The 72,089-nt window shown below is 41.5% G+C and overlaps 1 protein-coding gene and 1 pseudogene across 2 annotated transcripts; both read right to left on the minus strand.

The window, feature by feature from the left end:
- Positions 1-10,011: 10,011 nt before the first annotated feature.
- On the minus strand, positions 10,012-11,179 carry LOC308415118 (growth hormone-inducible transmembrane protein-like; annotated as a pseudogene). Its single transcript has one exon. The product of its transcript is annotated as a growth hormone-inducible transmembrane protein-like (transcript).
- A 5,797-nt stretch (positions 11,180-16,976) lies between these two features.
- Positions 16,977-55,872, minus strand: KIAA1210 (the record flags this gene model as incomplete). The annotated part of the gene is made up of 13 exons (XM_080910185.1): positions 16,977-17,143; positions 18,653-18,749; positions 21,165-21,352; positions 22,274-24,232; positions 24,449-25,073; positions 25,197-25,929; positions 25,963-26,857; positions 29,102-29,210; positions 31,455-31,628; positions 39,036-39,188; positions 46,176-46,302; positions 50,014-50,182; positions 55,812-55,872. The coding sequence occupies 13 exons, from the start codon at positions 55,870-55,872 to the stop codon at positions 16,977-16,979; spliced, it is 5,457 nt and encodes a 1,818-aa protein (XP_080766311.1).
- Positions 55,873-72,089: the final 16,217 nt, after the last annotated feature.

Genomic DNA, 72,089 nt, shown 5'->3' on the forward strand with positions numbered 1-72,089 from the left:
TTCCTAATCACAATCTTGACCGGAGTCCTCATTGTCATCTCGTCCTCTGTGTCATCCTGGCCATTGCGGTTCGAATAGTCATTATCTTCATTATCCCAGGTCAGTCAAGGCTTTGTTGAGGTACCTACTAGTGTCATGTCTACTACAGGGGATCAAAATCCAACCAGAGAGAGTCGAGACAACCCAGTGACTCTAGAGGGAGAGTGGGTACTGGAAACTGCAGGGAGCGACACAGTAGGCCTAAGTGGCTCCTCTGCCACACCTGAAGCCGAAGAAATAGTGGTAGATTGTCCTAGAAAGGTGGAGGATATTGGGCCCGAAGGAAACCCAGAGGAAGAAGGAAACAGGGAAGAGAGTGTGGACATTGAGGAAAACACAGATATTGAAGCTGTTGATGAGGAGGAAGAAGATGAGGAGGAGGAGGAGGAGGAAAGTGTTCCAGCAAATGAAAACGTTGTGGTGGATGCCCATTTTTTCCCAATGGCTGGATTTCGATTTATGCTTCTGGATCTGGTCCGTGCCATTCGCAATCGGGTCTATTATGATGACCACATCCTGGTTAGTGACCCCCGAGAAGATCAAGAGATGGACCCACCTGACACTTTTGAATCTAGCAACTCAAATGAGCTCCAAGTACCACCTGGGCCCATCCCATCAACAGTGAGGCCCTCAGAGTATGAGCAGCAGGGCTCAGACCTTCCGGAGATTATCTCCACATTTCCAGAGTTGGAAGAGCCTACTGACTTCGAGGAAGCAGCAGACCATTACCTGCATGAACCAGAAGCTAGGGCAGCTGGGCAAGCAATAGAAGAGCTGGGAGAAGAGCCAGCAGGGGAAATCATGGAGCGATCCTTGGCTTCTGGGGGTAAGGAAACAAGGCCTAGGGTCCTAGATGAGGCGGATGATATTGGGCAGGGGTGGGGAAGCAGGAAATAAGGGCAAAGGCTGTCACTGGGAGGGAGGCTGCTGCTCTGGCTGAGGCTGATTCTTCACTGGGCAGAAACAATTGACTCTGCTCAGTGCTGGCCTCTGGTGGGAAAGTGATGGTTGGGTGGGTTTTTTGTTGTCATTGTGTTTGCTTTTGTTCGTTTGTTTTAGCACAGGGTCTCATTATTTATTTAGCATGAATTAGCCTGGAACTCTCACTCCTCTGCTGGCTACTGAGTGCTGGGATCACAGGCCTATACCACTAGGCCGGTTCTATGACAACCTTTATAGGTATTTGTTTTGTGACAGTCTCACATAGGCTAGGTTGGCCTTGAGTTCACTATGTAGCCACGGTGTCCAAAAGAGAACTTGGAAGCTAATGGAAGAGAAGGCTGACCACAAAAGAACAAGAAAATGGTATTCGTCATTTTGAGTTTATGGTTTTTAAAAATGTAAAAGTTCTTGGAAACTTAATTCCCTGCATTGATGAAATAGTTTGGGAGCACTTGCTGGGAAAGGAAGTGTTGTTATTCATGGCTTGAGAAAAATTCATTATGGAATTTGTATTCGAGGCAAACAAGTATCTTCCTTCCCATGTTATGCCCAAGGTTTAATGGATACAAGGTAACTAATGCTTCTGATGTCTTCTTCAAAGAAAAAAATGAGCATCATTGCATGGGATATTTGCTGGGAAAGGAGAAAAATGTCGCTAGAGAAATGGTCGGGTGGCAGAAGTATCAGGATTAGGGAATCGTAAAATGAACACCAGGACGGTGCCAAGCTACTAGTTTTGTAGTTAGTGTCTCCCTGTTTCGCTCGAGCGGGAATGTGTATGGTACTATTGATTTGGAAATACACAAAATTTTTCCTGTGTGGTTTGTAATGATTTTTACTAAATAAATAGGTGGAAACTATCATGCTAGACAATATGAAGATGACTGTGTAGTTGGTGAGGAGGAAGAAAAGGAAGAAGAAAAGAAAAACGAAGAAGCACTTGATGAAATGCACCCAGAGGCAGCAGACTACTGCACCAACAAGTTCAGGTCTCTGGGCATAGCTTTAAGAATCAATCAACATCCCTATAGCTACTCATCAGCTTTTTTCTTTTTAAATTCTAGTTAATTAATCAAGGAAAGATTTATTTTGAATTCAAACAAAATTCAATTTAACTTTCTTAGAATGTGACTAAAATATTCATGTGCCTACTAATCTAAAATGTGGTGTGTTCTTTGTGGCTGTCCCTCGCTTATTCTGGGCTCTTTTGTCCGTGACTGTAAGACTAATAACGAGTGGTAAATATATCAGACTTTATACCTGTCTCTGAGCTTGATGAATATATTTTTAAAGAACAGTTGTCTGAAGTAGCAGTGGTTATGGCTGGGCCAGGCACTAATTGAGTCCCCAAGCTTGGTCACAGTTATGCAGCCCTCTACAATTGTAGGAAACAATGCTATAATATCACTATGGACAAATAGTAAAAATGTTAAAGTAGGATCATTTCTAATGGTTAAGACCTAAATATTCATTTAGTTGTGGGTTTTTATATTTTAAACCAGTCAAAAGACATAATATGATCATTTAACACCAAATTGATAATGAAAATTTAAAGAATATCTCTCTAAATAATTAATTTTTCTCTTCTTTCTTTTTATTCACAGCTGAGTACTCCATAAAATATGTGGAAACAAAGGTCTTCTAGGGTAAGAAAGCATCATTGATGGAACTAGCACTGGCTTTTATAGCTCAAGGACTTTCAAGCAGAGTGTACAAGACTGAGTGAGGTCTTTGCTCGGTGGAGTAGAGTGTGGGGTTGACATGTGTGGGGTTCTGAGTTCGAATCTCAGGAGCTGAACACATGTGCGTGCACGTGCTTGTGTGTGTGTGTGCAGGTCAGACTAATAGCCAAAAATTTGCTGTAACCCCATGATCAAGTGCATAAGCACCCTGATAGCCATGGGTTTGATTCATAAGAGGAAAGCATGTTCTGTAATTCTTGAGCTATAGCACAAAAGCAGCAGGCATGCACCAAGGCTGATCGTTTTCTTAAATTTAGGAAGCAGATTAATCTTGCATAATTCTTCATTTTCTCTTTAGTTTAGAAGAATAGGAAGAAAAGGATGAAGAATGAAGGTTTACAGAAGTTCACCAAGCTTAGGCTTTCTACTTCTTTGAAGTTCAACAAAGTTTCAACGGTGACTTCATCCTAAAGTTCATTATCCAATAGGGAAAAACTTCTCCTTCTAAATTTAACCTGGCTCTTTCAAGTTCCAAATGAAACAATGTCATGTAATAAAATAAAGCACAGGCATGATTTGGAGGCAACACTGTAATTCTGTTTTGGTGCTTTCATATTTATTTGACAGGGATAACTTTGCAGTATTTCATACTTATTTTAAGTCCTTTATTGCAGCCCAATAATTAAAATAACAAGTTTAATTATTATTTTTTAAAATTTAATTATTTTAAGTTTAAAATAATTTATAGGTAGGAAGATGAAGTTTAAGGCATTAATTAAAACTCCATAATACTATCCAGTTATATGTGCATTTTCTCTTACCTGTTACAGATATGTTAGACAATATTGGATAAAGCAAAAAAAACATTATAAAAAGAAATAGAAATATCGGTAGCTTTTATTTAGATAAATACTTCTGACTCATTTCTACTTTTTACTACTTTGGTCACATTAGTTTCATCGTAAAGCAAAGTTATTTTAGTGATCTTATTGTGGTTCAAATGAAATTAAATGTCAATTCTAAAATAATTTTTATACACGAGACATCAAGGCTTTAGTGTTTTGTTCTCTCCTACATGAGTGACTACTCTCATGTACCTATTGAATCTGATTTGCCATATGCTATGTGAAAAACAATGTACAATATCTTACTGACTACATGCCCAGATGACAACCTATTGGGCTAATTTTTAAACATATTATCATTTTATTATACTTTTCAATACATTTTTTTTTTAGTTATTTAAAGATTTCAAGGAACTTTTCAAAAGATTTTAAAACTTTTATCTATGTGTGAGTATCTCAGTGGGTGGATGGCTGTCCATTCAGACTAGAAGGCACTGAATACTTTGGATCTGGAGTTACAAGAAGTGCAAGAGCTGGGAACCGAACTCCAGTCTCCTGGAAGAGCAGCAAATGCTCCCAAGTGCTTAGTTAATTCTCCAGACCCTGTAGTGCATTTTTGATCCACTGTTCCCTTTCTCAGAATCTCTTCTTTATCTTTTCTCATTAGTTTGAGTTAAGCTACTATTTAGACAGATACTGGGATAGCACTGCTTTGCTTTTTTTCCAAGTCCCATTTGCTTGAATTGCTTTTCTCTGTCCTTTCAGTATCTGGTGCTACCGGTCCTTAAAGCTAAGATGAAGTGCTTGTAGGCAACAGAAAGATGGACTTTGTTTTGCAATTCACTGACTTGCGTCTTTTTGGTTGAATAAAATAACTATTTGAAGGTGTTCATTGAATGCTGTCTTTTCGGTTTGTGTTCATGGCCCTGTTTTGTTTTTTAGTAATTGTAGCTTCATTTGTTTTTAGCCTATGGCTTCTTGGATACCTTTAGTTCTCTTTTCAGTCAAAAGTATTGTTTTCAGCATTCTCTGTGGGGCTGGTTTGATGAACATGAATTATTTAACCTTGTTTGTATCATGAGAAATTTTTTGTTCTTCAACTCTGGAAGATAGTTTCGCTTGACAAAGCTAGCTGGGATTAGTATCTGACATCTCTTACAGCTTGGAGTACATTGCTTTGTGCTGATATGACTATTAGAGTTTCCACTGGTGGTAATTTCTCTGGATGAGAAAATAATTTCAAGCTTAGTATAAAACTAGTTTTCATTGCCATAAAAAGGCAAAGCTGTTTGATTTTTGCAACATAAAAATAAAAATTGCATAATTATGATCATTAACCAACTTGCAAAACCTAATCAAACTAAATAGTATTTTCAACAAATTCCTAATTTTATCTCTTCTATCTACCTGTATTACTGAAAATAACTTATATATCATATCAGGAAGGAAGCATACAGTTTCATGTGACTGGGAAATACTGAGGTCTGACTATGCCACTTTCAAGTATGTCCTTTAAAAAGTAGGAGTATTTGTGCAGAGGCTGCACACACCGCAAGCACATGTGGAGATAGTTCCCTTGGAATCCTCTGGGCTCCCCGTACTTCTGTCATTACAAACACATAGTACCACCACGTAGTTGATGCTAAGATCCAAACTTGGCTTCCCCTGTTTGATCAGCAAGAACTTCAGTGAACCATCTCCCCTGCACCTTTAAAAAACAATTTTAGCCATTTCAAGTCATCCAAATTCTAGTCTTCTTGAGAACTTTTTACTATTGCTGAAATTTGAGCTACATGCTTTCGAGAATTTTCTGCTTTCCAGAATCAATACCAGGTGGAAACTGACAAATTACTCCCTATAAACGTGTCTCAGGATCAAGTCTATCCTGACTTCCTGTACTATGGGAAATACATATAAAATTAAAATAGGCAGTATGCATTTGAACATGTTTTAAAAGGTGAGAATCTCATATTAATTTAAAAATGGGCGACCTGTTTATTCACTGGATGACGGACGTGTTGCTCCTGAATTTTCAGCAAATTAATATACAGTTTGCTATGCAAGGGGACAGGAAGAGGCTCTTGGCTGATCCTTGGTGGTAGCACTGACCCTTATCATCTACTACATAGCATCCTTTTCTCTTCTGCTCCAACTTTTGTAATGAAGTCTGGGTTTTCTGTTCCTGAGACTGTATACCTGTCTTCCCGTGGGAATTCTCAGGTGGCACTAAATAGAAATGTTAACCTATAGATTATCTCCTCCGCAGCACCTACTCTGCCAGCCCCCAGTCTTCACTTCCTAACTCAGCCCCTACCCTCTTACACCTCAGGTCCTTTCAGGCCTCTATTCCCCTTTAGCTCTCTTCATTACTGCAGCCCCCATTCTTACCTCAGTCCCTCAACCACTTTTCTCCTTTGGGCCTCACCTCCCCTCAGCCTCTACTTCTCATTCCACCCCCCACCTCGTTTTGAGGAACTCTACAAAGGCACTGGAAGTAATAGAAACAACAGACAACAGGAAAGGGAGTTAATGTCACAAGAACCAGGACACGACACTGATCCAGCACAAGGCTGCCCCAGCAACTCTGGGGATGGGTGCATAGCTCTATTACCTCCCACCCTTGCATTTATCATAACTTTATTTTTAATCCTATTAAAGGAACTGAGAAAACATGTTTACACTTAGATAGAAATTTAATTGATCCTTTTTGTGAAATGTTGCCACAATTTTCATGTTTCTAGTAATACAAATGCAGTTTTGAAATATATAACAGCTCTTCAATACATTTTTAAAAGACTATTAACAAGTAGTTATTACTCAGACTTAGTAGCTGTGTTTTTCCTGGGCCAATATCTGTTAAATGAACAGATAGTTATTAGAGCAGCTCGGGACAGGCACTGGTTGGTTCCAGTTATACAGTTAGCCTCTTGTAGTGACTAGAAGACAAAGATGCCTTTTAAACTGTTATTACTGACAAGCAAAAAGAAAAGCTATTGATCGCATACAACACCATGCTGCATGGCTAAATAAATATTAATTGATGAATTATTTTATTTTTGTCATTGCCTTAGAATTATTTCCAAATTGGTAATTAAGTTTTGCTTTCTGTCTTCTTGGTAAGTACACTTCAGTTATCAGGAAATGTTCTGGACACTTTTCTATTTAGTTTCTATTAATATATCTGTGCTTTGTGACAGGGTCTTGCTCTTCAGGCCAAGATGGCCTGAAACTCACTTATAGACCATGTTGATATCAAATTTACAAAAGCATTCCCATTCTAGATGCTGAAGTATTGGGGGTTACAAGCACAAATATCCATGCCCAGCTTCATTGTTAAACTTTTTTTTATTATTCCTGCCCTTGTATTTTCAGTAATGGAATTCCTCATACACTGTTCCTTTCCTTTCCTCTTCCCACAGTCCCCTCCTGACATTCCTTCCTCACCTTCATGTCTTCCTCCTATTAGTTTGTTGTTGTTTTATAATCAAGATCTTTAAGATTGGGAGATTTATTGAAATCTCCAAATGCTCTCTCAAGTGAAAAGCAATCACCCAGTGTTAGGAAAGGAAGGAAGGAGGTTGGTGTCACATGGTTGAAACCACAGTTGGATAAGCCCTATGCCATTGCCACATTCAAGCTACGAAAGGAAAACGTGTCTTCCACTGGTTAAATCAGTACACAGATGCAGAGCTCGTTCTGTTTAGAGAGCCACTGTGGCTGGTTTAGTAACTTTTAGTTACTCCATTTTCTTTCCACTGATTCTGGAGTCAGGAGATATAAAAGGAAAGTGGAATTAGAAGAAATACTGCTTTCTCTTCACTGAGGGAATTTTCCGTTTTCAAAGGGCCTCAGAACTTTTAATGCTGAGATCATTTTGCTTTTCATCACCCAAAGGTGAATTTACATGCCATGTGCCATTTCTCCTTCTTGTTGGAAATACATCTCACAATGTTTGGTAATCTTAAAAATAAATTATAAAAATAGAGAGAAATACTCTCAGGTTTATTTAAATAATCTTGACTAAAATCTGTGGGTTTCCTCTGGGCATTTTTAATTTCATTGAAAAGTGAACTTGTTTTAAATTACTTCATGTAGCCCAAAGGAAATTAAAATGTCATGCCTAAAACAATTTTCGTAAAGAAGCAGATGGAGGCCTACATTAATCACTGAGTGCATGTGTCGGAGCTACCTGGATTTAGACAGACTCTTTGAAATGTAATTTTCAGATGAACAGTTAAAGTTAGCATACAAAATGGTATGTTTTGTTATGTCTCTCTCTCTCTCTCTCTCTCTCTCTCTCTCTCTCTCTCTCTCTCTCTCTCTCTCTCTCTCTCTCTCTCCCCGTGTGTGTGTGTGTGTGTGTGTGTGTGTGTGTGTGTGTGTGTGTGTGATTTTCTTTGTTCTTATTCAGCTCTTTCCAGTTATAGTGCCTTATCTCTCCTGCCCTAGACACCTTCCTCTCCCTAAAATATCTTTTTATCTGCTTTTCCATGACATGCATTTCATTTTCTTCTTTTTTGCACCTCCCTCATCTTTCTAGAGTCTTTTCTTCTCCTTTCATGGTCTCCCTCTTACTTCCATGAAATACACACACACACACACACACACACACACACACACACATTTAAATCTAAATTCCATATATAGGAGAAAATGTTTTTTTTTTTTTTGAGTGTGGCTTATTTTGCTTAGCATAATGATCTCCAAATTCATCCATTTGCCTGGAGATCTCATTATATCATTTCTTCATGCAAATGGAAACAAAAGTTCTATTTTGTATATGCTCCATGTTTCTTTTCTTTTCTTTTTCTTTTTTATTTTTTTTGGGGGGGCATCTAGATTTTTTTTACTTCAGGGGAAAATAAACAACAGCAACAGCTAAAATTCACACAATGCTCAATCATAACCGCATTAACTCCACAGGTGAATGTTGACTCCAACTTACAGTTGAGAAAATTGTGCCTGGGGAGGTTAGGTCATTTGTCTAGGATCATCTAAGAAATCAGTCAAAATCCAAATGGAGGCAGGCCATCAAACCACAGGTCTCCTTCCTGTCTTACCAGATTGCAGTAATGTACTGCACAGTAAAAGCCCAAATTGCTATTTTATTCAAGACTCTGGTAACACAGACTGGACCTATCAGGCAGAAAAAAGTATAGCAATAACCATCTGACTGAAAATTTTATTTCAGAAATAAGCATTTGATGTACTTTAAAGTGATTAAAAGAGTTATTTATGGACTACTATAATAAATACTTCTTAAAAATAGCTATTTTGTAAATGTGCATACAGACTTCAATGAAGAACCCCTCGCTGCAAAGTGATCTGTATCAAAACCTTATAAATGGCCTGGACAAGAGAGAAAATGATAGGGGAGTCTAATGAAGCACCTCCTCAGTACACTTCTCATTCAACTATTCCCAAGGTCAACTAAGTTTGTTTTGTTTGTTCATGCTTAACCTGACAGGGACATAGGAAGCCAACAGTTCTAGAAGAAAAACCAACCCTAATCTTAGCATAAGCCATAAAGAGGCTTTTCTAACAGCTGTCAAAGCCGTGTTGAGAAAAGCAAGCATGCTTTCAATTAGACACTAAGAAAATATTCCCCCACAACCCCCCTCAAATAAACCAAACCCAAAAAACCCTATCCAACTACAAATATACCATACATTTGAAAATAAATGAATCTTGAGCATTGGAGTATGTTAGACTGAGCATGGCTGGTAGGTTTTTGTTGTTTGTTTTAGAAACAGGCCTTTGGCTGGCCTGGAACTCACTTTGTAGACCAGGCTGGCCTTGAACTGAGAGATCTGCTTGCCTCTGCCTCCCAAATGCTGCGGTTAAAGGCACATGCACCCAGCTTGTTCTAAAAGACTTCATAGTAAAGCTCATATACACAGCATTCTAGCAGGGATTCTCTGTATGGTTAACACTCTGGACTGTCCTGACAGTGAGTAGTCAGTTAACAACCATTAACAGCACAGAAGAAACACCGGTTTGTTACCACCACATAAGGTGGTCCCGTTTCCACATCTCTGATGTCTTTCACTGGTTCACCAATCAGTGCTGTCCTACACATTCAAAATGACTGCAGGTGGTTTTTTCAATCTCTCTGACCCCTATACCAAAACTGGTCATTCACAACATCATTTTAATATTATTCAGACTCCCACAATATGAAGACACACAAAGTCGCCTTTACTTATCTAATAAATAAAACAATACTTGAAATTTTCTAACATTTCTTTGTTCACACATTCATCAAAGCATTTTCAAAGTAGGAAAGCGTGACGGATGAAAGTGTATGTGCTTATTTGGAAGACACCTATTGCATTTATTCTCTAAAAGAAAAGGCAGGCCTGAAGGGTCACAGTACTGAACACTTAAACATAGTGACAGGTTCTTCTAAACCTCAAGGAATTCTGCTGGTGCAAACTGTAATGACGATCTGCTCCCACTGAACACGCAAGACCTCAGTGAGCAGAGACACCATGGCGGTCACTTCATCTCTTTCTGTTGCTTCCAGTTGCTAGCATAGTTGCCACTCGCATAAATATATCTAATGTATCCATGTAGATTGACAACATGGAATTGATAGGATCATACTTCTGAACTCCATACATGGGTGTTATTTCTGCACGTTTGACTACTTTCTGAGTGTCGTACAGAAGGAACATGCTGAAAAGAACTAACCCACCATACATGGCCACTGAGTACAGACTGGCACCAGCCACGGAGGTGGGGGGAAGAAACATGAACCCCAGTGAGACGCAAAGACAAGACCAAGGCCCACTCCCAAGGGTGCTCCCATGTTCAAAACTTCTCACTAGGTGCACACATGGCCACAGTAGAGAGGCCGCCCACAATACCAGCAGTGTACCCACACGGCTCTCAGGAGAAGAGGTCCCCCTCAGATTGTCAGAGGAGCCACAACTGCACCCACCACACCAGAATGCAGCATCCAGGCCAGATGCTTTGGGCCTGCGCTCTGCTAGTATGATATTGACTGTACAGCATTCCAGCGCCAGTCATGGCTGCAAAGGTTGCACCAATTGTCACCCAAGAGCCTGTCATCATGAAGTTCATGAGAGCAGGTGTCCTGGCTACTGCCAAGGCAGACAAAGCTGTTAATCCAATACTTCCTGCTAAGTACATGTAAGTAGAGTGAATTCTGTCCTTTACATACTGAGGCCAAATTACAGCCTTTTCGATAGCTCCAATCTCATTACACATTCCCAAGCCACAGTAGCACAGCGCTCCAAGACCAACAGCTGCTCCTCCAGCAACAAACCACCTTCCCATCTGATCAATTTTAAAGATTTTTTTCCATGGATGGTTCCAAGGCTGCCTCTTTCAGTTCCTGTCCAGTTTTCCCACGGTGAGTCCTAATTCTTGCCTTGGTAGCATATTCCCTGCTGGGTGTTAAGAGCCATTGGTTCTTTGTGATGGAACTCTTCACAAGTGGAGAGGACTTGGTGATGAAAGTGGGCTGGAAAACCCGGGAAGGTAGAGTCCGGAGACACACAAGCCTTGCAGCCAACATGGTGGGTGATACACCGGTTCACTAAGCAGATCTGAAATGCTCAGCTCCGGTCACCTCTACCACGGGACTCCCTTCCGGGCCACCCAAACCGAGAGAGCGCAACCTCCTTCTGCCCGCTCCTCCGCGACCGCGCGACTCACGGCCATGCTCCATGTTTCATTGGTTCACTCATCTTTCGAACATGTACTGGTTCCACTTTTAGCTATTTTGAATAGGACAGCAGTAAATATTGACGTGTATACATCTCTGTGGCCTGTTGGCTTGGAGTTCTTTGAGAATATATCTGGAACTGGTATAGTTGAGTATTTGGTATTTGTGGGTTTGCTTGCTTGCTGGTTTGTTCCTGACAGCTATACGAGTTCACATTCCCCTCCCCTCGGCAGTACATCAAAGCTGCCTTTTTCCTATATCACTGCCAAACATTGTTTTCTTCTTAATAGCCACTCCAACTAGGGTGAGGGGCAATCTCAAAACTACCTTTTCTGTTTCATAAGAATGCTGAACACTACTTTCAAATAGCTATAGACCATTTGTATTTCTTTGTATCAGTTATTTTATTCATTTACATTTCAAGTGCTATCGATCCTCCCAGTTACCTGTCCACAAACCACCCATCCTACTCTTCCCCCTCTCCTTTGCTTCTATGAAGGTGCTCCTCCACCCATTTACCAACTCCTGCCTCACCCCTCTAGCATCTCCCTATGCTGGGGCATCAAGAGATAATAATAAAATATAACAAGATAAAATATAGATAAAACAAGAACTATCACATCAAAGTTGGACAAGACAAACCAACAAAAAGAGACTCATTCATTTGCACACTCAGAAAGTCCATAAAAACACCAAACTGGAAGCCATAATAAGTGCAAAGGACCTGGTGCAGACCTGTGAAAGTCCTGTGCTTGCTGCTTTATTCTATTTTACATATTTGTATTATTTTGATATTTATTTCATTCTTTTGGTTTTAGCTAAAAGTTTGAGTACTATATAAAACAAGAATGCTGTGAATGGGGCACTCTGGTGATTTGAATAAGAATGGCCCTCATGGGGTCATATATTTGAATGCTTAATCGGTGAAGAGTGGTACCACTTGAGAAGGATTAAGAGGTGTGTCCTTGTTGGAGTGGGTGTGGGTTTGTTGAAGGAAGTGTATCACTGGGCTTTGAAGTTTCAAAAGGCCAAATGAGTCCCGGTGTTTCTCGATTCCTACTGCCTGCAAATCAGATGTAGTACTCTCAGCTATTTCTTTTGCTCTTTTAATTCTTCTTTCATAAAATACATCTCAATGATACCCTCCCTCTACTCCTCCCTTTTTGTCTCTACACTCCCCAATTTGCCCTCCTCCCTAGATCCACTGCTCCTCTATTTCCCTTCAGAAAAGAGCAGGCTTCCCAATGATATCAAACCAATGTGACACAACAATATGCAATAAGACTAGGCACAACCCCTCACAGCAAGGACAAAGCGACCCAGTTGGGGTGAGGGAAAGCAGGCTATGAGACTTGGAGAAATAAGTCTCTTTCTAGTACCATGTCTGCCTAGATGCTGTCATATTTCTCACCATGAAAAGAATAGACTAAACCTATAAAACTGTAATCCAGCCCCAATTAAATATTTTCTCTTCTAAGAGTTGCTGTAATTATGATGTTTCTTTTCAGCAATAAAACCTGAAGACAGGTACCCTTATTTTCATCCCTGATTTTAGAAAAGCAATTTCTTTTTCTTCCACATTTAGCATAATGTTGACTATAGGTTTATCACATCACTTTTGTTATGTTGGGATATTTTCCTTCTTTTTAAAACTTGATTCTTGGTGAATTTCAAATTATACATCCTAACTGCACTCATTTTCCAGTCCTTCCATATCCACCCTTCACCCTTGTAAAACCCCACAAAAAATAAAAATAAAGAATAAAATATCTCATGGTGGAAGCCACAGTACATCATGGTATGTCCCACAATATACTTTTTGTCCAGACAGCTTAGTTGCAAATGTTCATTCTAATGAGTCATTAGTATAGCTTAAGGCCTCTGAGTTCTGCAACACCATTGATACTGGACCCTCACCATGACTCCTTTCAGATATCCTGTGTTTTCCTGAATCATGGAGATCCTAAAGTTTTGGTTCTGCAGTACTAGCCCCTTTATGAACTCCAGCAGCTCATAGGTGGGGTATATGTTAGGATGGACCAGCTCAAAGTCCTGGATCTAGGCCTGGGTGGTAGCTGAATTGGTCAGCCTGCCAAATCACCTTTGCCTCAAAGATAGCATAAGGTTTCCTGGACCCATGCCATCAGGAATAACTCCTGCCCAAGGGAGGTGTGGGGCTAGCTGTCCTATGCCCAAGCTGCCAGGGTCAGCTCTCCCAGGATGTACAGGCAGGAGGTAGGGTCAGCTCTCCTGAGTGCTACAGTCATCAAAGGACAAGGCCAGCTCTCCTGCACTAACATCCCTGGGGCCAGAGTCTCTCCTTGCCTTCTTTTCTTTTCATCAGACCCTGTATCACATTGGGATGTTGAACTTTGGAAAAAAAGACTTTTTCTGTGGCTACTGAGATTATTGTGTGATTTCTGTCCTCAATGGTATTCATGCTATCACATTATATTTATTGATATTTTTATGTTGAACCAACCATGGGAGGAAACCAGCTTGGTCATGGTGCACATCTTTTTAAAGTATTCTGTAACTTGTATGGATTTGTTAAATATGTCCTCAATTTTTATAAAATGGTATCATTGCATCATTTTCTCCCTTTAAGCCCTTATATGTACTCCTCCTTATCCCCCCCCCCCACCATTTAAAATTCATGGCCTCTTTAATTTGAAAAAAATTAAAGAAAAATTTTGCCTATGTCTATCAGGGAAAGTGGTCTACAGTTTTTTTCTTTGGGTTATACTCTGATCTAGTTTTCATATCAGCATAATATTGGCTTTATAGAGCATGTTTATGGGTATATTTTCCTTTCTGATTTGTGGGTAAGTTTGATGGGTGTTGACATTAGCTCTTCTTCAGAAGCTTACTATGATCTGGCAGTGAATCCATCCAGATGTGGATTTCCTTGTGGGGAGTCTCAATCACTGCCTTCATCCCATTGAACATTATAGGACTAAAGCCCTAGGCACTAAGTTTCGCACTGCATAGATTCTCTCAGCACTTATTACAGTGGAGTAGACTTGACCCTTCTGCAACCTGCTTTATGAACATCAGTATTGATGTTTAAAATTTACCATCACATAGTATTTCTTATGGCTTGAACCACATAATGAGGCAGAAGCACAAAGCCTGTTCTTATTATTGTTTAAATCAAAAGGACAGAGTGGATTCACATAGTGTGGTTTGTTACACTAAGCTGGTTATGTTTTGTTATTATTTATGTTATATGACCTGTTAAAATAGCATTGCTCTTTAGATCTAATTATGAAGGATATATTTCTTGACTTCTATACTTCTGACATCATACCTTGGCCATCTTCTAAGTTTATTTCTCTCTAGAGGAACCTATGAAAGCAAGGTCTCCCATTCTGCTAGAATATGCCCTATGTAGTTAATATCTCTTTTTTCCAGTCTGCCTCTAGAGGCCACACATTGCCCTTGAGATGGACCACTCTTGGTAAATCTGACTGTCCTACCAGGGTATAGGCTCCCAGAGCTAAGTGTGCTTGCATACCTAGAATAGGACCTAGGGCTTTGTCTAGGAGATAGGCCAGGGACCACAGTGGGAACAGGAGTGGGAAAGAATGGTCACATCATTGTTTGGGTCTTTAGTAGTTTGAATGTTCTAAAATTCATTCTAGTCTCTTGGATCATTATTAATATTACATGAAAAAAATGAACTATTACATAAAACATGTTGGGATTCTGAGGGGTTGTTTGATTGGTTTTGTTGTTCTTTTTTCAAGGGTTTCTTTGTGTAGCCCTTGCCATCCTGGAACTTGCTCTATAGACCAGGCTGACCTTAAATTCAGAGATTCCCCGGTCTCTGTCTCCCCAAGTACTGGGATTAAAGGCATGAGTCACCACCACCAGGTCCATAAATCATGTTTTATTGGTTGGTTATATGTGGATATTCTCAACTTATCTCCAGTTCTGGAAATCAGCTAATCATCTCACTAGCCAGACTAAAGAAATGGTTGTTAGAACTCTTTTGCTTCCTTCACTGTGTACCATGCTTTTCTTTTCTTTTTTTCACAATCTCAGTGGCGCCAAGATGGTTCATAAGCCCCATCTTTTATAAGACTTAGACTCAGTTCTCAAGATGACTGTATTATAGCCAGCATGTGTCATGTCCCTTCTCCTACCCAACAAAGGCACACTTGAAGGCCATCAGCTTTTGTCAGCTACAGCAGTGTGGAGACTACTTCTACACAAAACAGCCTCTTAAAATGTTGTGCCAGTGACAACCTTCAGTTTGAGTTCTCAATATTCTACTTTTCTCCCTCCTTCCCTCCCCTATTTCTCAGAATAAAATGGATGACAACACAACCTTTATTGAATTTATTTGCTTTACACTAATCAAAAACAAAGAAAGCTAAAAAGAAAAGAAAACTTATCAGAATATTCTTCTAGGCATTAAAAAAACTTAACCTTTTGATTAAAAAAAATGAGTTTTGTTAGTAGTAGGAAAAATCTTAATAGGGAGTTCTCATAGGGAGAATGATGCAATGGAGGTACAAGCAAAAATAGGGAGGGGAAGTGTTAGAACTGGAATTATGTGTGTTAAGGGCATTAGTTTAAACAAACTATTCACTATAGTGATATAAATGGAATAAAATCTAGTCCATGAAAACCTTAACACTATCAAAAGGGCAAAGCTAGGGGATCAAAATAGAGAGGTGTTTTATATATTAAATGAAAAAAAATCCAGCATGTTGTTATACAGTGTCTCATACCATCATCAGCAAAACCCCAGCACCTGTTCTTTAAGCTATAGAATCCCATTGCCTCTCTAGACTTGGTTTTGGATGTAGAAGCACCCAACGTAGATGTTCAAGGCTGCATTTATATTTAAGCAAAGCAAACACCAAGTGACAAAAAGCAGATGTCCTTTGGATCTAGAAAAATGATCCTAGGTTTACTGTTAAGGAATCTAAAGGTAAACTTCTCATAATGTTTGCTAGACTTGAGAGAGATTTTAATGTAGAGAATTTAACTATGAAAAGGTTAATTAAGGTAAGGGAAAGCCCACCCACCATAGGTGACACTATTCCCTACACTTGGATTATGCACTATGTATATAAAAGAGAGGATGTTGAGGACTAGAATTCATTACTTTTCATTCCTTGCCTGGGAAAGCAATGTGATAACTTCCTCAAGTTCCTGTTTCCAGGAATCCCCTATAGTGCTGGACTATATATTCAAATTCTGCCAAAACTAAGCCTTTCTCCATTAGATTGATTTTATCACGGAATTTATTACAGCAGCAGGAAAAATAACTAAGACTCTGAGTTACAGAGAGTCTGCCCTCAGCCTGGAGCCAGAGAGGAAAGTCACTCTCCAGAGGCAGCAGACACACAGTAACTAGTGAACTTGCCACCTGCCTGGTGGAAAGTACATCCATTCCCTACGCTAAATCACCTAAATCTTTCCACTGAAATTACTTGACTGAAAGAAATGGCAATCTTTAAGTTGCTGAAGCAAAATACAGTTGTTTTCTTTCTTTAAAGGCACAATGTTTAAAATTAATGACTTTACAATTCTGTAGCATAGCTTTTCTGGAGAACATGCTGGTTTTGAGATGTTGCTAGTGCATTACTGAGGGTTAGCCATTTAGTAGCATTTATTTCAGTCAAATAATTAAAAATGTTAGTTCTTATTTCTAAAGTTATTTTCCCTAATAAAAACTAGCCCTGGCAAAAGTATTATATGGATTTACCATAGCTACTGGTAATTATTACTGAAAATGCTGATGCTCCATCCAGGAGCTATTTATTGCATGGCATCTGCCATATGGCTCCATGCTTGGGCTTTCTTCTTGGCCACTGAGAACCACTCAGGCTCCTTGGGTTGTAAGAATTTGGGTGGAAGACTTGAAGATCGTCTGGTTTCTCTTTCCCTGGTAGATGTATGAAGCATCTTCTGATCATCAAATGCAACTGGAATCGTAGCAAACAACACACAAACAGTCAGAGAACCCAGAGACACTGGAATGTCTTTGAAGCAGAAATGAAGTGGACCATTCTTTCAGGTTTTCTCTGATCAGCCAGTACTTAGTACTTTCCAACCACTGTTCTCTTAGAAATCACTGTTCTAAAAGTCAGTGCTTGGGCAAATGTTACAAAAAGTATGTCCAGGAACAACATCAACATGGATATGGCCATAGGATCAAGATCTGTTTTTAGCAGTCATTGACATTGTGAAATTAAATGACTAAATACTCAGTAAGTTTATCTAATAAAAGCCTATGAAACAATAACCTGCCAACTACTGTAGCCAAACAGACTACTCTGTTTCCCAACTCCCTCCTGATGCCTGCCTCATCCTGCTCTATGTGTGATGAACCTAACTCAGTTGTTTCAACTAAGCCAGTGGTTTTCAATTCTAATTACATATTGGAACCACAAAGGCTCATCTATCGTTTATAAGCCTCCTGGTGGTTCTACTGTTCAGGAGATTTGAGAACCACATTTCAGGAATAAGCTCATGAGACATGAAGCAAGGTGATGCCTGCTATTTCCACAGCCAAATAATGGGTTCATGAGTCCCTAGTCTTTTTTTTTTCTTGAAAGTGATTAATGGTGATAACAAAGCTGAATGTAAAGCCACCCCCACTCCTTCAGCTTCTGCTGAGGAAATCCCTCAGGCATATACCTCTCATTGATGAAGTCATGGTGTATCACTTCCTGTCACGTTTATTTGCAGTTGTCAACAGGTTTTCCAATAGTTAAAAATAAATCATTAGTGCTGGGCCTTTGCAGTGAATTTTTGTCAACAGTTTCATTGAGGATAGAACAAGTGGCTGCAACCTCATGGGAAGAACAACATTATCAACCAAAGCCTCCACAACTCCCAGGGAATAAAACACCAACCATTGAGCACACATGGAGAGACCCATGGCTCCAGTTGCATATGTAGTAGAGGATAGCCGTGTTTGGCATCAATGGGAGGAGAGGCCAGCGAAGTGTAGGGAAATGCCAAGGCACTGAGGTAGGAGAGGGAGGTTGGGAGAGGGAGCACCTTCATGGAGGCAATGGGAGGGGGGTGGGAGCAGGGTGGAGGAAGGGGATAACATTTGAAATGTAAATACAAAGAGTATCTAATAAAAAGAGAAAGAGGAAAAAAAAAGACAAGTGAAGACATACTGCTTAGCTATCAGCTAGAAAGTGACTTGGTCCTTCCCTCTTCTCCCTAGGACAAGAATGTTTTGTGCCTTCCCCAGAAAGCTGCTTTGACAAGGTGAAAGACTAGAAAGAGCTATGGAAATTACATATCAGACTTAGATATAACTATCGGTTTTTCTTAAACCAAGTTAATATCTGTTGCATTTCATGGATGAGACATGAAAGAATCATGAAGCTGATTTAGAAATGTACTGAGTGAATTGCAAAACATTTGACTACGTTCCTCCAGGGCTACTTGTGACAGATCAGAATCAGTGTTCTCACCTGATTTTGTAAACTGCCTTGACTGTGGCATTTCATGTCTGGAGATTTTGGAAAGTGAAGTCATCTTTGATGGGATATAGGTTATGCCCTCAGATTCCTATAATATCAGAATGAAAACAAAAAAATTTAAGTCCTGACAGTGAAGACAGCAAATTTCTTAGACGATCGCATGGTGCATGCCCTGTCCTGAATACTATGAATTCAATAATAATTAGAAGAACAGAGATATAGATATAGGATACAGATATTGATGCAGAAGTATACATCTGGATAGAAATATATAAGTATAGAAATTAATTATATAGATCCATAACAAAAGATAGCACAAAGCTCTACACCAAAGATAGCTCAAAGCTCCTTGATCTTGGAATACATTCATTTATGCATGCATGCACACAATTTAATGATTTATTTGCAATATATTAATTAATGATTTTTATTTGGTGTGTACAAATATTTTTCTGCACATATATGTATATACCGCAAACTCTGCCTCTGAGGCTAGAAGAGAGTATTGAATCCCTTGAACTGGAGTTAAAGATGGTCATGAGCTATATGAACTGGACTTAGCCCATCCCCCCACACATATGTAGCAGATGTGAAGCTCGGTTTTCATGTGAGTCCAGAACAACTGGAGCAGGAGCTATCCTAAAAGCTGTTGCTTTTCTGTGGGATATGTTCTACCAGATAGGTTGCCTTGTCCAGCCCCAGTTGGAGAGGATGTGACTAGACTTTCAGAGACTTGAATGGGCAGGATAGGGGGAATATCAGGGAGTCTTCCATCTGCTCAGAAAGGGAGCAGGGGAAGGATTCTAGGAGGGAATGGCCCAGGTGGGGGGGCAGTGAGCAGGATGTAAAGTAAATTTAATAAATAAGAAAAAAAGAAAGGTGGATATAAAATAGAATGGCCATGAGCTGCTATATGGGTTCTAGAAACTGAACCCATGTCTTCTGCAAGAGCACCTAGTGTTCATAACCACGGGGCAATAACTGCCATTATCAACAAAATCCAAACTGACTCAAGTTTGCCACCCTTCTTTCAGACTTAGAAGAAAAGTTATCTAGTTATACAGACAGTGTAAACAGATTGAGATAAAATTACCTTCTCTTTTGTCTATAGACTTACCTACCATCCTGACTGAGCTTGTCTCTGCTGATCTCAAAAGAGAAGTGTGGCCAGACCTGGTTATTGTTTGAATGGGAGAACAACCTTCTCTCTAGCATTGTACCACCTCGAATCTGTGAGCTTACTGAAGGTTATAGTCAGGGAGGTGAAAGACTAGAAAGGTCTATGGAAATTACACTCTGGACTTAGATATAACAATCGGATTCTCTTAACATAAGTTAATATCTGTTGCATTTCATGGAAGAGTTGGATAAAGTGAGCACTTTAAGACTTATACCTTCCAAAATGTGCTGGTATATGACTAGAAGTGATTTTTGGCGAGGAAATGGTATCACCGTATGGTTTTATGCCTTTAAAGTTGATCTTTACACAACTGTTCTAAGACAAAAATGTTTATACACACAAGGGTATTTTCCCCTGAAAAGGGGTAACCCGAGTGGGCTTTACCCTCTTAGGATCCTTCTTCTACTTAAACATCAATGACTTAAGGGGAAAGCTCTTTAAAGAAAAAGGTTAACCACACCTCGAGATTTCTTCAAGAATTTAGCCAGCACTTAGAAGCATAGAATTTCAGATGTAGTTTTTTTATATGTAAATGTAGTGATCTTTCTTGAGGTCCATTTTCTGCAGATTTTCTAAGAAGAAAGCAAGGGATCATGCATCATTCCATCATCCCTGATCTTCATGTCCAGCCCATCCTGTAAGTCTACAGGTAGGTGTGAAACCAAACCAGATCAGTACATAGAAATGCAAAGACTGACACCTAAATATACATGTTTAGGGACTGATATGAAAAGGTGTGCATAATGAAACTCTGGATAAAACCTTTTTCCTATGGCTTCTCTTCACAGTTTTAATAATGCATGGTCAATTATGGTCTTAAAATGTTCAATGAGAATTTTCATAATTAATTGATAATCTTTACATGTCATACCTAGCAACATAGAATTCTCATCCTTCCCCCATTCCAACCTGGCTGTGAATCTTCCCTTTGTCTAATTTCCACACACTGTGTACTGATGTCTCTTGCCTCTTACTTATCTGTCTTAAATGTCTGAGGCCCTGTGATAGTATCATCATAGTGCCTGTGTTCATTAAATAAACATAATAATACCCCCAAAGTGCAAGAATACAAGGAAAAGGAGCTATAAAATGCCTCTATTACATGAATAAGGCAAGAATCATAAACTTACTAAGAAAATGTAAAAACATCATAGACTGAGGTTGCTAAAATCTCTGGTAAGAACAAATCAAATTTTGAAGTTAGGAGGAATACTTGCTTTGAGCTCAGATTTTAAAAGTTAAAAACCACAATGTATAAGTAATGAGTTAAAATGAAAGGGCACAATTACAGGGTTCTTTACTATGTAAAGAGGCTCCACTAACCTTTGGTAGAGTTTCCAACTCTGGATCATATTTTGACTCAAATCTAGGTTCCTTGGTCTCAGCCCTAATTTCAGATCTGGTCCTAGATTTTTTAGGAAACTGGGATGCAAAGCCCCTTTGCCGATGTTTTGCCAAGGTGATCCAAGTTGGCTCCATAGAGGAATCTGTCTTCCAACTAGAGGCCTTTCCTGAGAAAGAAATAAGTGTTAGACCTGAGGCCAGTCTGAAAGGATGATCTGTCTGGTTGATGTTACCCACAGTAGTGTTCCAAATCGGATCCTTTTGTTGGTTACCAAGCAAAAAATAAGTAGATACCAATTGGCGAAGGGCCATTCTCTTTTATACCCGTCCTACAAACTGGGAAAATAGGGATTGGGTAGAAAAATAGCTGGGTATTAAAATTGGCACAGTGTCACTTACTGGATTGTCCCTCTTTCCATCACTGAATCAGGGGAAAACAATGCTTGACAGGCAGACTGAAAACATTCTCAAGACATCAGAGGTTCAGATCATTGATTATAATCCTTCTAACTCTAAGAAAAACCTTACAGAGCCTGTTACTTCTTCATCCCTTGTGCAAATACCATGGTGAAATAGGTGTGATCAGAGGCAGAGACAAGAAGACTATGCAAGAATGATTCTGAGGGTGCAATGTTTTTAAGAAAGATCAGAACTTACTCAATCCCCTCAATCTGAACTAAATTAAGATGATTTCAGGGTAAGAGTGCAAACATATTCCTCTTAATGAACTCAATTTTTGGGGTTCTGTTTGGCAGATTAAAGTGACATGGTGCGCACAAAATTTTTAAAAAGCTACAGAATTCTACCCAAAGTATGCTATACATGAGGTAGATGGAGAAGAGGCAGTTTCGTGAATCTATTCATGACAAGGGAATAGATCTCCTGACTGTGCCTCTCTAGGAAAAGAAAGACTCCAATGGAGTTACTTCTGAATGTATCCATCCAGAACTGGACACCTCTAAATTCCCAACTAATTCCGCCAAAGCAACAGTACAGTTGGAAGCATAGAGGCTAGAGAATTCATGGCCCATCCATTCAAGGTTTCGCCTTACAGGTCCACCCTTTATCTAGATAGACAAAACTCTCACCTGGAGGCCTGTAAACTGCTGACTTCTTCAAAGTGCTTTCATATCTGGGCCTGTTCCTTTGCTTCTCCCCAAAGCTAAATGCTGGGCTGGACTTCCCTGAGCCATGGAGAGCTCCTTTGTTTGCCTGTTCTTTGTTTGATGCTGGTGATACTGGAACAAGGGGTTTGCAAGGATCTGGATTCGCCATTCCAATCTTCTGTGAGGTTCTTCGCAGCCGCACTCCAAAAACATTTTCGACATCAAACTTTCTGGTGGGTATGAGTGAAGAAGGACTTTTACGTCCATCACAACACGGAGGGACTTCCTCCTTAAAATAAGTGCCCATGGAAACAAATGATTTCTTTTGGGCAGGAGCAGAAGCAAACTTAGCAGGTGTGGTAACAGAAGTGGGGGTGCTTTTAGTGAAGTCCCTGTAACCTTGTCTGTATTTCACATTTTTTGTTGAAGCTGGGCCTTTCGGCATGGGCCAGCAGCCAGTATTCTTCTCGGGAATGGCTCCTTCGGCAGCAGCATTAGCAGAACTTACATAAACTTGTTGCTGACAGTCAGTAATCATGGAAGACTGGCCAGGAGGAGGATGACCCTCGGGAATTCTCCACTCCACAGGAACATTTGCTGAGTCGGCTGAAAAAATCGGCGGCTGCAACTCAGCTACGTTCAAGACTTGAGAAGGCGGTATAGAAGGGCGCTGTCCTTCAGACCCCTTCCACTCATCAGGAAAACTAACAGAAACGGAGACTTTCTGCTTGTACTCAAGTTTCCCCAGGGCCTGAGAGGCCTCCCTAGCAGAAGTGCTCCACTTTACAGAGGCACCCTCAGAAAGTGGCAAACGTTCTTGAGGCTCTTCGGGCCTTCTGGATGACTGAAAAGGCTGCTTCATGGGCAGATTCTTCAATGTGGTGTCTTCCTTGGATTCATCTTCCCAGTTATATAAGAAAATGTGCTCGTCGAGTTTAGGCTTCAACAAGGATCTGGATGGACGGCTTCGGCCCCGGGTAGTAGGCTTTGCACAATTGTCCGTTTCACTAGCAGAACTGTCTGAAAATACTTGCTGTGCCATGAATTTCACAAAGGACTGGGGAGATGACCTGCTATTCTTCTGCTTCTTGGAGCTGTCTTGAGCACTCTGTAGATGAGAGGGTACTTCCTGAACTTTCGATCCTATTGACAATGAAGTGGGACATTTAGGGGTCAGTGGCCCCCAAGGAATGCTTTCATCCACAGAGGTCCTCTCAAAGCTTGAGGGTGTTTGCTCAACATTATGTTTGAGATGGGTTTGGGATGGATGTCCTGAAAGCCAGGCCTCCCTCAAAACATCTTCCTTTTTGGCAACATCTTCTAGACTTGAGGCTGGCGGCTCAAATTCAGGACCCAACCATGGCTGAGGAGCATATTTGGAAGGCATTGGCTCCGTAAGAATGCTCTGTTCTTTGGAAGCTCTCGGAGAACCTGGGGAAACATCTTCCTTGAATTCTGAGGTCACTGGTGGCTGAGAATGCTGTCTTCTAGGCCTCCTCAATGTAGTAGCTCCCCCCTCTGCAGCATAATGCTCTGGATTGGCTCTTGGCTGGAAAGGGAATCTGGAAGGCAGTAGCTCAAGAGAGCTGCTCTGTGGGCCAGAAACACTCACTAACTCAGTGGAGGTCGGTGTCTTGACAACTGGTCCCACCAAGGGCTGAGAAGGGATTCTGGGAGCTAGTGGATCAATAGGGATGCTCCATGAAGCAGTGGCAGCAGCAGCATGATCTGGGGGTACAGAGACTTGTTCAAATGGGGTGCCCTGCCATGGCTGTACAGAGTACCTAGAAGGCGTCGACTCTACAGTGATGATCTGTTGTACAGATGGGTTCAGGGATCCTCTGGGGCCTGCTTGTTTGACTACTGAGCCCATCAAGGGCTGAGGCGGCACGCTAGGAGCTGGTGAATAAATAGGAATGGCCCATGCAGCAGATACACTGCCTGGAGGTACAGATATTTGCTCAAAAGTAGGTGTTAGCCATGGCTGTGGAGGGCATCTGGGAGGAACTAGCTGCATAGACATGTTCCCTTGGACCTCAGGACTATCTGAACTTACAGAAACTGACTTAAATTTAGGGTTTGCTTGTGTTTGGAAGATATGTTTAGCAGATGTTGGCTCCATGGGGCTTCCCCATTGGGTAGAAGTGCTCACTGGATCTTGGGTCATCAGTGGCTGGAATTTGGGCTTCCCTGAAGGCTGAGGAGGCAGCAGATCCACTAAAATGGTGCCTTCTACAGAGGTGCTTTCTGAGACTGGTTGGCTTTGATGACTTGATAAGGGATGAGCAGAATATTTGGGGGGCAGTTGGCCCATGGAAATCATTTTAGCAGCAACAGTCTCGGACTCTAAAGGCACTTCTTGAAAGGACTGTAGCATAGGCTGGGAATGAGTCAGAGTCATATGCTCCGTAGAAGAGCTCCCTTCAAACACTGTGCTCTCTGGAATTGAAGGAAATGATTGCTTTCCTTGAGGATTCATCCATGGCTGGAACTGTGTTGGAAGCTTTGGATCCATAGACACACCTCTTTCAAAAGCAGATGCCTGTTGCTGGATGAGAGGTTTCAGTAGTGGCTGAGAATGATGCTGAGGAGGTGGGGAATCCAAGGAAGCACTGCCCTCAAATGCCTCACTCTCTGCACCCAACAATATTTCTTTCTTGATGCTTGGTCTTACTGAAGGCTGGGGAGGACATCCAGAGGCCTGTGCAGCAGGACTCTCTTCCAAAACAGTAAGTTCTGGACCTGCAGAAACTTCTTGCTCGAGTCTTGGCCTGGTTGGAGGCTGAGAATGGTGTCTGAGAAGCACTGTCTCCATAGAAGCTCCCTCTTTCATGGTTCCGGTGTCCGAACTGGAGGGGACATTTTGCTCAACATAGTACCCCTCTAAAGACTTTCTAGGGGACACTGGCTGCATAAAAATGTCCCAGTCAGAAGCAACGCCTTCTGGCTCTGCAAACCCTTGATGCTCAGACCGAGGGCTCACCCACGACTTGACAGCGCAGCTGGGAGGCAGGGGCTCTACAGATTTGTTTGGTCCTACAGAAATGTTCACCATGATGGGAGGTTGTTGCTGAGTAGTTGAACTTACAATGGATGGAGCAGTATGTATGGGGTGCACTGGCTTAGAAGGAACATTCCACTGCTTTAGAGAATTCTTTGAAACTGGGGACACCTCTTGCTGCTCTTCCTCTGAGCTTCTGAGATCCTTGGAACTGTGGTACTTCTCAATGTACCTACTTGATTCTGTAGAGACTTCCTTTTCCTCCAACTTCTGCAAGGCCTGGGAATGGCACCTGGGAGCTTGCTGCTCTTCAGAAATGGAACCTCTGGTGAAACTTCTTGATTCCGAGCATTCTTCAAACTCTTCCAAGGACTGGGAAGACTGGGCAGATCTCATTTCCTCACAACTTCTCCTATCTTCTGAAGAGCAATCTAGTTTTAAGGAGGCTTCTGTAGCTTTGGGCTTTCCTAATGACTGGGAAGAATATCTGAGAGGCTGCTGCCGCTCCATCTTGCTCAGTCCTACATCGATATTTTCTGATTTGAGAAAGACATCATCATCTTCATCATCATCTTCCTCTTCATCTTTATCATCATCATCATAATACTCATCATCGTCATCGTCGTCATCATCATCTCTGTCAGCAGCAGCGGCAGCAGTAACAGCAGCAACAACAGCAGTAGCAGTACCAGCATCTTTAGGCTTCCACGTAGGCTGCAAAGACTGTGCAGGACTCAGCTGTATTTCAGAACTGCTCTCATACTCTGAGGTACTCTTTGAATCAGAGGACATTTCCCCTGCATTCGGCCACCTTCTGAGAGGAAGAGGTGTTATCTGCATAGAAGCTTCATCTTCTGCAGTAGCACTTGAAACACTTGTAGAAAAGGTTCGGGGACCACTTCTGGGATGCCTCTCTTTGTGGCAAATGGTGCTCTCCAAGGACAACTCCATTTGGGGTTGAAACGTTTGCAAAGCAGAACTGGATGCTTCCTCTTCTCCACAGACTTGAGAAGGATGCATATGCACTTGGGCCTCTTCTTCGCTTGTAGATTTTCTTATCAATGACAACACAGCAGCTTTATCCTTTTTCTTCTTGCCTTCAGGACGCCCATATTCACGGCATGGTGGTGGACCACTAATCACAGACTCTGCCACAACTGTAGATGCACATTGTGGTACTGGCATTCTTTGAGCGTCAACATCTGTGTCAGTCAATTCCCTTTCTACATCCCCTTTATCCAGTGGCATCTCCTGAAGACTAGTAGGTTCAGTAGTTCTGGGTTTCCCGGTGCCTTTCTTCTCTAGCATCAGCTGCAAGAAAGAGTGTTCCCCACCAGCCATCTCTTCATTAGCTGGGGACTTAGCTTTAGTGCTCAGGCCATACCCTTGAGTAGATTTTAGAAGGCCTCTTTCTATGATCCCCCACTCATTTTTGGCCCTTCTTCTACGTCTTCTTGGATTGAGTCCTAAAATAGAGTAGCTTGAAGCAACATCACTACTTAGAGTCTCATCCACTGTCTTATCCTGAGTCTCAGTTTTGTAGCTCTGCTCCTGGCTTGAGATTCCTGCACCAAATGAAAAAAGAAATGGAAAAATATGTGTGCTTTAGGCTTTCTAAAAACATGGTATGTCTGCCATCAAACGCCCTGGTATGAAGAAACAACAATACAAAGGACATTCCCTTGTTCACTGTTAGCTTTAAGCTATGGGGAGGGACATGTTTAAATCAAAGGGAAATCTCAATCTTGTGAGCAGACAGTACTGAACTGACTCATTAGCACTTTATCAGAAATCTGGCTGACTATTAGGAATGAGACACAGAAAGAGGCAAATTGCGGTCTCATAACAGTGATTACATTTGAGAAACCTGACTGGAGCAGGAGCAAGGGGAAATCTTTAAAATGACTTTTATATTATTAATTTGTGTATGTGGCTATTTTGCCTGCATGTGTGTTTGTTCTCTATATATAAGTCTGGTGCCTGTGGAGGTCAGAAGAGGACCTCAGATCCCCTGAAACTGGAGTTATAGACAATTGTGAGTCTCTAAATGGGGAAATTAAGCCCGGGTCCCCCAGAAGATCACCAAGTACTCTTAACCTCTGATCTGTCTCTGTAGCTCAGAAGGGAACTTTTCAGTTTCTGATTAGTAGTCTTATTTTCTATAAAGTAGTTATGTAAACTTCTTGAAATTCTACATTATATAAATTCAGGCTCCCTCTAACCCCCCCCCCCCCCCAAATGTCAAAGGAATCATTTGAGAGGTTAGGGTTAGGATTCCTTTTCTTCCATTTTCTACCTTCTTGCCTTAAAGCAACCCTGCATACTGTGAAAAGCAGTTCTTTGAATACACACAAAGCAGTACTCCTAACACCCCAGGAATTGCATCTATGTGACTGTCCCTTTCAAGACTTTTCCTAAGCAACTCAGTTTGATCTAAGTGGCAGAGTCCTAGCAGTTTCTTTCTTCACCGACGTTGTCTGTAGCACCACCTAGTGGTTGCATATGCAAAATACAGCAGAAAAGAGCTGGATGTGCTTCCTCAATTAGGCCCTTCCTGCTGATGAGCAACCAAAGGAAGTACCCTATGAGTATTGATTCCGTTCTATCTCCATGAATGAAAGGGACAACTGTGAAAATGTGAAAATGACATTATTCTCTTAATCTGTATTCCCTCCTTCCTCTCTCTCATCCTTCTTTAAAAATCTTTTTAGTTTTTTTTTTTTTTTTTTTCTGGAAAAATAATACATGCTTAAGGAAGTCCTATCTTTGAAACCACATGCAAAATCATTTGTGAAAAAACCCTGACAGCCATTCAACTTAATTGATGGAACCAAAAATTAAATTTTGTCAAACACTGCAAGAAATTAGCTTGCCATCTAGCTGAAGTTAATTCCATCTGTGCACACATACAAACACAGAGAGACTTTTCACTCTGGCAGAATCTGTTTGGAGTTGGTGAGGTGATGGTTGCCAAGGAAATCTGCCTGCAGCTGTGCACAGCTCTGGTAGCCATGGGTATATGAAGTCACTGTGAACACAAGACCTCTATATTGGAAGAAAAAGACAACTCCTATAAAAACAACTGGGGGACAGGTAGTTCAGTTGTTCCTATTTTGTTATATTGTTGAAGAAGAATACTAAATAGGCCATCATTACTTGCCCTCTGCAGAACTCGGTGAGCATATTAATTAGAAAAAATGAAATTAGAAACAGAGCACTTCTCTGGTTGGAAATTCATTTAAAAACTATGCACCAACCTTTGCCCAAAACCTGTACAAATACTGTTTTGCCAGATTAGGTGGAGAATCTAGGGCTGTACTTGTTTGATCCTCTTTTGAATCAAAAGTTTTTTTTTAATTTCCAATTATGTGTATGGGTATGTACCACAGAAAAAATCCTCAGACCTTTCCACAAGTGAGCTAGACACCAAGCAGAATGACAGAAGTATGGTATAAAGTGTCACAGAGGAGCACTTGCCTCCCCAAGCTATGGTGAGGTGTCTAGGGATGTAATGCATGCATAGGCTTTTAGTACTTTTTATTTATGTGTGTGTGTGTGTGTGTGTGTGTGTGTGTGTGTGTGCAGAGAGGTGCCTACAGAAGCTACAGGTGTAAGATCGTCCTGGGGCTTGAGTGCTGAGAATGGCTTTCCTCTGAAAGCCAGAAGCCTCTCTCCAGCTCACTAAAAACCCCAAGAGAATTTAGGGCAGCAGCCCTGGGAGCATGTTTGTTTATAACACCCAATACAACCCCCCCTTGTGCAGTGAAGCCCAAGATCCACTGAGTGGCAGTGAACGAACGTTTGCAAACCTGGACTGTTGTCCTGTCTCTGCTCCTTTTGCTCAGCTTGTTTTGTCTTCGTTATAGTCTTCTCTTTGGGTAGCACTGAGTGGAGTTGCTCTTCCTGCTTTACTTTTGCCTGAAACAAAGTTGTTTTTTTTTTTTTTTAAGACAGACAGACAGAGGTAGGGGGAAGAGGGAGGGAGGTGGAAGGAGGGAAGTAGGAAGAGAGAGAGAGAGAGAGAGAGAGAGAGAGAGGGAGGGAGGGAGGGAGGGAGGGAGGGAGGGAGGGAGGGAAGGAGGGAGGGAGGGAGGGAGAGAACTTTATTTTGATTGGCATTGTCCTCAGACCTTTTCACAAGTGAGCCAGGCAGCAAGCAGAATGCCAGAATAGTTGCCCAAAATTTTCCACAGTGGAACACCTACCTCCCAGGGTTGTGATGAGGAGTTCAGAGACCAACTCATGTGTAGGCCGTGGCCTCTGGGTTACCCTGCTCCTGGGGCTGCCCTCTCAACTCAGATTTCATCCATGTACAAAAGGAAGATGTCTTTTTTTCCCCATTTTTAGTCTTGAGATTGTAATATCGTTACAGTGTTTCACCCTTCCCTTGCCTCATCCAAATCCTGCCATATATTCCTCGTTGTTCCCTTTCAAATCGTCGACACTTTTATTAGTTATTACATACATATATGTATGTGTATCTGTATTCCTAAGTAGTATTTGCCCAATCTATATAGCAGTATTTTAATGTTTTTAGGGGTGACCATTCAGTATTTAAAAAACAAATTGTGCTCTCCCCTGGGAAAGACTCTCCCAACCTCAGCATTCCTTAGTTGCCTATAGTTCTTTGAGTGTAGGGTTGAGGCCTCCTGGGCTTTCTTCCATTCACTTTATTTATGTGTTTCTTGTTCAGCTCAGGTTTGGCTGTCATGTTGGTGAGACTTCATAGGCGTAGCTTCTGAATGGTAGAGGTAACTTTAGATGAGTCCCTGAATTATCTGTACTTTCCTGTTCTTGATGTAAAATATTTGTGCTCGCTAGTCTCCAAGCCTCTTCCAACTAATTTAGTCCAGAATATCCAAATAATCAATTGGGTGTTTGACTGGCTAATTTCTTTTTAGCTAACAGATCCATTTAAATATCAATATTTTTGATTTCTTAACTGTAATTGGAAACCTCTTACAAAATCATTAGTTCTTTTGTTTTCTTTTAAAAGGATTTATTGCATATACTTATCTATATGTATGCGCATGTGCCACGGAGAGTGTGCAGAAACCAGAGGACAACTCTTAGGAGTCAGATCTCTCCTGTACCCATTGTTTACATGGGTGTTGGGATCAAATTTGGGTCCATACACTTTATGACAAGCAGTTTATTTAACGTACCTGTTATCATGTGATTTTTAAGAAATCTTCAAATATTTATTTTTTAATTGTGTGTGTGTGTGTGTGTGTGTGTGTGTGTGTAGCATCTCTATGTGTGTATGTGTATGTGTGACTGCAGGTACTTAAACTGTCCAGAAGAAGATATTTGATCACTGGAGTTGTGAACCATCTGACATGAGTGCTAAGAACCAAACCCAGGTCCTCATTCAGAGCACTTAATGAGCTATTGACCACTGAGCTCACTGCTAAGATTCCAACTCATTAGCTTTGCCTAAATGTAGCTCTGCTTGCTAGTAACTCACGTGGCCGAACTCTGTGGCAATGAGTGGATGTTTCTGGAAGAGTTAACAGCTGAATTAGGGATTATTGGAATTGCTGGATGCCTAATCTCTGAATGAGTGAGGCAGTGCCACAGTTTATAACTCCTGGGTCTCATATTTTCCATAAGTCAATGAATCTTTATCCAAACTAGGCTTGAATACCATCTTCAGAGAGGACTCAGGGCATCTTCAGGCACTAAACCCATAAGCAGGATGGGTAGAGTTAATTCTGTTTCTGCTTTCCTCATTCTGTTTATAGAAGTTTCAAATAGACGGGACATTTCATGCAACCAACACAAGCTTGCTCATCCACTGCTCACCCATCAAGGCCAGGACAGTGCCATATACATTAGTATTCCTACTTAGGGTATGTATTGCTCATCAAATGTATTCAACCTATGTCTCTCATGAAGCATATGGCCACATGTGGCCAAAGATATCTATGAATGTGGCCCAACCCCAAACCACAAACTTCAAACATTGTGAGATATTTTGGGCACCATTTTATAATTCAGTTGCATGACTCTGAAGAATGAACTTTGTGCATACCAATGCCATGGCACAATATCAAAAGGTTGGATACATCTATACCTATATAGTTTGCTAACAGCAGTGGGCATAGCCTAGACCTTTTTTTTTTTCACACAGTTTAATGTGAGATCTCTTGAAAGACTTACGGATGTGAGACTTGACTTCTTCTGCTTCCGGGGGTTTAAAGCTATCTTATATTTTGCGGCTGAAGAATCCAAGCAGCCCTGCGAGGTGGCTGGGGTGCTGAAACCCGAGGGCTGCTGAGTACTGCTTTCAGAAGACTGTGATAGCTCAGGATCAGAGGACAGTTCAGAGAAGCTCTGGAGAGTGGGAGAAAATAAGTGAGTAAAATCCATATAGAAGCTGCCCCTGCTGTCGATGCAAGAAATGCTTCTTCCTTGCTGAAGAAGGCCTAAGGAAGCCTTTAGTAGATGACTGCCCACTTTCTTTCCCTTTTCAGTTTAAATACCACACTTTGGTTCCTTTGTAAATGAAAATGAGAAATAGGAAAGAAATTGGGGGTTCTCCCTCTCTCAGAAAGTAACAGGGATGCTATGCTGTCCTCACAATTAGAACACAAGCACCTAGTGGCATTTACAGGGTGGAATGCTTGTATGTTCTCCTGTCCCATGTCCTTTCTCATCAACAGGAAGACGTCTTGCTCCAGAGAGAGATGCGCTCCTGGATGAGTAAACCTTGATGGGGCCCTGGGACTGTTGCACTGGAGAGTTAGGCCTCTTTACAAGCTGTGTTTCCATAGAAAGCACACTAATGTTATTTATATTTACTGTTCATGGGTGCAAGGCTGATGGAAAGACTCCAGGAACTGATTTCTCTGACCTCCAATGAAATATAGACAGAGTAACCTTGTCCTCTTTATAGTGGGCTCCATCTCCCCAAACTACTTGAAGCTGGGACACTTGGTTCCATTCCTTGGTAGGAACTTTAAAATAGTCTCAAAGGGGATTGCGGACACAACATTTTCTACACCTTCAAGAGATATACCAGCGTTTACTCACTCCTAAGTACCTGCACAGAAGTCACACTGAGTAGCAGGTGATGTGTCATCTCATTCCTGGACATCAGAAGCACATGCTGCCGTGCTTACTTTGTGTTTATCCTTATAAGTAGTGGTTGTACAGTGCCAGGGACTCCTTGGCCAAAGATGGAGTTCACATGCCCCCACATTGCCCCCACTGAATGCTGATACAGGTATAATTTCAGCCGTTTATCTTGGCTCTAAACAAGGTTCTTGATTTCATTATCTGGGGCCTGAGCGATGCTAATGATAAACTTAGATCACCTTCTGGTTTCACCTCTAATCAAGTTGAGATGAATATATAGCATCTGTTTTGTGGGGTCAACCACACAGCACTAATAGTGGCTCCAAAATTTTCTTAAACTATTTTTTTCTTTTCTTCATTTTGTTCTTTTTGAGACAGAGTTTTTCTACATAGCTCTAGATGTCCTGAAACTTACTCTGTAGACCAGGCTGGCCACAAACTCAGAGATCCACATTCCTCTGTCTCCAAAGTTCTGGGACTAAAGGTGTGTACACCACCACTGCCTGCCTATTCTTAACTTCTTTATGCAACTACCATCCATTAACTTACAAACACCCTTCCCAATATAATTTATTCAGCATATGTCTGTTCCCTGTGTCATTTTAGTCTTTCTAAGTCTTCACTATTTGCAGTTAAAAGAAGAAGATCTAGATGTAGAAACCCTAAAAGGATACTATGCAGGTTGCTTTGTATGAAAGCCAATGTAGGATGGCTAAATGGTAAATCACACAAACAAATTTTCATTCACTTGACCTCTCTAATCTTGCCGTATGAAAACTACATAATAGCATTGTTTGCTCCAGTGACACTCTATAATATAAGAGAAAGATCAGGCTAAGCAAAACCCTACTGATTTCCAGATTGGGTATGTACAAGAGGGAGTTCATTCATTCTCAATCACAGGCCAAGCCAAGGAGGTATCAAACTTAACCCCAACCTCTAGTCTTCCTTTGTTAGGTCAACTTTCATTGATCTGATTACTGACCCACATCTATTCCTCCAGTCTGAACTAAAAAGTCAAAGAAAAATCACCTGATTGTGGGGACTTACACTCAGACATATAACTCAAACTGGATACCACAGGTCCTTTTGTGTGGAAATGGAGTGTATTTGGATTTACATATTTCTTGAAACCCACCAGTGGACTAAAAATATTATTTATACTTTAGACAGTGTTTCTTAGTACAGGAGCTCATATACCACAATATTAAAATCATCCAGAGGGGGTCTTGAAAGGCACATTTGAGGGACATATCAAGACTGGACAGAAGCTGGGGGTGTAGCTCAGTGGTAGAACATGTGTTTAGCATGTGAAAGGCCCTGAATTAAATTCCCAGCACCCAAAACAAAATGAAAGAGACCTGGAGGATAAGAATATCAAGAGAAGGGCTTTTGAATGATTTAACAAACTCTCCAAGTGGGTATTTTAGGGCCAAGGTGGAGAACAAGAACTGACAACTGATCTAGCACATCTGCAAATCAAAGCACATGGATTTCATAAATAATGCTATCACTTTTCTTAGAACAGGATCCAGAGATCTATGGATTTCTTCGGTTCCTTCTTAGGCACCATCTCTTCCCTCAGCTATATTGTTTAGTATCCCCCTATAATAGTTACCAAGGAAATCAATCATAAGAGAGCATGAGTTATCCAAGAAGAGCAAATTAAACCCCTTTCTAGCAGGAGTCTGAAAGAAAGGTGAGGAAAGAGAATGGAACTCCTTTCTCTAATTCTCTTTTCTCAGCTCCTCTATCTGTCCTCAGACCAACTCACACTATCTGATCTCATGTGCAGAGTGTTAAGGTTTTCTTTTCTTCTGTGTGTAAGAAGGGATTGAATATAGGCATTCTTTCTGGAGAAAAAAGCTGGTTCAGGCAAAGCAAGGTAAGGGATCCCTCAGTACTGGTTAGTAGGGAACTGAACTAAACTGAACACTCTTTTGCTGTTAACTAGCTTGATAGAGGCTTGTTGAAAAATTAAAACCCATTTCAGTTCTATTTTCCCATCCTGTCAAGTATCTAGACCTAGCTGGAAATAGCTCAGTCAATAATGCACCCTTAAGGCATCCTTTTAATGACTGTATCTTTTTCCCCGTGTATTGTTAGGTTTCCCTCTCTTTCTTTGTAGTTGATAAGAAGATATTGGGAAAGAGATATGAAGAACCAGCCTGCCTCCATCTAAGGTTTAAAAAACATCTTACAGTAAAGACACACTGTTTATGATTAAATCTGTGTCTCCAGGATTGGCCTATGTACCACTTGTAACCTTAACTACAAATGGTTCTGTGTGCCTGTTCCAGGAATGGCAGTCATGTCTTTGTTTCAAAGCCATCTTGCAACTCTACCTTTGTTTAAAAGGGTTGTTATGACAACCTGCTGTTATGACTACCTTGTTAGGACCACCTCGCAGCCATGAATTTGTTTCAGGGGCTCATTAGGTCTAACCTGTTATGCTTATGTTCCTTTCCTGTAACCCCAACTATTTTGCCCACCAAATCCCCCATTTGGTACCCCTACCCTTGAGCTCTAAAAGCCTTGTCTTCCTTACATCCAATGCATCTTTCTTATATCTTGAACCCCACTTTGGGGGAACCAGCCCACACATGCTCGAGAGCACACACACACACACACACACACACACACACACACACACATACACAAAGCTTGCTTTAATTAATTGCTTACTTTAATTAATTGGGGCCATGATGATTTAGGTCACTGGTCTTTCTCCTCACATTTTTGGGATAAACAGATAGTAGCTTGGTTGGCTTTTCATGACAGAGGAAAGTCCGGTCTTGTGTTAAGAGTAATAGGCATGCTCAGTGGCACAGTCTGAGACCCTAACAATTGAGAGACTGAGGATGAGGATTTGGAGTGCATGCTCAGCCTAGGCTACCTGGTGAGGGCCACCCTTTAAAAATGGAAAACCTACAGACTATTAGGCCCAGGTTTCATCCAACATTTTGGGGAAAGCTGGCACTTTGGGGAAAATATATTCTGCAGCTGTCCAGGAGGGTGTGACACTGAAGATGGGAGCCTGGGTCTATGTGAGGCGACACTGTAAAGCACACTGTCTTAGTAATGCCTCCAGAGGAAGCAGCAGCTCTTGGTGGGAAGATCGTTCTCAGTAAAGGGTATTTTTGCTAAGAGATGCTGGCACAGGGTGTAAGATTTGCTACTGACTGACGTTCCCCTCCTTTGGGTGTTTCAAAGAAGTGCACATCCCCATTCCTGATGGCGTCTCCTCAGCTACTGCTTCACTCAGATAAAAGCTGTTGAGGCCAGCACTTTTGAAACTTCAACATTCTAGGAGGTGGAGGTTCGATGTAGCCTGCATCCTCCCTCCTAGTGCAATTGCTTCAATTCTTTAATGCAAATAGAAAACTAGAATATGCAGGGTGGAGGCTGAGGACGTGAACCAGTAGTAAAGCATGTGCTCCATGGACATGAGGGTTTCATTCTTAGCATGTATGTACACACACACACACACACACACACACACACACACAACACGGAGTTTGGAATTAAATAGCACTTAATTTGAGGTTTGGCTATATCATTTACAGACTCCCTCCTTATTATTGATAGAGATTTTGATGTGTTGCTGCAAAGATTAAATAAGTTGGTGCATGAGAAGTGCTTGGCATGGTGCTTCTCACAAAAGAAAACCCCCATAAATGATGGCTGATATTTAACATGTTAGGACTCAGAGCACTGGCAGCTTTTACATTGTATTAGATAATGAACAATGTTGTTGCTACTGCTGCCCATTGGTTGTTCAAATATATAGGACTATGAAAAGTCACATGGTTCAATGGAAACTGCTATGGATTTGGAACAGGATCCCAGGTTCAAGTCCCAGCTTTATCTCTTATCAGCTCTGTGATCTTGTCCTAATTATTTCACTTCTCTGAACCTCACTTGTTTCATCTATAAAGGGCACGACAGTATCTCTTCTTTTATATCTTTAAAGTCTTATAGAGAAAACCAAGTGCTTTGTAACCTGACAGGTTCTATGTGGTAATTGGAAGGTGTTAAATCTCTCCTCTGATTTGTCACATGAATTTAATAAAGACTTCTCATTAAGAATGAATTGTGAAGGAAGTCACACAAAATAACATAGGAATTGTAGTCAGAAGGAAGAAGCTGGGCAACAATATATAGAACTCTCTTAGCCAACATGATGGAAGACCTACAAACAACCTAACCTAGAACGTGGTAACATAGAAACAGTTATCCTTCGATGGGACTAAGACTGGGCTATTTAGTCAGCAGTGACTTTCACCTGTTCTACACCATTCACTGGTGTGAAAATGTATCTGGTCCTGTGTGCATGATGACATGCAATTATTTTTCCTCTTAGACAAGGTTCTGGAGGGGGAAAAGAGTTCTAGTAGCTCGGTTCTCTCATGGTTTGTGGTAGTCCAGGTTCTGGGAATGACAGGGTACTGGGAAGCATTAGGCAAGGGGATCCCTTGGTTAAAGTATGAGGTGACTTAAGCCCTGCTCATCCCAACTGTCTAGAGATACCCGTTCATACTGCTTTTCTCACCAAATGTGAAGAACTGAGCTCCTGACCCAGATTGGAGGCCGAAAACAGCAAAAATGAGAGTAATCTGGGGGAAACCCACTGTGCTTTGCAGACTGGAAAGTGTTGAAACACCAGGCACATCACTCTCTAAGGACATGTGGAAGGTAGAAATTGTAGTGGCAACTGCTTAAGTAATAATGCCTTTCAACTCAATCCCAGGGGATTCTGAGAAAGCAAGCCCAAGCATTTAGGGCTGTCATTTGGTGGCATGCATTCCCCTTTTCCGCCAGTAGAGGGAAGCAGCTGACAGAAGAAGGAGCGTTCAAACTGCTCCGAAACAGATTTAGTCATTGTCCACTCTGACCTGCCTGGATGTTTTCTTCTACTCTGCTTAATTCCTTCTGGTTGTTCGTTGAGAAGGCAATGGGAACTGGGTTGTGGGGAAACATTTGGGGGACGAGGGTAAGTGGCCATAGTGGGTAGGCTGTGTCAACTATATGTTTAAAGAATCATCCAACCAGGCCAGCTTATCTCCTGGATGCCAATGAGAGTTGTATCCTCAGAAGCTACTGTTGCTGCCTTTGCTGCCAACAGCACACTCCCTGGACTCACCAAAGTGAAGTAATAGGTCTGGGATCTTGGCAGAAAGAGCTCAAACACTCATGTCTGGGAATAATTAGAAATCGCTCTAATACTAAAGACTCGACTTCTCCCTGACAGCCCAATAACTACTCTCTGTTAACCTGACTCAACTCAGTTCAATTTGAGGGGCTGCATTTTGTTTTTGAGACATGAATATCTATCAATAGATGAATGGCTAAAGAAAGTGTAATGCCTACAGACAGCCATTCAGCCACAGATAGGAATGAAGCTCTGACACATGCTGCAACAAGAATGAACTTCAAAACTAATGTGCTAAGTGAAAAAAATCTAACTGTAAAGACCTCATTATTCATTCTATTTATATGAAATGTATCAAAAAGGAAAATGAAGGCAAAGAAATTCAATTAGTTTTATCAGAGTTTGATAGACGATAGGAATAAGGAGTCACTGCTTAACAGGCACTGGGTTTCCACTTAGGAGAACCAAAAAGTGCTGGATGTATACAGTGGTAGTGGACATGTGTAATTGCACTGAACCATACTCTAAAATGGTTTCACTGTTTACTTTTCTGTTAGCCACATTTTCCCACCAAAAAAAAATATTATCTAATTCAACCCTTCCACTAACTCAGACATCCCATCCCAATCCATCGGATTTAGTGGTGTTTGGCAGAAAATAGTCATAACCCGACTCCATAAATTAATGATTTCCAATCCAATTACTCTGTCTGCTTTTACTTTGGTCTAACCTAAATTTTTATGCATATGCAGCCAAAAGCTGCTTTTCTTCATACACTTTTTCCCAGTGCTAAGATTTAAAGTCAAGGCCTTGAAAAATGTTACATTGCCAGATGCTATTACAGAATCTTTACAGTATATTTTAGCATCAAAATAGAGTTTGGTTCTGACTGGCCAGTTACTTTCATTATAAAGTATCTTTCTGTTTACTCTTAGTTTCCAGTACTGATGGCTTCAAATTGTAAATTCACTTAGGTTCACAACAACCAATTAAGGTAAACACAAATTTGACAACAGAGCTGTTAATATGATTGCAATCAACTAAAGTGCCAATTGTTACTGGATAGTATTTGGTTGGCAGAGCTAAACATAAAAAGACATATGTGCATGCACACCCACTAGTGTGCCAACTGCCTCTTATTAATGCTAGACAGTTATGAAATAATATTGCATTGCCTAAGCTCTGAATTTTTATTTAAAAATATACAGTGTTGGCTTCCATTTTAAAAGCTCTGTTTTAATTTTCTTAAGGTAACTGAACATATCCACAAACTATTATGTATTTCTGAAACAATGTCTTCTATTATTTATGAGCTAAATTGGAGATCATTTGGTTTGTAAAACCAAATGGAAAATGTAAATCATGATGCAAATCAAAAGCCAAGAATGGCAATTTCTTTTTCAAAGTACTGCTCTACATTGTCCTGGGAATTGAGATATGGCAAGAGAACATAGAAAAGAGTACATCTTATATGGGTCAAACCTATCCCTGAGACTAAAACTAATATTCACCTTCCTTGGTGTTGATGAATGGTGTGAAGACCTCCTTCTGGAGATCTTGGGTGTCCTGTCACCAGTAAAAAGTTTTTCCAAGTCCTGAGAGATTTTCTCAGATCGGATAATAAGTGGGCTGGTGCTGAGTGTCCGTGGGCGCAGAGACTGGATCTGTTAAAAGGAAGAATGGGAGTTTCAAACATGGGCGTTTCCCCCTAGGATACTGGTATTCTTTTGTTCCTTAACTGATGAAAGAAGCCAACAAGAAGAAAAATGATATATATATAAATATCACAATGAAATCTAGAATTATGTACAATGGATACTACTAGAGACTGGGAGATGGCTCCATGGGTACCCCCCCCCCCATGCAGAGATGAGGACCTGAGTTCAAATCCTAAAACTCATGTAAACTTAAGATGGGTTACAGAAGCATCCGGAATCCCACTGCCTTGATGGCAAAATGTGGGTCAGAGACAAGAGAATCTCTGGAAATTTGCAGGTCAAGTAGCCTGATGTATACAATAGAAAAACAGTAAAGAGACCCTGTCTGAAACAAAGGGAGTTGAAAGGCAAGAATCAATATCTGAAGTTGTAAGTTTGTCCTCTGACTTCTACAAATGTGCAATATAGGATGCACACACTCATTGCATGTGTGTGTGTGTGTGTGTGTGTGTGTGTGTGTGTGAACAATGCCCATGAAGCCTTTATCAATTAATGTTTAAACTGAAGACACTGTGTGGTGTTTTGAATAAAACAGCCCTCATGACTTCTGAGGTGGGATAAATGGATTTTGCATTGTGCTTTGACTACAAGCCTATGGGGTCAAGGCATGGAATGAGATGGTCTGAATAGGTTTGGCTCCCATAGATTCTTGTATTTGAATGCTTGGCCCATGGAGAGTGGCACTATAAGGTGTGACCTCGTTGCAATAGTAATTTTGTTGGAGGAAGTGTGTCACTGTGGGGACAGGCTTTGAGGTCTTAACTGCTCAAGATATGCCCAGTGTAAAATCATGTCTCCTCCTTCTGTTGCCTATAAATCAAGATGTAGAACTCTCGGCTCCTCCAGCACCTTGTCTGCTGCTGCCATGCTTCCCACCACGAAGATTATGGACTAAACCTCCGAAACTGTAAGCCAGCCCCCAAAATGGCCCCATTGGCTCATATATTTGAATACTTCGTCATCAGGGAGTGGAAAGCATACATACATACATAAATACACACATATATATAAATATATATTCATGTGTATATATATATGTATGTGTTGAGAATTGGTTCCAATGCTTTGTCTTAAATCAGCTCCCAAAAGCTGTTTACAGACCTGAGGATCTCTACCCCCACCTGGCTTGGATTGGTAATAAAAAAAATTGCTGTACAGCCAATGGGGAGATGGAGTGTGCAAGGGACTGAGAGAGGGAGCAGAAGAGGAGAATCACCATGACTCAGAGGCAGGGGGATCAGATTTAAGAGCTACAGGAGAGAAGTCATCCAGCAATATAGATGGAAAGGGAAAGCAGACTTATTGGGGGGGTGCTGCCTGAAAGGTAACAGGGCAGCAAAGATAAAATATAAATTTAGAAAGTATGAAGCCAGGATACTGGACGGGAGTGATTACTAGCCATGGGAAAGTTTAGAAGTGTCTAGCCACTGAGCTAGTCAAGGCATATCAAAATTAGTCTTTCACTTGTGAATCCAGAGCTCCTGGGCAGGTACATCACATGTGAAGCCTGCCAGGAGCCAAAGTGGGTTAACTAATTCACCTCTAGAATACACACCCACACAACTGGAAAATAGTCTCAGGAAGAAATTTCTTCCCTCCCCGACTTCATGTCTAATATGTATTTAAACCAAAGACAAGCAGTTTTGGTTTTGCCTCTGGGTTTCTACCCACTTTTGCCAATCCCCAAACAATGTCCAAAACTTCAAATTTTTCATTTGATTAAAGTCAGCCTTGGTTTCAGTTCCTTCCAGCTTTTGTCTAGAAGTCTTGCTTCATTCTCCTCTTTCTTTGAATTTTGCCCATACCTTTGGAGCATAGTATTTACAGGGGCAAGCAAATCCTGAAGTTATCATCTGGGCTTTCTGGGCTTAGTCCTCATACTACAACCTCTATTTCTTTTGTTCCAGAAACTGGGCTGAATCTTCACCTTGTTTATCACTTGTCTTTATATTATTAAGGTTGATTTTCCTGGAAATGTTAATGCAAGTCTAGAGACCTAAGACTGGGTGTACAGTACTTCCTGAGCATGAGTTCAATCTCCAGCATGAGATAAATAGATTTTAAAAACTTTAAAAATCTATAGTTATATCTTTAACTTTCGAAAAAGATTTTTAAATGGTGCATTTGGATAGAGGATTAAATAATTTCAGACTAACGACCATGCTACATGGTCCTCTTGATATGGATCGAAATCTTTGATTTTTATCTTTAGCAAATATTGGATAAGAATTTATAGTTTGCTACATCCAATCCTAAGAACTGGGCCTACAATACTTCACATCACAAAACATAGTTCTTTTTTCTTTTGAGCTAACATCACTTGCTTCTGTCTAAGGTTTTACATAGAGCCTCCAAATACTACCTCCCCCTACCACCAAAGAAAAGAAAAGAAAACAAAAGAAAAGAAAAGAAAAGGAAAGAAAAGAAAAGAAAAGAAAAGAAAAGAAAAGAAAAGAAAAGAAAAGAACACAGTGGAGGTTTGCCAAGATTTTGCTTCTGGAAAACGCCTGGCCAGGGTCTCCAGGGCTCCCTTGTGGCTACCAATCTCAACTGGGAATTTAGGAACTAAGCCTAAATTAACTATTACTTCAATCAACCATCCCTAAGTCCAGAAAAGATGATGATGATGATGATGACGATGACAAATAACTTTCACTAAGGGATTATAATACACCAGTCAATAAGAAATCTCTACAGCTCTTACAAAGTCATTGCTAAGTATCATGTCCATTATCTGAATAGAGAAAATGAGGCTTGAGAGATGTTGTGACTGACCATAGTTCTAGCAGTTGTAAGACAAGGATTTGAAAGCTCTTGCCAATTGATAGCTTGTGTTTTTAACCACTCTTGCTTCCTTTCCAGCATAAGTGCTAGGAAAGCGGGGAGGTCCCATACTGAAAGCTATGTTCAGGAAGTTGAAAAGCAGCAACCAGAGTCAATGGTGTATTTGCTTCCTTAAGAAGAACTGCAGGGGGAGAGTTGGACCTGAGTACAGTAAGAAAAGTGTTTTCAACAGGGTTGGTTACATAAACAGAGCAGGAAGATGCTAATAATATGCTATCACATTTTGACTGTTTGTAATCAAATAAAGAAAATGTCATCTAAGCAACCATGTTTTCAACACATCAGAAAGAACATCAGGTGACTGTCTGGAAGTGAATAAAATTGGCACATCCTTAGCATTTCAGACACAACTGAATACCTGGATTCCTTCCGTCCCAATCTGTAGATGCTATGAACACCTTTTTTTATCCACTAAGAACCTTGCCCTGGAGGGATTGGTCATGGATTAGGAGCATGCACTACTCTTGCAGAGGACCCACATCAGGTCACTCTTAACAGTCTGTAACTCCAGTTCCAAAAGGACTCAACACCTCTGGCCTCTGGTGGCTCCTGCACTAATGTGCACATACCCCTACAAATATATTAATTTTTTAATTTCATAAAAGGACTCCAACCTATCAAGGGACCCAGGCACTGGGCAATTCTTTATTTCTGGATACCAGAACCCTTGATTCATTTTTCTCTGCTCATTGTGTGTGCTGTTTTTAGACAGAGCCTCCATCTATATCCCAGCGTATCCTGGAATTCACTATGTAGAAAAGGCAAGTCTTGAACCTATAATCTCCTGACTTGGTGTCCTAAATGCTTATATTACAGGTAAGTGCCAGCCAGCCACCCTGGCATCTGGGACTCTTGCCATCAATTAGCCTTCATTTAGTGCTGTCATCTTGGCAGTGAAATGGAGTTTTCTGCCAAAAATTTAACCTGGTTATTGATGACCTGTTATCACCTATCTTAGTTTGCTTTTTTCTTTCTTTCTTTCTTTTTCAAGACAAGCCTTCTTTGTGTAGCCCCAGCTGTCCTAGAACTCAAGCACTAAGCTGGCCTCGAATTCACAGAGACTTGCCTCTGCCTCCCTTGTGCCAGGATTAAAGGTGTGTGCTGGAACCCCCCCCCCACACACACACACACAAAAGTATAAGTTAGTTATCTGGAAAGAGAAGCCTCAATTAAGAAAATCCTTCATCAGATTGCCTGTAGACAACTCTGTGGGAAATTTTCTTGATTGCTAATTGATACAGAAGAGCCCAGCCCACTGTGGGTGGGGCCACCCCTAGTCAGGGTGGTGGGAGTAGAATAAGAAAGCAAGCTGACTGAGCAAGCCATGAAAAGCAAGCCAGTAACCAATTGTTCCTCTGTGCCCTCTACTTCCGTTCCTGCCTAGAGTTCCTGCCCTGATTTCCCTCAGTGATGGACTGTTTACTTAGAAGTACAAGATGAAATAAACTCCCCCATGTTGCTTTTCATTAGGTTCTTTATCACAGCAATAGAAAAATACCTAACACAGCGCCCTCTGCTGTCCCTGAGCATGTTTTGCAGGGAAGGAAGTTGGGGAGAAAAGGGTTTATTCAGCTTACACTTCCACATTGCTGTTTATCACCAAAGGAAGTCAGGACTGGAACTCAAGCTGGTCAGGAAACAGGAGCCGATGCAGAGGCCTAGTGTCTCTTCCTGCTGCCTGCCAATCCAAATGTAGAACTCTCAGCTCATCCAGCACCATGTCTGCCTACCATGCTTCCCACCAGTGTGAAAATGTACTAAACCTCTGAAACTGTAAGCTAGTCCTGATTAAATCTTTTCCTTTATAAGAGTTGCTTTGGCCATAGTGTCTCTTCACAGATGCATGGAAGACAGTGGTACAGGGTATGATTTGAACTGTAAGTCCTGGTTTAGAGGCTTCAGAGAAGACTATTATTAGTATGTTGCTTAGAAATCATTCTTTTGATATTTTGAGGAAGACTGTGGCTGCATTTTGCCCTTGTTCAAAGAGTCTGCCTGAGGCTTAATTGAAGAGTTATGGATTAACTGCTTTGGCACAGGACATTTCCAAACAACCTAGCAGTCCCTGTGTCCCATGATTATTGGAGGCCAGTCTTGTGCAGTTATACTGAAAAGGAGCAAGCTGGGCAAGGAAAAATACAAAGTGTACAGTTGGAGGAAGGGAGTGCTAGAAAGTAAAAACAGATTAAAGAAAAGCCTGATTCTAAGTGGAATAAAGGGAGTGGTGACCTCTGAGCAAAACTCCGCTCAGCTAAGCTTCCAACATGTAAAAATGAATTAAAGAAAAATGAAAAGAAATTAAAGAAAAACTTAGGGCTAGGTGTGGTGGTGCACACCTTGGATCCCAGAACTCAGAAGGCAGAGGCTAGTGGGGTCTGAGTTCAAGGCTAGCCTGGTCTATTGAGCAAGTTCCAGGACAGCCCTGCTTAGGCAGTGAAGGAAAACATCAAAAACAGAAAGCTGGTTTTACTGGCTGGTTTTGTGTCAACTTGACACAAGCTGGAGTTATCACAGACAAAGGAGCCTCAGTTGAGAAAATGCCTTCATGAGATCCAGCTGTAAGGCATTTTCTCAACTAGTGATGGGGGTGGGGGGAGGCAGCCCATTGTGGGTGGTGCCATCCCTGGGCTGGTAGACCTGAGTTCTAGAAGAAAGTAGGCTGAGCAAGCCGGGGAAGCAAGCCAGTAAGTGACATCCCTCCATGGCCTCTGCATCAGCTCCTGCTTTCTGAGCTGCTTGAGTTCCAGTCCTGACTTCCTTTGGTGATGAACAGCGATATAGAAGTGTAAGCTGAATAAACCCTTTCCTCCCTAACTTGCTTCTTGGTCATGATGTTTTGTGCAGGAATAGAAACCCTGACTAAGACACTGGTGAATATGTAATTGAAAGAAGGGGTCATGTTCCATCTCCAGGAAGCAGCAGAACTTGGCAGCTTTGGCCACATGGTTCTGTCTTTAGTCTCAAGGAGAGAAGGAAGGGGTGATAGAATCTCCCTCCAAGACTAAGGAATCCAATGAGGCCAGGTACGTGTGAGGGTGTCCCTCCATGGAGGCCTAGAGAGGCCATTGTGTGAAGGGGTGAAGGTGAAGAAGCCTGGATTGCCTCAGTGATCCTAAGGTGTTAGAGATACCAGAGTCAAGACATACCTGCTGAGGAAAGCTGCTAACAGGAAGTGGAGCCAGCCCAACAGAAAGAAGTGTGTTGGACTCAACAAAGTTGAAAGAAGTTGGAGATCTGAAAACTGCTTAGGTATCAGACATGGAGATGAAGAGTTTGACATTTGTTTTGAAACAGTAATGTATATCTTACGACATTATATGTTGGAAGTATATGATCTGCTTCTTTTTTATTTTTACTGAGGATTACGGTTAAGAGATTGCATGAATCTCAGAAGAGACTTTGAACTTCGGACTTTCAAACATTGATGATACTGTGACCGACTATGGGGACTTCTGAAGTTGGACTATGTTATAGCTACAAGCCTCTGGGGTCCAGGGAGTAAAACATGGTGGTTTGAATGAAAATGGTTTCCATAGGCCCCTAGGGAGCAGCACTATTAGGGGGCATGCTCTTGTTGAAGTGTGTATGGCTTTTTTTGGTGGAAGTGTGTCACTTGGGGCAAGCTTTGAGGTTTCAAATGCTCGACCATGTTACACATATTCCCATGGTATTACCTCAGTAAATTTGAAGCCTAGGGCCCAGACTCCACTGCTGGAAGAATAGTGACCCCCAGATCCACTCAAAGCTCCAAGGGCACTACTTTCTGTGACTCTAGGCAAAGTTCTGGAAATAGGAGATCTCTGTGGAGAAAGAGAAAAGCTTGGGGGGTTGGCATGCTACCACATGAATAGTAAACTGTCCACTATCAAAATAATAATGGTATCCTTATATGTGTCAAACAAATACACATAGCAGCCAATACTATGTGTCTGCCGTGTTGCATAGTTAAATGCCTACTTATATTATTTGAGATTTAAGATAGTCATATGAGGAAGAATTAGTTAGGCAGGATCAAATTCCTTCCTCTTTTGGGTGGGGGCAGGATAGAAGAATAGTGTCTGATCAGAATGAGGTCAAATTCATTGTTACCTTCAGTGATCTGCTCCTCTGGGGCTCTGGAGAGGAGTGTTGCTTGCTTGGTGCTTTTTCAGGCTCAGGATCTGAACAGAAGATGCTGTCATGGGATATGGCCTTGACTCCCATGGCACTCTTGGGCCTACAGTGGAAAAGAAAAGTCTTGTAAAAGCAGTGCAAGGGATTAAAAATTGAAGGACAGATAACATTTGAAATGTAAATACAGAGAGTATCTAATAATTTTTTTAATTTAAAAAAAGAATTGAAAGATAAAGTATGCTCATGACATAGATACTAAAGAGAGCTCAGAAGAATGCAGAAATGTATGTGTGCTAACACAGAAAGCCATCTCTGAGATGGAGGGTGAGGATCAAAAAAAGCCAGTATAACACACGCACACACACACACCACATACATAAATAGAAAATGGCTGGGAGGTATCTGTCAGACTATTAGTGATTAGTCCCCCTGAGGCAGGGTCCTAAAGAAATGAGAGGGATTTTCATTTTCTGCCTTGTGCCTTGGATTAATGTTATTGTTTTAAAATTATTTGTGCTTGTCTTTGTTGTGGTTCATAGTCACCATAAAAAGCAATGAGAGGTATATGGGAAGACTTGGAGAGAGAACACGGAAATGAAGAAATTATATCATAATCTCCAAAATGAAAAATAATTAAATCGTTTGTGTGTTTTACATGCAGATTCTACTGAGATGGCTTAGTCATCATACAATTTGTCCATATAAAACACAACTCCATAGTGATAATCTTGAGAAATGGAACGGTTATTAAAAATCTTTCGGGGCTGGAGAGATGACTCAGCGGTTAAGAGCACTGACTGCTCTTCCATAGGTCCTGAGTTCAAATCCCAGCAACCACATGGTGGCTCACAACCATCTGTAATGGGATCTGACACCCTCTTCTGGTGTGTCTGAAGACAGCTACAGTGTACTCACAAACAGAAAATAAATAGTAATTTTTTTTAAATCTCCCTTGAGTGGTTTTATTTAAATTTTGTTTGAAGTAATCAAGGATCTGCCCAGATACTATTTTTTAATTTTTACATTATGTATGTATGTATGTATGTATGTATGTATTTATTTACTTATTTATTTATTTATTTATTTATTTATTTATTTATTTATTTATCGTGTGTGTCTGTCTGTCTGCCTACCTGCCTGTCTGTCTGTGCATGTGTGCACGCTTGTCCACATGTTCTCTTCAGAGAGAACAACTTTGGGGAGTGAGTTCACTCCTTTCCCCATGTAGGTCCCTAGAATGAAACTCAGGTTGCAAGCTTAGCAGCAAGCAGCTTTCCTCACTGAGCCATCAAACAGGCTTTTTCCTAGTTGTTTTTTTCACTTTGTTCGCAAGACCTTAAGGTTACTTCTATCCTATTTTCTGAAGCAAGGACCAGGTTGATCTCAGGTGTGTTTTGAAGCAATTTGGAGAAATGTTAGAAACAAAAGAACAGCGAATGGCATGAAAGACACTCTTGGGGACTCGGGAATATGTTTTTCGGCCATTTGACATGCAAGTGTGAATGCATGGCAATGAAAATAGGGAAAGATGGGAATCCTTGCGTACGAAACGAAGGAGTAGGAGGGAAGTCAGGAAGAGAGCACCAGCAGGCTAGTGCTCCCTTGCTCCCTCTATTTTGCTGTATCTCAAGTTGCCTCCAAGGGAGTTCATTCTAATCCTTGTTATATAAACTTGCTGCCATCTCTTGATCCTGAGAGCCTCACAAAAGGGCACTTGCTGGTCCTATAGCCCCCACTGCTTCCCTTGTCACTGATCCATGATGGTTTGCTTTAAGCACCATTTCTTTTTTCTTTTTTACTTTGTGATTACAAACAAATCTATTCTTTTTTAGATTTACATATTTATTTTATTCTTTGAGGATTTAATAGAATATACTTTATTCTTTCATTTAGTTTCTCTTTTGTTAAAATTTAACTACATCATTTCCCCTTTCTCCATCTTCCCAGTAACCCCTCCCATATCCACTCCGTCTCAAATTCATGGCCCTTTTCTTTAATTACTATTGTTTTATATATAAATAAATATATGAATAAGAATAAAAACATAATTTGCTGAGACCATTTCCTGTTATGTATGTTTTCAGGGTTGACTACTTGAGATTCAATAACCAAATAGTATTTACTCCCTCTGCCTTTCAACTGCTATTCTTTCCCACTTCTCCATCTCCTTTTCATGGCCCCTTTTTAAACTCCAATTAGTGTTTCCAATATATACAAAAGTGTGGGGCCATCCATTGGGAGACAGTTAACCTACCAAAGGCCACATCTCTTAAGAAAACTGAGACTTTTTAGTAGCTATCAACTGCCAATCGCTCTTCATTTGGGGACCTCATGGTCCCCTCCTCCATGCATGCTGGAATGGTGACTGCAAAGCCCTAGTTTTGAAATTGTGACTTGCAATCCCGTATGGGTTTATATACTCAGAAACATAATAATATTTGTTTGAATATGCTTGGCCCTTATAGAATGGTACTGTTAAGAGGTGTGGCCTCATAAGTGTAGACCGAAGTATGTCATTGTGGAGGCTTTGAAACTCTGCACAGTGTGGAAAAGCCATTCTTCAGAACAAGCAAGATGTAGAACTGTCAACGCCTCCAGTGCCATGCCTGCCTGGATGCTGCCACGCTTCCTGCCATGATGATAATGGACTGAACCTCAGAACCTGTAAGCCAGCTCCAACTAAATGCAGTCTTTTATAAGAGTTGCCTTGTCATGTTGTCTGTGCAGAGCAATGCAAACCTCAACTCACTTCCAAACACCTAAGTGCCATTCTCTAAGGCTTTTGCCCTAGTATATTAAGCAAGGAACAAAAGCCAGGAGTGATCTTCAGGCTCCTACATTACACTTTATTTAACTCTCCTTACAAAACTCTCTCTTCCTTCTCACCTACTTTGGGTGTCTCTCAACATTTCTCAATGCGTCAAATACAGTAGTTAGTGGACCATTTTGGAGTAAGAAGTTAAGCTGAGAAGCATCTAAGGAAGTGCTCGGCATCCCTAGTCATCAGGGAAATGCAAATCAAAACAACCCTGAGATTCCACCTCACACCAGTCAGAATGGCCAAGATCCAAAACTCAGATGACAGCAGATGCTGGCGAGGATGGGGAGAAAGAGGAACACTTCTCCACTGTTGGTGGGGTTGTAAGCTGGTACAACCACTCTGGAAATCAGTCTGGAGGTTCCTCAGAAAATTGGACATAGTACTACCTGAAGATCCAGCTATTCCACTTCTGGGCATATAACCCAGAGACGCTCCAACATACAACAAAGACACATGCACCACAATGTTTATAGCAGCCTTATTTATAATAGCCAGAAGCTGGAAAGAACCCAGATGTCCTTCAGTAGATGAATGGATACAAAAACTGTGGTACATTTACACAATGGAGTACTACTCAGCCACCAGAAACAATGACTTTATGAAATTCCTAGGAAAATGGATGTGAATGGGTGTGAGTGGGTGAGTGGCTGAGAAACAACCTTCCTCATATATCTGTAAGCCTGAGGGGGAATGAAAGATGGATGGAGCTACTAGCTTGCTATTATGTGCTTTTGCAGCAACAAAAGATTTTAGGCTTACGCTCTTGCGTGCTAAAATGCTCCTCTTCTTGAGATTTTATTATCCAGATCTGCAATCTAGGGGTGAGGCAAGCAAACTAGGCCAAACGACTAAACTCCTGGTGGACCACCCTGATGTTATGAAGCGGGCCACAAGTTCCTCATGAGCAGTAAACCTGGAGTCCGATTGTTCTACTTGCTTGTGCCTGTTCTGTATGCAGTCTCAGCCCCAGCCTCTGACCCCATCTGGGCTTACTTGTGCTCCATCACTTGCATTTCCAGAACTGGCTGCAAAGATGACACATTAACACTGCTGCTGGAAAACCTTGGCTTCAGCACTGCTCCTTCAGGGACTTCTTCTGGTTCTTTCTTTTTCTTCTTGCCAAAAAAGCTCTTAAAGGCTTTAAACTTAGATTTCTTCTTTCCTGGAATCAAGAAATGGACATGAGGTCAAGTGTGATGGACCAAGTAAAGGGAGAAGAGAGACGAAGCTGTAGTGGTGAGAAGAGGCTGGTGATCCCAGGTGCTTTGCAGATTTCACCTCTGGAACCCATCACACTATTCCCTTGTTTGTGATACCCTTAGAAACCCAGTAGGCACGCATCTGAATTGCAGTGGGAAGTAGCAGAACAGGCCATAGCTTGGGGTCATAAGGCAGCCTCAGTTCAGGCTAAACTCTTAAGATACCCACTTGCTTGTCAATTTTGATGACTGAGAAAGCTCATGGGCATCTTATTTGGGGGCCCTCATCCCTGTACAATTTCTATTTTTCTATTTTCTTTTGAGTTTACTGGAGGGAAGGCTCGGGTTGTCTCTATATAGACCAGCTAGTCTTTAAAATTCTGATTCAACTGCCTCAGACTCCTCAATCCTGATATTACAGGCCTGTGAAATTCACCCCCCGCCCTGTATGGCCTTAGCTTTATTCTTTTAAATGCTTAAATCTAGGAAACCGAGGGGAAGGCAGGTTCTTCTTCTGTAGCCCAGGGTTCTTGCCTGTGCAGCCAGAGTGGTGGTGTAGCAAGTGTGGGTTACCGCCCTGCATCTGGCCTTCTTTTTTAACCTTTTAATTGCTTAAATCTAGGAGAGTGTAGGGATTAAAAATGAAACGAAACAAACCAGAAGAAACCCCTGTAGCCCAAGCTGTCCAAACCTCTCTACCCTCCTGTCTCCGCTCCTTAGTGCTGTTACTGCAGGCTTGGGCCACCACCGGACCTGGCTTTGTCTTTTCATGTTTTAATTCTATAAATCCAATAAACTCTAAGGGTAAAAAAAATAAAAATAAAAAATAAAAATAAAAAAATAAAAAAAAACAGGCCTCAAACTTTCAATCCTCTGCTTCCAAACCACTGCCTCTGCATTGTCTTTTAAACTTCTAATTTCTTACATCTGTAAAACTCTGCCACCAACTCAAGCAGCGCCTTCCTTCTCTTTTAACCTTCTCATTTTTTTAAAGCTATGAAATCGTGAGGGTTTTTTTTTTAAGGTCCCAATATGCAGCCTAGGCTAGCTTCATCCACTTGACTCTTCTTCCCTCACACCTTAAGAGCTGATATCACAGGCCTGGGCCACCTTAACCTTCTCATTTCATGTTTTAAGTTTTTTTTTTTAGTCTAGGGAATTGTATGCGTTTCTTTTCTAAAAAAGGCATCTCTATGTAGCCCAGGTTCTGCCTTCCACACATTTGGGGCTGGAATCAGAGGCCTGAGCCACCACCCCAGGCTTGACCATCGTCTAAACCTTTTAAATGTTTTAAGTTGAGGACATTGTGGAGATTAAAAACAGCAGGGTCTCACTCTGTAGCCTAGGCTGCCCTCAGAATTGGGATTCTCTTACCTCCACACCCAGAGTGCAGGTTTAGCAAGTCTGTGAAACATCCCCCCAGGCCTGACCTTATCTTTTACTTTTAATTTTTTTAATCTAAGAATTTGTGGTGGTTTTTAAAAAGGAGAACAAAAACCTGAGTCTTACTCCTTAGCCCAGGCTATCCTCAAACTTTTGATCTTTCTCCCGCCACATCTGGAGTTTGGTAGTGTAGGCCTACGTTACCACCTCAGGTTTGACTATACCCGAGTCCTCTAGGCTCCCACTGTAGACTAGGCTTTCTCTTTTAGCTTTTAAAAAGAATGTTTTCTTTGAATCTTGGAAATTGTGGTAGTTTAAAAACTAAGGTCTCATACTGTAGCCCAGGTTGGCCTGGAACTCACAGTTGTCTCTACATACGCTGGGTGCTGCTGGCATTGCTAGCCTGTGCCACCACCCAGGTTAGCTGTTCTTATTTAAGTTTCTAGTTTTTAAAATGAAAATCAAAGTTGTGAGGGCTTTTCTTTTCAAAGGGGGAAAAAGGCAACTAACTAACCAACCACACAAACAAACAAAAAACCAGGGACAGAGTCTCAGGTCTAACTGTGTGGATCAGGCTGGCCTCAAACTCTTCATCCTCCTGCCTCCGCTTCCAAGTGCTAGTATTCTGGGCCTTCATTACCAAATGTTTTATCTTCTAACTTCTTAAATCTGTGAAGCTGTATAGAGTTTTGTTCATCAAAAATCTGGTAAGGCTGTGAAACCACATTTGCCAAACATACTCATGACAGGAGCAGACAAAAATCACACTGACACACACTTTGTCCTCCTAAATTAACAAGATGGCTCGTGTGCTAGCATTCCCAGTATGCACAGATTTGGGATTTTCCCTCATCTGTCATTCTTTGAAGGGAAGAAACAACTTTCCCAGAAAGATTCAAAATACTTTATTTAGATAATGCACATCACATCTCTTTCCACTCTGGGCACTAATAGATAAGGAACCTTTCCATTGTACCACTGGGTGCTAGTTGCTGTAGGAGTATGGCATTTGCACAGCTTTGCTAGCAGGGATTTGGGACAGCACAAAGAAACCAAACTGGCAAACGTGGTGTGTGGGATGCTCGCTGATCCTAAGCAGTGGCTTAGAAATAGGACGACATCTTAGATAGTAACCAGTTGCCAAATACACTTTCGAAATCCTAATACAATCAAAGATGTTGGCCAGAGACTGTCTCCCCTCCCAGGTCTCTGGTACATTCCAGAGGGTCCCTCCACCTCTTATTCCCATCTATTCTCTTGGCCCTCTGGGCTTCTCTCCTGTCCTCTCCCCCCTATCTGATCTTGTTCCCCCTTTCTCTTCCCCATCTCCTTCCCAGATCCCCCCTCCTTCTGCCTCCTGTAATTATTTCCTCCCCTCTTCTAAGTGGGGTTGAAACCTCTTCACTTGGGCATTTCTGCTTGTTGTATCCTAGGTATTCTGGGGTGACCTTAGCCAAAATGCCTAACATTGGGGAAAGGGAACTTGAAGAGTCCACCATCCACCTCCAGTAGACAAACAGGACCTCAAGTGGAGGGACAGGGTTACTAACTCACAGTCAAACTTCCTGACCCAGAATTGTTCTTGTCTAAAAGAACTGCAGGGACAAAATGAAGGTCCAATGACCAGCCCAACTTGGGATCCATCTCATAGCAGGATACCAAGGCCTGACACTACTATGCTATGATGTGCTTATAGACAGGAGCTTGACATGACTGTCTTCTGAAAGCCACTACTAGCAGCTGATCGAGACAGAAGCAGATGCTTACACCAACCATTGGACTGAGGTCAGGGACCCCTATGGTTGCATTAGCGGAAGGATTGAAGAAGCTAAAAGGGAAGAGTGACCCCATAGGAAGACCAGCATTCTCAACTAACTCAGACCCCAGGGAGCTCTTAGAGACTGAGACACCAACCAGGAGCATACACGGGCTGGTCCGAGGCCCCCTGCATACATAGAGCAGAAGACAGCCTGGTCTGGACTTAGTGGGACACGATGCACTTGATTCTCAAGAGCTTTGAAGCCCCAGGGAAAGGAAAGGCCTGGTGATGGGGAGAGCACCCTCTCTGAGGCAAGGGGAAGGAGGAATGGGATGAGGAACTGTGGTAGGGGGAGTGAGGGGGGGCAACAACTGGAATATCAATAAATAAAATAAATTATAAAGATGTTGGCTAGATATTTGGGTATTATAAATACACCTTTTGAGTTTTCTTTTTGCAAGGGTTGCTTTTAAATTACCAGAATATGAGCCACAAAATACTAGTGTTCAGAAGCCACTGAAAATACAAAGGTAGTTAGGTAGATAGGAGTAAAAACTCACCTTTATGTCCAGCAATAATTACGTCACCTATACAACTATAACTCAGGTCACCACAAGGTGTCGCTGTTGTAGCCATTGAGCACATAGCTGACCGCAGATGCTGACAGCTATCTGGCTTTCTCTAACAAAGCCTTTGATTTCTGTGTTCAATCCAATTTCCAAACAACAAGCAACTTTCAACATCATTACACAACAAAGACCAGAATAAACGTGTCACATGACACGAAACAGCCTCCAGAAGAAATCCCAGCTAAATCCAGTGAAAAAAGTGTTGCTACTGTTTCCTGTGTTTGCTTATAACATCATGCACATGGACAATCAATTCCATCTTGGTTGAACTTAGCTTTAAAATGCATAATATAAAACGACGACCTTGTTATTTTGCCTTGCTATTTAAGAAACACACACACACACACACACACACACACACACACGTGTATCTTTTCTTCCCTTCCATCTCCAAATGGCCATTTTATTATCTGGTCAGCACTAGTTCTATAGATCAAAAGCATTTCCCTCTCCCCACCCTTCCAAGACTTCTGCACTGCTGCTTCTCCTAGGCATCAGCCTCAGTCAGTTGATGGCGTAACTAGGTCTGCTTTGGTGAGGAGTCATTGCAGTACTCACTCATTTGTTCGTTCATTCACTCATTCATCCATATACCGTTTCCTAAATATTCTAGGGTGTCTGATAACTCTGAGACCATGCTAACTAAAGATGAAGGGTCCTCAAGGCTCCACGGAGCTCAGTATCCCATACGTCACATAGTCAGTGACCTCAGGCCTACAGGAAGCCAGAAGGAGTTTCTATGCTCCACCTTTCTAGATAGACAGTCTTTTGACTCATACACAACTGAAGAAAACGCAACAGATAAATGAAAAAAAAATCCAAGCCAATTAACTGTTACATCTGGTTCTGTCTTCAGAGTCAACTCTTACTGTGTCCCATAGTTCCTCCTCTGAATGTGCTTTGCAAAGAGAAAAGGTAATGGGCATGGACCATATTAAAATTAAGTTACATGCATATATAAAAGCTTCACAATAAAACCAATTATTTTGTATAATTAATATACACTAATAACAAAAAAGAAAAACATAATCAGTTTTTGTAAGTTACAACTTATCTGTTTTTATCATTCCATTCAGGTTCAGCTAGCTCCCATAGATAGATAAACAACTTAGCTAATGAGTGCACATTTGAGGAAGGTTTGCAAATGAGACTTATTTTAATCTAATATTTTTATTTTTAATTAGCATACAAAGTATCAGGTTTCATTATGGCGGTTTCAATGGCATTTTAGTTGTTAATTCTCCTCCCATTTCATCTCGCCACCCAATTGTCCCCACCCTTTCCACTCCCAGCACTCTCCTCCATTCCTCAACACCTCTTCCCCACACCCACATCATGGTCGCCTTCCTGCAGTCACGCATAGGAGGCCTTTCAGAATCTGAATTTAGATGCCTGTGGAGGCTTCTTGTTTCTATCCCCTTTACTCCTCATTACACATCCCTCCCTTGGTTGAATCTGTCTGCATTGAAGCTGTAATGGAATCCATGACACTGTGGTTCAGTTCTGGTTATTCTTTCTGAATAAACAGAAATACCTCAGCGAATAGAAACTTCTCCAAAGGTTTCAGATCTTTCAGCTCCTCCCCTCTAATGCTCCTCCCGCCCTCTTTATTCTCTCTAGGCCTAGCAGCCTCCACTTTGTTTTCATGTCACATGATTTCTATTAGATGGTTTTTTTCCTACCTCATCCCTCCCTTAAGACCTCCCCCCTTTCCCTTTCTAATAGTCTTTTTTTTTTTTCCTGTAAGACTGAGTTCTTTTTCCTGATAGCGGTACACAGTAAATCTGGTTCTAGTCATTAAGGTTTCATTGGGTGACTTACCCTCTTCTGTGACTTCCAAACCTTCCATACTGCTAGACACTTCACTTAAAGACTCAGCCATGGTACATCACTAAAAAAATCCAAAACAAACGAGGGAAAGATGAGTCCTTTGATATATAGGATACAAAAATACCATTACACCTTGCTACTTATCCTTTATCCTTAAACTATTCAAGAAAAGACATACAATTGCAATTGCCCAATAAAGGTAGGCATCATCTCTTTAAAAAATACAGTAATCCTAATAATAGACAAGTTCATGGATTCACAGGATGTCTTGCCTAGAGCTGTGGGGAGAGGGTGTTGGCAGGAGTGATGGATGGAGAATCACTGTGACACTTGTGGCCATCTTTGTGAATATGGCAGGACTTCCCAGCACCCAAATTTACGAAAGATAAAGGGAAAACAAAGGAAAGGGGGTGTTTTGACACCTCTGCCCCTCAGGACCACTATGAGAAGCAATTCTGTTTAACCCGAGAGTTCAGTCTGAAATTTTTCTTGAATACACACCTCATTTCCTCCAACCCATCCTGAATGTCCTGCGGCATCACCACCAGGAACCACGCAATCTGGCTGGACAGGTGGAACATCTCTCTCCTCCTCACCACACCGGCCATCACAATAAAAGGAAAAGACCTCCCCTTCGCTGCAAATCCATTCCTGTTACCTCCCCATATTTCTAGGTCTTGTTAACATAAACATCTAAGCATTTTTTCCTACTTACTCTTTCTGTGGCTTCACTCAGACCTCTGTGCTCTTCCCAGCGAGAGCTCCAAGCCACCTGCCTCCGTCCCCACAGGAGAACTGCTCTGGCTAAAGCCAGACGTCCCAAAGTACCTCTAAGCCTCCCAGTCCCCCTTTTAAAAAATATTTGTATCAGTTTCTGTTGAGAACAGCACACTCCCCGAGTTTTCCTCTTTTTTTATTGGCTAGTCCTTCTCAGGCTCCTCTAATGGCCCATTGTCCCTAGCCCTGATTTTGAAACATAGCAGTTCAGGCCTTTGTCCTTGGCCCTCTTCTTTATCAACAATAATGTCCTAGCCCAGCAAATGTTCTGAGAAGCACAATTGTAAGCCACTGGCCCAATTAAAAATGCTCTGGCAACAACACTTTAAAGGGCAACCCCAAAAACAGGTGAAATAATTTTTAAGAAAACATTTTTATTGAATTCAGTTTAAACAAAATAGTATTTCAACACGGGACCATTATGAAATATTATTGATATATTTTACATTTTCCTTCTCATACCAAACTGTCACATCAGTCACATTTGCCCCCTGCTCTGCTTAAACTCACTCACCAACTTTCTGCTGCTTGAAAGGTAAATGCCGTTCTATACACTCTGGGGTTCCCTTGCTCTGTCTCCCAGAAGCCCCCTGTACACCCACACTATGGTCTCCTAGAAGCATGAGCCATTCCCAAAACATACTGTTATTTTTGCTTTATCTGAACTGTACACAGCCTGGAATGCCATCTTTCCAAATGCTAGTCCCTTAAGTTCCCTCATGTTTTTGTGACTAGGACACCCCTATGTACTCCCATCTTGCTCCCAGGGGTACCAAGCACACAAACTGTTCACTTCGTGTGGTTGGTAAGGACGGGTGCAAGAGAACACAGAGCAAGGTTACTGGAGGACAAGGTCTGCATCTATACAGAAAGTGGCCCTCTTGTTTCAACGAATGGAAACAATTTGAGACACATTTCAAGTAAAGAACTTCTTTGCATGAAGGTCTATGAGAATGACCGGCAAGACAAGTAAAGGAAAAAGAAAACATATATTTTTGTACAGATGCCTTCATATAAAGTGGTCATCAGCAAGTGTGCCCCAGCAAAGCTATGAAATTACATGAATGATTCATTTTCTAAATACATGCTGGACTGAAATGTACCTCAGCAGAGGACCATGAGCACAATGCTGAATTTGATCATAGTAACACACACACACACACACACACACACACAGAGAGACACACACACACACACACACACATACACACACACACACGAATGAGATGAAAAATGCATGTTTTCTTCCCTGGGCCAACCCATGGCTTCCCTCCCCTTCTTCCTGTCTCACTGAAAGGTTGTTAATACTTTGAAGATAAAACAAAGAAAGAAGGCCTATCTTTCAGGGTTGATAAAGTTGTTTCACCATGAACTTATTGAGGTTCAAGGATTCAGAAAACTTTGCTTAGCCTTATGTTCTCAAAACCATTCAATAACCTCCCCAGGAGGGAAAAATCACTCCAATTGGTTGTCCAGTAACAAAGAGTACATGAACTCAACTGATTGTATTTAGGAATATATGTACATATACACACATTTACATATGCATGCCATAACAATTAGTCAAAAAGAAAGTCATGAATTTTAAGGAGAGCAGGGAACAACATAAGAGAGGGTTTGGAGAAAGGAAAGGGAAGGGAGAAATGTAGTCATTAAATTAAAATCTGAAACATTAAAAAAAAAACATTTGGTAGGATAAATCTTTCCATGGGGTCTGCAGTAGACAGAATTATTAAATAGATCCCAAGCTTTCTACTCCCTATATATTCCCTCCCCTTGGGTGTGGGTGCACCTAACCTAATTATATAAGCCCTGAAAATGAGGATCTAGACAATAGCTATGGAAGTCAGGGATCTGAAGCTGTCACAGATGCTTTGCTATTTGGCCGTGACAGAACCAATTGCCATGGTGTAAAGACCCGAATGGCCGAAAAGAGCAGACAGTGTTTCATAGCTCAGAGTGACCTTTGGTCAGCAGCTGTCAAGAAATCAGAGATCATACAGGTAGTCATGGTGGTAAATGTCTGTAATCCCAGCACTCGTAAGGTTGAGACAGGAGCATAGCTTGAGCTCAGAAGCTTAGGTTAGCCTCTGTGTAAGGATGTGGGTGTTAAGTGTTGCCTCAAAGGCATTGTTGAAGCTTGCTAGTGGAGAGTAATTAAGAGCTGACTCACGAGGCTTGGTGGTACACTCCTTTAATCCTAATACTTGGGAGGCCTCATCAGCAGCATTTCTATGAGTTCAAGGCCTGCCTGTTTATAGAGTGGGTTCCAGGGTTACTTTGAGAGGCCAGATAGGTAGATAGATGACTGGACCTTGAGGACTTGGGCCTAATAAATGTATTTAACCACCAACAGATTTTAATTTGATAATATTAGTGACAGGTGGTTGAAACTTGGAGAGAAAATCTGAATGAGGCTATGGCTAGCAGCATGTGTCAAGAGCAGTGTGCCCAAATTCCCCACTAGGCTTCTCCATTTCATGCCTGAGGTATTTGTTTGTTTGTTAATCATGGTTATTAATGCTATTGTATGGTTCCTAATAACACAGGAGTTAGGAGAAAGTGAAACTCTCACAAAAGTAGGGTGGGAAAGAGAAATGGGGTAGGTGTAGGCTCTGAATTTCCATTAACTACTTGAAATCTGTGGGATTTGACTCAGTTCTTTCCCACACTTACAATTCTAGAGACACCAAAGAACAGAGTCAGCAACTGGGACTAGGAAGGGGGAGAGAGGGGCTGGAAACCAGCCATTCTGGGGACCTTGGATGTGGAGGCAATGAACAAGGATGAGAAACCAGGCAGAAACCTGGCCCCGTGCTGGATCCTCTGTATCCTCTGTGAAACAATTTGAAACTTTTTAGTATCATCTTGAGAAATTTTAGCCCACAGTGTATTGGTCCAAAAACACAATCTGCAAATCACCTTGTGGTCTCAACAAATAGCCTTTGTTCCCTCAGTTCTGCCTGGTGGGAAATTGAATGGTCTCTGAATAAGCTTCATCTTAAGGCTGGGTGAGGGGATTAGCCTAAGGAGAGGAGATTCTGCTATCCCCAGTGGGGACATGCCCAATAAAAATAAAAAGGCCTCCCAAAAATGAGATTCCTGAACCTCCCTTATTGGGATATTACTTGTAAGCCACTTGGACCTCTAATTTTTTAGATCTTAAATCCATAGGCATTCTTCCAACTGAGAAAGGGGGCATCTGCTACCTCACAGAATGAGCAGGATGATCTGAAGGCACTCTGGACCCAAATGTCTTCCTTTACTGCACCCACGGCACAGCCTCCTGCCTTCTTTTGCCCTTAAATGACTACTGGTCGACCTGTTCTCTTGAACCGTACAGCCTAGTCAAAATATTCGTTGTCAGGACCTCCTCCCTTCAGCACATCCAGACTCTGTGTAAATGTGTATATACTATGTTCTTGGCTCTGTTTTAGATGCTATGGAGGCAATAGCAAAAGAAATACTGAACGTTTGCTGTTTCCTGGACACTGAGCATGCGCTGACACTGAAGTGTTTTGCTCAAAAACCTTCTCACTGAATCCTCAGACCTTTCCTGTGGAGTGGGTGCTATTTATTCTCACACCCTCCTCCTTAGGGTTATGGAAGCTGAAAGGCTAAGTAACTACCCATGCTCACGTGGTAAGTATATAGTACATACAAGTTATGAAGTTAGAAGTAGGACCTAGGACTTCAAAATGCTAAACAAAATGTTCTGTTCCCCGATGACAGAAAAAAAAGGGGGGGAGAGAAGAGAAGAGAGGGGAGAGGAAGAAGGCAGAGTGAGAAGAGAGTGAGGGAGAGGGAGAGAGAGGGAGAGAAAACATGCCTGTAATCCCAGGAAGAAGGAGGTAGAGGCAGGAGGCTTGTGAATTCAAGACTACATAGTAGGTTTCAGAACACCGGGCCTTTAGAATGATACTGTCTCCAATAAACCCTGCCCCAATTTGTTCTCTGTTGCTATAGTAAACACCATGACCAAAAGTAAGTTGGAGAAGAAAGGTTTTATTTCAAGTTACAGTTACCAGGTCATGTTCTATAACTGAGGAAAGTGTTTTTAACTTAGAGGACCTTTGTAGGCCAGTGTGTTAGTAGAGGTGAGGAGGGGAGGCTTTAAGGGGGAAAGAGCAATAGAACATATGAGGGTAAAGTCAGGAAGTAATGTGGGTGGGAAGGATTAAGTGAGGGGCCAGGGATCAAACAAAGTGAAATTTGTATGGAAAAGCTATGTGGAAACGTTCTGGTAAGGTAATTTAAAAAGTACAACTTTAAAAAAGAAATGTGTCCTGGGTGGGTAGATAATACTGCAGTGTTCTTGAAGAGAACCCAAAATCAATTCCTATCACACACTCTGAGTGGCTCACAACCACCTGTACCTCTATCTCCGAGGGAACCGTAGCCTTTGACTTCCTCAGCCACAAGCCATGGCGTATACATACTCATGGACCCACCCACAGACACATAATTAAGAGATAATAAAACAAATCTTTAAAAAGGTAATTTGCCAAGGTACAGGAAAGCTAGCTAACAGACAGATGTTTTCATCCCTAGAGATTTATGAGGCAAAGAACTAGAAGGTCCGTCGTCTGCATGTGTCATACAAGGGCCCAGAGGTCAAAAAAATAAGGGTGAGGATGATGGGTATGCCAGAGAAGTGTGTTCTTCCTCTCCCACAAAGCTGAGTTTAGCTTAGACCATGTTCTCACAAAACAAGGTACACAGCACCTGAGAAACAACAACCAAGGTTGCTCTCCAACCAACATGTGCATACAGGTACACACAGGGACACACACACACACACACACACACACACACCAAGCACATTTTTTAAAAATGGGTGTGCCTGCATAAGAGGTGCTGTTGCAGATGACTCCACTGAAAGCAACAGGACTTAAAAGGGACTTGTCAGAGAAGGCTGTAATAATCATGCAAGGTCTGATAGAGACCATTTACTAAGCGGATTGCTTTTGGATGGTGTGAACACTAGGGGTCAGCATAGATGAACTAGAGAACGAACAGAAAAAGCAGATAACAGCCACCAGTCCTGGGCATCTAGAAAAATCTGTCCAGAGTCAAGCTTGCCAACACATTTGACTCATGTTTCTTTGGTTCAGGGATTGAGAAGCTCCTGGAAATGTATTGGCAGGGCACAGAAGGAGCCAGCAGAGCAATGGATTGGGAAATGCAGTGCAGTCCCGAGGCCCCAGGGCTGCATGAGACAATAGGAAAGGCTCTTATTTAATATATGGCCTAGAGCTGAGCCAGGTTAGAGGGTAACTAGTTAGAGAAAAGAGAATATCCCAAACCTCTACACATGGTGACACATCTGCCATCCCAACACTCTAGAAAGAGGCAAAAGGAGACCCAAGTTCAAAGCCGGTGGGAGCTGCATACTGAAATCTTAACTCAGAGAAAGCCAGGCACAGTGGCTAGTGTCTTTAATCTCAGAATTCAGGAGGCAAAGGCACATGGATCTTTATGCTAGCCTGATCTCTATATATAGGCTATTGAGAGCTACACAGTGAGATCCTGTTTGAAACACACACACAACACACACACACACACACACACACACGGAAGGAAAGAAGGAAGGACAGAAGGAAGGAAGGAAGGAAGGAAGGAAGGAAGGAAGAGGGAAAGGGAGAGGAAGAAAGGAAGGGAAAAAAACAAAGCCAAGTGCAGGATGGAGTTTCCTCCTCCAAAGTTGTTTGTTTCCAAAGTTTGCCGTTCATTCACTAATTCATGGCACACCAGTGCTAAGCCACAAAAGCAGCAGGACTGATGCCTTTTATAAGATCTCACTGACTTTGTGGAGCTCTTTCCATGAAGAAATGCTACCACAAGGAGCAGTGGTAAGGAGTACCACAGTAGGAGAGCAGAAACCTGTTGGGTATCTAGGCACAAGAATCCCTAGTCATCGGGGACTGGGTAATGAAAAGGGAGACTATAGTCTCCCGTGTCCTCACAGTGCCCAGAAAGAACACATAGATGCTGGTGGAAGGGCCTGGACCTGCCCCACTGAGTTCACCGAGAGAGACAGAAGCCTAGGAAGAATAAATTCAATCACGTGCAAATAGCACATTTTTGTACAGAGGACAAGCTCCACAGAATTTTACAAAGTCTAACTGCAGATAAGAGTAGTGGTGTGAGGACAGGGCTCAGTGAGAAGACTATAAATCAACAGCAAACATTGTAACCCCAAAGGAAATTGTGGACAAGATGAGAGAGGTGAAGAAAAAGACATTTCTTATGATTTCCAGACAAAACCGTGACAAAAAAGGAAAATGGCTTTTGGTTTGAGGGAGGGTGGCATTTTTAAAAGATTTATTCATACTTACGTGTGCATATGTGTGTGTGTGCATATATGCATGCAGTGTGCATACATAGGGGCCAGAGAGGACATGGGATACCCTGAAGCTAGACTTTACAAACTGTTGTGAGCTGCAAACCTGGAGGTGGTTCGAACTTAAATTGGATCCTCTGGAGAAGGAGCAAGCATTCTTACTCATGGAGCCAAGAACTCCTTAGTCCCAACAGAATGTATTTTTAGAATAAATGCATAAGTCTGAGTCTCCACAGAGGACTCTAGGAATTTTGGGAGAGAGCAAACCTGAATTCACAATTACTTATCAGGCGTTTTCAGTGAGTCTCAGTTCCTCATCTAAGTACTTAGAGGATGAGCTAGATTTTGAGGTTGGGGTTCATTTTAGTCCCTTAAACATCTGATTTTATCATCACTGGGATACTCTTCCAAAGTTCCACTTAGAGAGGTCACATGTTTTCAGCCTCACTACACAGTGTGCCTGCACTGACCAGCTGAGCTTGACTTTAAGAAGAGGCCTTCTAAAAACCTGATAATATTTTCAGTACAATCTCCTTCTTTTTTTTCTAGTTGTTTAGAAATTTAAGTGGTTTTTCCAGTTTAGAAATGTACATAGTTGCAGACTCCATGAAAATTTATCAAACTCTTTCCTCTACTCCTAAAGAGACTGTTTCCTCGTTGACTGTGGTGTATATATGTGGATGTGCACTCACGTCGTGGCCAGGAAACAACTACAAATGTTGTTTCTCCTCACAAACCATCCACCTGTTTAGTTTTTCTTTTTTGAAATAAAGTCCCTCACTGACCTGGAGCTCATCAGTTAGGCTAGGCTGTCTAGCCAGAACCCCAAGGATGCCTTTCCCCACCTACCCAGGTCTGAGATCACAGGTTCATTCCATACCACTCCCATGGATCTCAAAAGCGTTTTCTGCTTACTTCCCATTTTTCTAGAACAGGTGGGTTTATGGGGGAGGGGGAAACCTAAATAAGGATGCAGAGGTAACACCAGGCCCTCAGTTTTTAGAATCTGCTCTTTGGCACACAAAGGTCACATGGTCGGGAATAAAGAATGAGGACCTTGAAATATGCAAATACAACACTTTGTCTCTTTAGTAACCTCATTATTTTCTGAAAAAACAATGCCTATGGTGTCACTGTTGCCTTCTTTTTTCCTTATCCATATCTAGACTTTCCCCTGTTTCTATCACTTCACTTATCGTTTCTAGCCCTTGTTTAGAACATCTCCCTTACAGGCTGTACTAGATAGCAGAGATCTGTTGTTAAAATGTATTGCTTGTAATAGATAGCTCTGTACCAAATGTTTGAGCTTGCGTTCAGATCAGATGAATAAACTCCTTTATTTTCTACATTCAAAAATTGTTAACTGCTCTAACAATACAAAGCCTATTCTTTTTCCCACTGAGCCTCAGCTACATTGGATGAAAATCTCCCTAACAGAATTGAAGGTTTTACAAGGACCAGAAGCTCCAGTTGAAATAAGTCTGTTGTTCTGTGAGGCATGACCCTTTCGGGGTCACATATCATATATCCTGTATATCAGATATTAACAATACGATTCATAACAGTAGCAAAATTACAGTTATGAAGTAGCAATGAAAATAATGCTGTGGTTCGGGTCATCACAACATGAGGAGCTCTATTAAAGGGTTGTGGCGTTAAGAAAGTTGAGAACCACTACTGTAGACTTGGACAAGTCTGTAAACCTCAGTTTCCTGCCCTATAAATGGAGCATGATAGAACATGCCTAGGAGAAGCTGGAGAGATGTGGGGAGTGGGTGAATGAAGAAAACATAGTGTTTATAGAAATCAGGTCTTTTGCCTGTGCTTTTCTGACCCATCAGAAGACATGCCTTTCTCACAAAGACAAAGAAATCAGGCAAAATTTCTTTAGGGAAAAAGTATAACACTGACTCATTTTCAAGGGAGTAAGCTATAGAGTTGGACAAATCTAGGTTTGAATCCTACCTCTTGTGAATATTGGGATTTTGAGCAAAACACTGAACTGAGGCCTATATTTTCCTGTTAAATGGAGCCATTTAGTACCTGTATCCTAAGCTGATGATGATGGCTCATTAATTTAATAACAGTCATTTGAATACCTACCATATGCTAAAAAGGTTTCAGAAGAGTGGTCAGAATTGAGAAGGGCACTTGATGAATCTCTGCATATGGGATGTTCTCAGCGTAGTAGAGAGTGGAATGATAGCCCACAGATGTTGACTCCCTGTCCCTGCGGAAAGATTTCCCTCCTTGTGGTAGAAATGGTCCCTCCTCTCCTCTCTTCTCATCTCTATCCTCTCCCCTCCCCTCTTCTGTTTTTCCCTTCCGTTCCCCTCCCCCTTTCCCTCTTCCCTTCCCTTCCCTTCCCTTCTCTTCTCTTCATAGGTTTTCCAAACTAAGGCTGCTGAGGCTCCTCATAAGCTGCATTTGTAACTATTTCCAAGCTCTATGATGAATAGTCCACCCTGGTCTGTTGCTAGGATCTCTCTCTGTGTGTCTGTTTCTATCTGTCTGTCTCTGTCTCTCTCCCCCCCTCCCTTCCTTCCTCCCTCCTCCTCATATTTCCTCTCTAACAGGATCGCATGTATCTCAGGCTGGCCTTGAATTCATTAAGTAGCTAAAGATGGCCCTGAACCTTTGATTCTTTCTGCCTTCACTTCCCAAGTGCTGGCATTACAAATGTGTCTCAGTAATGCCCAGATTATACATTAAGATCAAACCGAAGGCATCATACATGGCAGATAAGCACCCCATCAGTTGAGCTACATCCCCAGCCACCCCAATTTCCTCTTTGTATAAAAGACCCAAATAGTTTTCCCATGCCAATAGCAAAAACTTTCATTTTTTTTCTATCCCAAGGGAGCAAAACTTCGCCACAAGTTACTTATCCATTAGTGATTGTTCTTTGTTCGTCAACGTTAGGTGACAAGGGAACTCTAAGGAGGGTAACCACTGGTATCTGATCTAAACATCGTTAATAATTCTTTTAGGTAATAATCACTTCACTTTACACACAAGGAAAGTAAGGTCTTGAAGGGCTAAGACAATCACCCACTACCATATGGAAAACAGCATTATGTAAACTGAAATCCGAGTCTGACTCTAAAGCCTTCTACTGTATGAAGCCGAAGTACTTTGGTAGGTGTAAGCACATGTGTAAGTGCACATCTCTTGGTTCTAGTAGGTGGGTATTTATGTTCTTGAGTAGTTATGACCATTGATAGCATTGGGTTCTCCAGCTAAGGCGCTGCCATAAGTTGCCCAATTTTCTTCCCTTTGACCAGCTGTCTTACTCCTTCATTAGAAACCTAGAATCAGTCCAGTCTCTACTGTGCTCTGGTCTCTTAACTCCAAACACCAGCTGTGTGGGTTGGCCAAGTGACCAACAGCAGGACCCAACACTGTGAGGAGCAAACTGCCTTCTGTCTGCTCCCCAATGCCACCTCCCCAATTCAAACACCCTTCTTCCAGATTGAGGGCAATCGCTCTGACGCTGGGCAGCAGTATTATATACAAACTACCAGCATATTCCTGAAACTTAAGAGGGCCTGGCACTCTTCAAAGCACTCCCAATGTCCTGCAACCCTATGTAGTGGATCACTGAGCAAGTAGCCTTCTTGTGATTATGTGTTCATTATTCTCATACAGAGAGAGACACCAACCAAGATCCAAAGAGACATAGGGACATGCCTCTAGAATTGCTGTGAGGACAAAAGTCAGATCTCTGCATTTAAATAATATCTCGGGGGATATTTTGTTCTTAATCCCTTCATTTACATAAAACCAACTGCTAAATGTCATCACAGGTCCCTGGAAGTTATAGCCAGCAGCTCTCTGCCCTGGAGCTTCTACTACACATGCTCATCTCATGCATAGGTTCATGTGGTACTCACAGGCCTTAACAGTGGGTCCCTTGACTAATTCCTGTTTTAGATATGAGGGAACTGATACACAAATGGTTAAAGTGACAGGCCTAAGGCCATAAAGCTAGGAAGCAATATTGTAAAGATATTCTAATGTTCTACTGCCCCTAAAGCAGAGCCCCAGCACCCACAAGGTAACTCCAATTCCTGAGGATTTGGTGTATTCTGGGCTCCAGGGGCACCAGGCTCACAAGTGATATACAGATATATGGGTAGGCAAAACACCCATATACATAAAATAAAAATGTATATCTATATCACATCCCTCCTCTCAGGGATCTGTGTAGAAGAGAGTATATAAAAGGTGGTGATGACTTCTGGGAAACTGTGTTTTCCAGACACAACAAAACTGATACATATATGAACTCACAGAGATTGACAGCCTGCACAAAACCACACAAGGTCAAGCCAGACAAAATCCTAATATGGTAGAAGGGAAGAAGACATGAAGTTCTACCCCATCTAAGGAACTATTGGCAATTGGTAGCTATTGGAAGGAGAGTCAGTTTTCTTCGATGGGGTACACTGGGCACAACAACCACATCCCAGGGTAGGCCCCGTGCTCACAAATAGTTAGGCACCACAAATAAGACTCCCTAATTTCTCTTGCTTGTTTTTTAATGTTTTTTAAGACATTTTTTAAGACATAAAGTTAGGTGGGTAGGAGGTAAGGGGTGATCTAGGAGGGGTCGGAGGAGTAGGGATAATATGATTAATGTTTAAAAACGAATGTCATGGTAATGCTCAACACAGCATGGACTGTTTTGATGGAATGTGCAGCATCCTATCTGAGTAGACTTCACACATGGCACAACATCATATTGTATAGCCCTTATTCAAAACTCTCAGGATTAATTAATTAAGTCAATTAAGTTTATGGCTTGAGCATTAATTAAATGTATTGGACAAAAATTTGAATTCTAGTTTTTATTGATACTTGTAAGTTAATGACTCACAATTTTTTTTTTGTTTCTTATTTGTAAGTAAGAACATTAAAACCAAACACATCTTGGCAACCTTTGAAACATAAATGAAAATTTTTTAAAGTTTAAATTAAGGTAATAAGGCAGAAGGCTTCCATAGAGAAGACAGTATCCACATGTGCCAACTTAAGTTGAATTGAATTAAATAAAGTTAAACTTTCAGTTCCTTAGTCCTACTGATGCAAACCTTGCTCAGTAACCACATGTGTTTAAGGCTGTTCCATAAAACCACATAGGTAGAGATCACTTCCATCACTGAAGAAACTTCTGTTGGGCAGTAATAGTCTGAACACGGTGAAGGCTAGTCTTCCTCATTAGGTTGCTCCAGACTTATGCCTTAGTAAAAATATTAGTTAAAGACAATATTTTTCACTAGCTGCACATTTGAAAGGAATGGCTATTAGTGGCATCTCTGCTCTGCAACCACTAGGTGTCAGTATTGTGCCTTAACTCCAATTTTGACACCAAAAATATCTCAGTGCTTTGCCAAGTGTTCTCAAGGGAATCAAATTTCTCAATACCTCACTTGGAAGTTAGGAACCTCTAACTTACGTACTTGTGCCAAATGGCAAATCTTACTTACTTACTTACTAACTTAACCTGGCCTTATCGGTGTAAGTTAGCTTGTTGACATATTTTTTTCTGGCCGATTAGAAAGTATATCGATTTATGTTGAACACGTCGTTTTAATAGTTTATTAAAGATGTTGTGAAAGTGTCAAGGTATGCACATCAGCTGAACTATGGCAGCTATGCTAAGCAGTGATGAGTGGAGTGACTAGCTCTTCATTTGGATAGGCAGAAACCATAACTAGGAAACTTGTGAAAGAAATATAAGAGACAGATTGGTTTACAAAGTAAAACTAAGAGGATAGATAGCGAAGTGTAGAGAATTGAGTGAGAAATAAAAATGCTGTTACTACACTTTAGTTACTAATTTCTAGAGGTAACAAATGACAAAGAATTATGTTACTTGAGAAATCAGAGAATTAGTGCAGGAGCAAGTATGTAACATGACAAATACATTAAGCTCATTGAAACACACCACAGTGTATATGATACATAAGGACAGCAGGCTGGAGGACTGTGCAGATGGCTCGGTGGTAAGTTCGAGGTTGCTGCTCAAACATAATAATCTGAGTTCATATCTCCAGCACCCACACGTAAGGGGGGGGGGAAGCTAGGTGTGTCCGTGAGCATCTATAACCCCAGTGTTGTGGAGGATGGAGACAGGAAAAAGAATGGAGTTCACTGGTTATCCAGCTCAGCTCCAGGTTCAGTGAGAGACCCTGTCCCAGAGGAATAAGACAGACAGTGATGAAAGAAAGGACACCAGGCTTTCTTCTCTGGCCTGTGCAGGCGCACATACCAAAAATGTGTGTGTGCACATACACATAAGCTACATCATACTGTATAACATAAGCATATACAGTTATTCGTTTGCTAATTCAGTTGGAAAAAAATTTAAAAAGTGGATAGAAAGATTTTAAGAGCCAGAGGACATGGATGTCAGCCATGAGATTGTGTCTTCCAGACTGGACAATATGTCTGCCTAAAGAACTGAGCCAGGATAACAGCAGTTGTCATGGCAATGTGAGTGGGGGAATCTCATGAGGCCCCAACCTTAGAGGTTGCAGCAGGCAATTGATGAATGTAGAGAGGGAGAATTAGTCTTCCAAAAGAATGAACCCCTTAATTGGTTATTCAATACCAAATGGTTGGCCCTCAAACCAAAACATAAAAGCAACACTAAATCAGCTCAGCAGGCTGTAGCTCTGTGTTTATACTATATTAAATGTTTAACATACAATTAAAGAAAATAGGCTATGGATTTGAGAAGGAGCATCAGGGACCTGGGAAGGGTTGGAGGAAGTAGATGGTGAAGAAATGATGTAATTATATTTTAATTAAAATTAAATAAGTTCTTCTATGTTTATATATTTAGTTTTGTGTGAGCGAGTATTTTGCCTGCGTGTATGTCTGTGCACTGCATGAATGCCTGGAGCCAGCAGAGCCAAGGAAGGTGGGATCCTCTGGGACTGAAGTTACAGAGGGTTGTGAGCCACCATGTGGACACTGGTAATGGAACTAGGGTCTTTGGAAAGCAGCCAGTGCTCTTTACTGCTGAGCCATCTCTCCAGTCCCAAAATCAGTTAAGTTTTTAAAAGCAGGGAAGAAAGGAGAGAGGAAGAGAGTGGGGAATAAAAAATGTTGTAAGGATCCCTAATGACCATTGGGCATACTCTGAATTTACACCGAGGAGGGGAAATGGGGTCTGAGCTCAGTGGCTGAGAAATCACAACTACACATTTCTGATGCTTTCTAATGACCTAAAAGTGTCTTTTTCATTTGAAAACTCATGTAGAGCCAGGCTTCACCAGGAGCATTGTTCCTTAGGTGCACTGGCACGCACATATCCAGGAGAACTGGTTGCAGATAGCCTAGGGAAATGGACCCAAGACTGTGGTCCACTACTGGGATGCAAACAGTTTAGCATCTGGATTATATGATCAAGAAAAATGCACAGGACCCTGAATGTTACCAAGTGGAGCTCGGGAAAAAAAGTCAATTATTTGTAGTCTTTAATCTGAAGTGGCATGCTGCATTGTTCCCAAGGTCATCTAAGGAGTTTTGCACCCAAGTGGGTGGGTATTAATAGTGAATGCCTGACAATAGTTAGTCCCTGATCTGGACCACAGAGGTGCAGCCTCACCTTCCTGAATCCTGCTCTTAACTGAGGAGAAATGAGTGTGTTACCATTCTGACCAGTTCCTCCAGATGACTGCCTGACTCAGTGGAATGGAACAAAAGCCCACAGGACCTATCAAAATATATATTGTTAAGGGTTAATCCACAAATGCCCAAAGACTAACCAGCACAGGTCACTGTATCCAAGAGTAATCTCTGGGCCACAGAATAGAAAGGTATTAGTTAGCCAAGGGGAAATCCACAGCCTTGGCTTCCAGTGGCTTAGAGAAGAAAAATCTTGAGAGATGGATAAGATTTGGGCCCAGAATACCTGGAAAGGAAGCTGTTCAGGTGAGGAATGGTGTGTCACAGGAGAAACTGAAGTTGCCAAGAGCACTCACCAAGGCACTCTTTGCCTTAGGTTGAATGGACTTGTGCAGCAGCCCCATCTGGGTACCACAGTGCCCTTAGTAGATGCTTCTCTTCTAACTTCTGATAAGCTGATAATCCTTTCTCTAGCCAGTGATATACAGAATTCTAATTTTATCATTGACTGCATGAACCACAGAACCTTTCCCCCACTTGTGTGGCCAGCACTATCCTTAACAGGATCTGGGTAGATTCTAAACTCCTTATATTTCTTTCATCTCCCATCTGCAACATGGTTTTGTGTCATATAGGCAAGACTGGAGCTATTTTCTTCCTTCTTTCAATAGGCATGGTTGATAATTCTCTGGTTACCTGCTGTCATTTTTATGGCTATGAAAATAATAACAGAACTTAACAACTAGTTATCTACAGCAAACGCTATACCTGCAATAGCCAGTCTGGAATTTAAACACCAAAAGTGAGAGCCCAGCAATGCATTCAATCAGAACAAAGTTCCCTTGAGGTTCTTGAAAGGGAGTCAGTCAACATCTGCTGGGAACTGGATGGCTCCAAGTATACTCTTTTCCAAGTATACTCCAAGTATACTGGATAAACAAACATCTCAAACATCTCCAAAGAAATATCTATATCTAGAGATGAAATATTGAGTGTAGACATGATCTAGAGAGGAGACAGACCTAAGTTCCTGTTTGGAGGTATTTGTTTGTTTAGTAGATTCTATTTGCAAGTCCTATTAGGGTTCATGAAAATTATGTATCCTGTGGATACAGCAAAATGATAATTCTAGGAAACCCCCTTTAAATGTATATACAATGGGATATGCCCCAGGGATACTAGGAGAATTGTTAACGTTTAAGTATTTAAGCAGCATGTTTTTCCTCTCTATCTTCTGTTCCTGAACCCAAACAAAAACGCAGAGAAAAGAACTTAGCTCCCCCTTCACCTATAAGTGCCTCTGACTTCCTTCCATTACATTCTACTGAGCTGTATTCACATACTCCAATCTGGTGAACCACTGCTTCCTGAGCTGAGTACCCCCAAGACGCTAACTTGATTCGATCAACATCCTTCAACAGGTGTTTGTGTCAGAGAGTGTGCATGCTGGCCTCCAGTAAGGAACAAAGGGGATGCTTCACTCTGAGGACTCAGCACAAAGCTAGCTATAA

Source organism: Micromys minutus (genome assembly GCF_963924665.1).
Source record: "Micromys minutus genome assembly, chromosome: X".
NCBI classification, from domain to species: Eukaryota; Metazoa; Chordata; class Mammalia; order Rodentia; family Muridae; genus Micromys; species Micromys minutus.